At 48.9% G+C, this 72,089-nt stretch overlaps 1 long non-coding RNA gene across 1 annotated transcript; it reads right to left on the reverse strand.

Annotated features, from left to right (window-relative positions):
- Positions 1-25,780: 25,780 nt before the first annotated feature.
- On the reverse strand, positions 25,781-42,226 carry LOC136624867 (uncharacterized). The gene is made up of 3 exons (XR_010792463.1): positions 42,163-42,226; positions 29,193-29,267; positions 25,781-26,202 (listed from the first exon to the last, which is right to left on the reverse strand). It is a non-coding gene; the product is annotated as an uncharacterized lncRNA (long non-coding RNA).
- Positions 42,227-72,089: the final 29,863 nt, after the last annotated feature.

A 72,089-nucleotide genomic window follows, 5' to 3' on the forward strand; every position in this document is an offset into this window, starting at 1 on the left:
AAAGTAGTTTTTTAAATTTTGTTTGATATTTTTCATGTCCTTGTACGTGAATTGAACCATGACAGCTGGGATCACTATGATTATGCATTGCAGTACTTCTGTACTGCAATACCTCATTGCTTACAATAGCGATCATAGGCAATGGCAAGCTGGGAAACAAGTATCTTGCTTCCTCTTGGCCCAGTGATGCTCCCTCTGTGAACCCTTTATCTGCCACAATGTATATAGATCGTGGCACGTAGGGATTAGCAACAGGGATCACCGTTATTACCTGTTATTGCAGCGGGAGGCCAGCTATCAGTCATAGCTGGCTTCTGCTGCGGGATGGCGTGGGTTCAGCTTCTGAACCTGTGCCATCCACAGGACGCAATTTATGTCCTGCTCCATTAAGTATACCACCACTAGGACATAAACTTATGTCCAGTAGAGTTAAGGGGTTATAGGGCCATTGCAGTGATTTTTTAAGTTTATTATGTAGCTCTCCTTCCAGTATATATAAGTGAGCTAGTGTAAGGTGACCAGATTTTCCAAAGGTCAAAGCAGTACAAACGGGTGTGGTCAGGGGGAAGGGCTTATCACGATGTATGATTTTTACTCTGGGCTTAGTAGCAATACTGTGACCTCAAAAGTAATAGTGACTCCCACAGTGGCCCCAGGAGCAATAGTGACTCTCACAGTGGTCTCAGTAGTAATAGTGACTCCCACAGTGGCATCAATAGCAATATTGACCCCCTATATCAACCCTTGTAGTAATAGTGTCCCCTATATTGGCCTCAGTAGTAATAGTGACCACCACAGTGGCCCCAGTAATAATAGTGTCACCCACAATGGCCTCAGTAGTAATAGTGAACCCACACTAGTCTCTGTAGTAATAGTGACCCCCACAGTGGCCTCACTAGCAATAGTGTCCCCTATATCAGCCCCAGTCATAATATTGTCTCTGTATATTGCCCCTAATAGTAATAGTGACCCCCACATTAGCCCCAGTAGTACCAGTGATCCCCACAGTAGCCTGAAAAGCAATAGTGTCCCCCCACAGTAGCCTCAGTAGCAATAATGACACCCACAGTGGCCTCAGAAATAATAGTAGCCCCCATAGTGGCCCCAGTAGAAACTGCCGAGATGGGGATGCAACATTCCTATCACAGTTACTGATGATGATTAGAGGTGCCTGACACATAGTTATAACAAAGGAGATCACACCCATCCTCCTCACTGTATAATTCAGGACTGTAGCTTATTTAGCTGAATATAGAATAAGGCCTAGTGCCCAGGGCCGTGACGGGCTCCGCAAGCGGAATTACGCCCCCCTCCCCAGAGACCCCATACTCACCTTCGGATCCGCTGCCCAACGTCCCGCAACCCGTGCAGTGCAGCGCATGACACACCGGACGCATCATATGATGCGGGCGTCGGTGGGCGGAGAAGCGTTTTCATGCTATCTTCTGCTGTGCTACAGCGGAAGATACCGTGACAGACGGCTTCCATTGACTGCAATGGAAGCCATCCGCGCGTACGCCCGCGGCATGTACGTGTACTTTCAAGGGGCGCAATTCCACGGTGGAATTCCGCACCGCGAGCTCTGCACTATTAGGTTCAATAGAACCTAATAGTTGCGGGGTAACGCCGCGGATTTCCGCCGTGTCATACGCGGCAGAAATCCGCCCGTGAGAATTAGGCCTAAAGATGTAATGGTAGTGTTGGAGAGCTTGTATAGGCTGTATCTGATTATGTAATGCTATGTTGATGCATCATGGTATTGCTGTGAAAGGGAAAGCAACATTAACATGGAGCCTGCACTGCATGGAAGCAGAGGCGTAACTTGAAGTTCCTGGGCCCCAATGCAAAACCTGGAACGGGACCCCCAACTATAATGCTTTATTCATTGTACTGGGCTCCCTATATGGAGAAGAAAGGCCTCATGGGTCCCCCAAGGCTCCTGGGCCCGGGTGCAACCGCATCCCCTGCATCCTCTATAGTTACACCCCTGCATGGAAGTCATTACAATATACATAGAAAATGACCAGAGTGTGACAAGCAATCTGGTGATGGGAGCAGAGATGGAAAAATATGCTTTAGCCAGAATGGCCCTTTAATTGTAGTAGATAATTGTTATGTAGCAGAAGTGGATCCTTTGTGCCTTAGAACTTATTTGACTTACGGCTCGATTCAGAGGCCACAGCTGGGGATTCCTGGTTTTCATCCATTCACCCCACCAATCGGGATTTGGCCTTCGATGTGTGGAACCCCAGACCGTTACTTTAGAACAGGGGTGTCAAACTGATTTGCACCGAGGGCCACATCAGGCTTATGGTGACCTTCAGGACTCAGTCACACGGGGCATCCAGGCGCCGATGAGTTTGTCGTCCTGCATGAAGAAGACGGCCACACTGCAGGTGCGGACGACTCACCGCAGTGCTGGAAGAAAGAACACATGACCGGCAATGGAGTCGGCCATGTGTTCTTTCTCCGAACCTGTGGTGTGGCCATCTTATCCTGCAGGAAGACGGGCGCATCAGCGCCCTAATGCGCCCGTGTGACTGAGCCCTTAAAGGGCTGATTGTAAGTCAGTATAGTAATGGCCTGTTCACACAAGCGTATTTGCGCACATAATATGCAGTAAATAGAAGCCATTGATTTCAATGAGTTAATTCACATGAATGTATCTTTCACACAGCATGACCTATTTTGTTGCATACTAAGCACCCCAATGGGCTATTGAAGTGAATGGGACGCACAAATATGCAGTGATTGTGCGGGAAACCTATGTATTCACTGCATAGTTGCGCACTATTTCAGTGAGCCCATCTGCGTTCTTTTTTTGCGTGCTAAAATATGCAGGCATAAGCGACTTTCAATTACACAGCGTATTTGTGCGACCGAAATACGATTACGCCTGTGTGAACGAGCCCTAATAGTGACCTCTATAGTGGTTGCAGTACTAATAGTGACCCCTATAGTGGTCGCAGTAGTAATAGTGACTCTCAAAGTGGCCCCAGTAAAAAATAGTGATTCTCATAGTAGACCCAGTAAAAATAGTGACTCTCATAGTGGCTCCAGTAATAATAGTGACCCTCATAGTTGCCTCAGTAATAATATGGACACCCATAGTGGGCCAATTAGTAATAGCGACCCCCACAGTGGCCCAATTAGCAATAGCGACCCCCACAGTGGCCAAATTAGTAATAGTGACCCCCACAGTGGCCCCAGTAGTAATAACGACCCCCACAGTGGCCCCCGTAGTAATAGCGACCCCAAGAGTAATAATAATAACCCCCTCAGTAGTAATAACCCCATATTAATATTAACCCCCCTCAGTAATAGTATTATCCCCGTCAGTAATATTAACCCCATAGCAATATTAACCCCCCTCGGTAATATTAACCCCCCTCAGTAATAATATTACCTCTGTCAGTAATAATAACCCCATAGCAATAGTAACCCCCCTCGGTAATATTAACCTCCACAGTATTATTAACCCCCCTGAGTAATATTAACCCCACTCAGTAATATTAACCCCCTCTCAGTAATAATAGTTCCCCTCCAACCCATATACTTACCCCCTCCTTGCTGTCAGCGCTGCTCCCCCTCTGCTCGTGCTGAGCCCGGATGCACTCTGACGTCAGAGTGTGCACCCCGCACGCTTCTTCCCTGAGTCCTCTCCTGCGGCACTGAGGAGCAGGGACCTCAGGGGAGGAGGATCCTGGCTGCACACTGACATCAAAGTGTGTGTCGGGATCAGCGTTGCCAGCGTGATTACCAGTGAGGAGCTGCAGCAGCCCAGCTGGTAATCGCTACAGTGGTGGGCGTTGTCGGCACGCCACGGGCCACATAAAATGAGGCAGCAGGCCTGCGGGCCTTGTGTTTGACACCTGTGCTTTAGAAATAGTCTAAGTCAAGGGCATAACTAAAGGCTCAGGGGCCCGGGTGCAAAAGTACACCTCGCCCCCCCCCCCCTCCACTCCTGTACAGGTGCTCATACCTAAATTGTGCTGCATACAGCTGCAAAATGAATTTACATACATAATCTAACCTCTTGGCACAAGCTTTCCAAACATGGCTCATTTCCTGGACCACATGAAAATTTGCTTGTAGCCCCTTAGGCTACGTTCATGCTTTTTGTTGTATTTTTGAACCACGATTAAAAAACACATTAAAAACTGCATACGATATTCAAAAACCACATTTGTTTATAAGAAACTGCATAAACTACTGACAAAAAAAACCCACATGTTTTTGATACGTTTTTTAATTGTTTGCATTTATATACAAGAGATACCCAGGTTATACCAGCATACTCCATATCACTATGTACAGGGAGATGTATAACTTATATCAACTGTATTTATATAATTATATACAGGAGATACCCAGGTTATACCTTCCAGTAAGGTCTCTATAATTATATACAGGGAGATGTATAACTTTTACCAGCTGTATATTGTGAGGGCTTAGTGTTAGGATAGGTAGCAATCTGGGCGTTAACAGTCAGAGACAGTGACACTCTGGATAAAGTTCGTAGTCCAGGCTTCGCCTGGGTTTATTTCAGCACAGAACAAAGAAAAACAGGCCTTACCACCAGGCCAACATGAAGTAACTCCTGCTCGTCTGAGCACTTACTAGACATAGACCGACCCTGACTACTCACTTGCAAAAACAAACACTTGCTGCGCACAGCTAGCCTGGCTCTCAGAGCTGCAGAGGTCTCAACACACCTCTCAAAGGACCGGCAGGTCCAGGCTTTATAAGGCCTGGTACTAGCCTCACCTGGTACATGGGAGTGGCCATCCCACCCTTCACTTTGACCACTCCAGGAAAAGCCAGCCCGGATTATGCGGCTTGGAGCCACTTACCAACTACAACGTGTCAGTAACTTAATGCTACTGACACACAACTGCCGGCTTCCTCCACTGAGCCCAGGCTGCTCGGTGGCACGTATCTGCCCACGTGCTTGCTAAAACCTCATAGGAGAGCATCCTAGGCGAAATATATCTGCCCTCCAGTACTTTGCTCGTCACTGTCTCACATACCCTCCCCCTCTGTTCGAGCCTGTGGGGTCGGACACCTTTAGCAGCCATACAAGGCGTCCTAGACAAGGCATCTGCATTGCCCTGTAGCTTTCCTGCCCTGTGTTCGACAGAGAAACTGAAGTTTTGAAGCGTCAGGAACCACCTAGTGACTCTGGCGTTTCTCTCTTTTGCCTGTGACATCCAGGTTAAAAGAAAGCGGTCTGTGATCAGCCTGAAGTGCCGACCTAGAAGGTAGTATTTTAGGAATTCAAGGGCCCACTTGATGGCTAGGCACTCCTACTCAATAATACTGTAATTTTTTTCGGGTGGCGTGAGCTTCCTGCTCAGATAAATTACGGGATGTTCTTCTCCCTCTACTTCTTGGGACAGAACTGCTCCCAGTCCCACATCGGACACATCTGTTTGAACCATAAATTCCCTTTTAAAGTTGGGTGTGACCAACACAGGACGTCTACAGAGTGCCCGTTTTAACTCCTGAAACACCTTTTCTGCGTCAGGGTTCCACTTGACCATGACTGACTTATTGTTCTTGGTCAAGTCTGTTAGGGGCGCTGCTACGCTAGCAAAGTTTTGCACGAACCGCCGATAGTACCCTACAATGCCTAAAAAGGCTCTCACCTGCCTTTTAGTTGTGGGTTGTGGCCAGTCCTGAACTGCTTCAATTTTATTAACCTGGGGTTTTATAATACCCCTGCCTATTATATACCCCAGGTATCGTGCTTTTTCGAGGCCTATGGCGCACTTCTTTGGGTTTGCTGTGAGCCCCACTTTTGTAAGGGAGTTGAGTACTGCCTGTACCTTAGGTAGATGGCTGTCCCAGTCCTCGCTAAAGATCATGATATCATCTAAATACGCTGATGCATACTGACGATGGGGTTTGAGTATGACATCCATCAATCTTTGGAAGGTTGCTGGAGCTCTATGCAAACCAAAGGGTAAGCAGATGTACTGAAACAGCCCGTCGGGTGTGGCAAACGCTGTCTTTTCTTTCGCCCCTTTCTGTAAGGGGAACCTGCCAGTAACCTTTAGTAAGGTTGAGAGTGGAAAAGTATCTGGCATGACCCAGTCTCTCAATTAACTCGTCCACTCTTGGCATTGGGTATGCATCAAATTTTGATACGTCATTTAACTTCTGGAAGTCATTACAGAAGTGCAGAGAGCCATCAGTTTTTGGTATCAGCATGATCGGGCTGGACCATTCACTTTTCGACTCTTCAATTACCCCGAGGTCTAGCATTTTCTTGACCTCCTCAGAAATGGCTCGTCTGTGGGCTTCTGGAATCCTGTACGGTTTCAAATGCACCTTTACCTCTGGCTCAGTTACAATGTTGAGTTTTATGACGCCAGTACGCCCTGGTATATCGCAGAACACGTCCGAATTATGTTGGATCAATTCCCTAGGCTCTTGCTGTTGAGATTTAGACAGGGACCCTGATACACACACCTCTGGGACCCCGCCATGGGGGGCGCTCACTGCAGTCAGGGTTTCTCTGTCCTTCCATGGCTTAATTAGATTTGCATGGTACAACTGTTCTGGCTTCCACCTGCCCGGCTGGTACACCTTATAGTTTACCTCTCCGACTTTCTCGATTATTTCATAGGGCCCTTGCCATTTCACTAGGAATTTACTTTCTAGGGTGAGCACCAACACTAGTACCCGATCCCCAGGGTTGAAGCTTCTCACCTTGGCGGACCTGTTATATACCCCGCTTTGGGCTTCTTGAGCCTGCTGTAAATGTAACAATGGGCATGACCGCCACAATTCGATGTTGCATGAGTGAGATGTGTTCAATAACACTCCAGTATGGAGTGGATTCGTGCTCCAAGGTCTCCTTGGCTATATCAAGGAGCCCCCGTGGATGTCTACCATAAACTAACTCAAAGGGAGAGAACCCAGTGGAGGATTGTGGGACTTCCCGGATTGAAAACATTAAATATGGCAGCAGACAGTCCCAATCCTTCCCATCCCTATTGACTACCCTTTTTAGCATGCTTTTTAGGGTCTTATTGAATCTCTCAACAAGACCATCTGTCTGTGGGTGGTACACAGATGTCCGTAAGTGCTTAATATTCAGCAGCTTACACAGTTCCTTCATGACCTTTGACATAAAGGGGGTTCCTTGGTCCGTCAGGATCTCTTTTGGTATACCCGTGCGGGAGAACATATGAAGTAGTTCCTTTGCAATACCCTTTGATGAAGTATTGCGCAAAGGAACTGCTTCGGGGTAGCGGGTGGCATAATCTACAACCACTAACATATGTTGGTGACCCCGGGCAGACCTCACCAAGGGACCAACTAGGTCCATAGAGATCTGCTCAGACGGCACCTTTATAATGGGCAGGGGCACTAAGGGACTCTGGTAATGGGGCATAGGAGCTGTTATTTGACACTCCTGGCATGACTCGCAGTAACATTTTACATCCCCATCTACCCCGGGCCAGTAAAACCGCTGAAGGACGCGTTCCCTAGTTTTTTCGCTCCCGAGATGACCTCCTAGCACATGCTTGTGCGCCAGGTCTAAGACCATCCTACGATAAGACTGAGGTACCACCAGCTGTTCTACCATCTCCCCACGGACCTTGTCAACCTGATACAACAAGTCTTGATTGACTGCAACGTGTGGGAACTCTGCCTCAGCCCCTGGGAATTGAGGCTCCCCATTGATCACTTTAACACTTTCCCTGGCTTTTACTAAGGTGGGGTCTCGGAGCTGCTCCGTTCCGAAATTGGCACGTGAGACCTCTAAGTCAGGCATGGCAACCACTTCGTCCTGCACCTCCGTCTTACCTGCCAGTACCGTTAAGGGAAAGTTATCCCCATTCTCTTGGGTTACCGCGACTGCCGGAACCGTACCCTCAGGGTCAAATGGTTCGGGACATACATCATACATATTTGCATCATCATGAACCTTACTTGTAGACGACCCTTGGCTTTGCCACAAGTCCCAAAATAGGGGAAAGTCTCTCCCGAGGATCACGGTGTGCATTAAGGACCTTACGACGCCCACCTCATGAGTGGCAAGTCCACACGGAATCTCAAGTCTTACAGGGGCAATAGGATACTCCTTGGTGTCCCAATGCACACACACAATGCCCATGCGATGGCCGGTGACGGTTGTGGGATCGACCAAGCTGGAGTGCACCAGCGTAACCAAGCTCCCCGAGTCCAGTAGAGTTGTTCACCTTTAAGTGGCATAAGGGGCGATCAATCTCTGACACCGTTCCTGCAGAGCATACTGGCCGTGCGAACATCGACCTCCGCCGGGCAGAGTCACAGTCCATTGGCTCCACGGTGAGTGGACAGTTGGCGGCAATATGCCCGGGCTCATGACAGCGCCAACACAGTATGGGGGCTCGGTCACCTTGGGGTTCTATCCGGGACCAGACTGTCCATTTGGGACTCCTCTTTTGTCCCAAACGATCCCCCCTCTGAGCCGCCTCCCCTGCGACACTTTTGACACCCTTTACATAGGGAACAGTCTTACCAGGTGCTCCGGTCGACTTGCTGTTCCCAGGGTTGGAGCTTCCAGGAGGCACGGCTTGCAATAAGTCCTCTGTGGCTTTATACCTCTCGACGAGGCTCACAAGTTGTTCCACATCCTGGGGGCCCCCTTGTCCCACCCAGCGCTGAATGGCGGGGGCAACGAGCGGATAAATTTGTCCAGAACCACTTTTTGCATGATCTCTGCCGGGGTCGACTCCTCCGGTTGCAGCCACTTTCTCACCAGGTGGAACAGGTTGTACATCTGAGAGCGAACTGGCAGGTTGTCAGCGAAAGTCCAGGCGTGTACGCGTCGGGCCCGCTCATTGGTGTCCACGCCCAAGCGTGCCAGGATCTCACCCTTGAGCTTAGTATAGTCCTTGGCATCCTGCTCACCGAGGTCAAAATAGGCCTTTTGGGGTTCCCCCGTCAGGAAAGGCGCTACTACCTCAGCCCACTGATGCGCCGGTAACTTCTCCCTTTCTGCCACTCTTTCAAGGACAGGCCTCAATGTCATCGGTGGGCGTCATCTTTTGTAAGGACGCCTGTACCGCGGTACGGGTGGTGGAGAGTGAACCAGACGACCTCTGCACACTTTGTGCCACCGCCAGGACTTGCTCTTACAGCTGCTGGTTAACCCGCTGTTGCTCCTGCAAGGCTAAATGATTGGCTTCCGCCAGGAGAGCATTAGTTTCGGCCTGAGCTCTCATGGCCTCCTCATGGACCTTTTGCTGGGTCGCCGTCATCAGCGTCAACTGTTTCATTAGGTCCTCCATCTTGGCCGTATCTGCTTGCTGCACCATGCAGCTTTCACCCAGGACATGGGGGGTTACAGCACTCTCCAGTAAATCCCTTGGGCAGTTGCCCTTAGCAACGGTTCTCCAGCTGCTGCAGCATAACGTCCATTAATAGGCGTATGTCTCTTTAAGACCGTTTGTCCGCATCCAAACACCATATGTGAGGGCTTAGAATTAGGATAGGTATTAGGACACCCTGACAAGCCTGTTTTTGGGTGTCCGCTGACGTATAATGCCATGAGTTGTAAACTGCCGGATTGGTTTAGGTGTGATAAACGCACGCATCCCTAGGAGTCAGCATTGGTCGGCATGTATTATCTCTCGTGTTACAACTTACCACAGTTATCTGAGATACTGGATTGGAGCGTTCACAGGAAGCGTAACTGATTTAACCCTTTGCAATCCAATTTTGGATTCAGGGTTTCCTAGGGGGCTTTCTCTTTTTGCCATTATACAATGGCACCATCTGCTGGCTAAAGCCAGTACTGCGGTATGGGACATGCTGGAGAGGCCCCCGACAACAGAGTGGCCAGTAATATACAGTAAGAATACACTGCCGGATGTCTTTTGACATCGGAGCTGTACAGCCTTCAATCAGAATGTCTTCAGACATCAGACATTGGATTGGAAAGGGGTAATGAGACTTTCACAGGGTCACAGTATACCTGTGGTGGCTATTTTTGTGACACCTCCTGCTTCAAACCAATCTTTGGTCTTAGTATGCGCTGCTGCAGTGTGATGTGTAGAAGTACTGGCATCTGAGTCCCCTTTATGCCCACGTTTGCGGCTCCTGACAATTTTGTGATGGAGGTGGCACGGGATTGAAATTATGATTGTACGTTAATTTATTATCAGTTCTCATCAGCATTGTGGGCTATCGCCCACAATTTCAAAGAGGGTCGCTGCCAGGCACTGCCAACCCTCTGCAGTGTGTGTCTCTGGTTCCTCCTCATCCAAGACGCACTTATAAATAGACATGAGGGTAGTGTGGCTATCAAGCGAGCATGTGGCATGAGGCTGAGCCCTGGCTGTTGAAGGCAGGTGAGTATCATTTTTTTATTTTTTAAACTGTTCTTCATGGTTTTTCAGGGAAGGGCTTATATTTAAAACCCTTCACTGAAAAACCATCAACTGCCGGGGCTCAGCCACGTCTTAGCCGCGTTGACCCCGGCTCTGTAGCGCCGTTGATCTTTCAGCAGGTGGGGATTCAAAATCCCCGCCTGCTGATAGATCAGGACTACAGAGCTGGGGACAGGGTGGAGAAGATGTGGCTGAGCCCCAGCAGCTGAAGGGAGGTGAGTATCATTTAAAGCCCTTCCCTGAAATCCAATAACGGATGCAGGCAGCAGAATCCTCTACCGCAGCTGTCATGTGTGACAGCTGTGGTAGGGAATTGAAGAATTCATCTGCTGCATCTGTCACAGATGTGGCAGATATAGCAGCAGGGAATTGTTCTTACTAGCGGGGATGAAGGAAACATCTGATGCATGCGATAGATGTGTTCTTCATCCCAGCGGGGGAATCGGCGGCGGGTTAGTTTTTTAATTTTTTTTTCTCTTTTTACACTAAAACTATTGCTTTTCAGGGAAGGGCTTATATGAAAATCCCTTCCGTGAAAAACAATTTAGGGGTGCCAGCAGAGCATTGTTTTCAATGGAGCCACTGGCAGCAGCCGCGGCTCCATTGAAAACAATGCACGCTCCGCCCGGATCATCAGTCACCCTGAAAAGTGCTTGACTCTCTCATTGACTTCAATGGGGTTCGTTACTCGAAACGAGCTCTCGAGCATTACAAAAAGCTTGTCTCGAGTAACAAGCACCCGAGCATTTTGGTGCTCACTCATCTCTACGCAGGTGTAATAGCATCCAACACAGTAACTCAGTAGTAATAGTGACCCCCACAGTTTCCCCAGTAGTAATATTATCCCCCACAGTTGTCGCAGTACTAACAATGACCCCCTCATTAGACTCAATAGTAATAGTGTTCCTTCACAGTAGTATCAGTTGCAATAGTGACACCCACAGTGGCCCCAGTAGTAATAGTATCCCCTACAGTTGCATCAGTTGTAAGAATGACCCGCACATTGGCCTCAAAAGCAAAAGTGTCCCCCACAGTAGCCTCAGTAGCAATAATGACACCCACAGTGGCCCCAGTAGTAATAGTATCCCCCACAGTTGCATCCCTTGTAAGAATGACCCGCACAGTGGCCTCAAAAGCAAAAGTGTCCCCCACAGTAGCCTCAGTAGCAATAATGACACCCACAGTGGCCCCAGTAGTAATAGTATCCCCAACAGTTCCCTTAGTAGTAATAGTGACCCCCACAGTGGCCTCAAAAGCAATAGTAACTCCCACAGTGGCCCCAGTAGCAATAGTGACCCGAAAGTAGACACAGTAGCGAGTGTTGCCCACAGTGGCCCCAGTAGCAATCGTGTCCCCCACAGTAGCCTCAGTAGCAATAATGACACCCACAGTGGCCCCAGTAGTAATAGTATCCCCAACAGTTCCCTTAGTAGTAATAGTGACCCCCACAGTGGCCTCAAAAGCAATAGTAACTCCCACAGTGGCCTCAGTAGCAATAGTGACCCCAAAGTAGACACAGTAGCAAGTGTCCCCCACAGTGGCCCCAGTAGCAATTGTGACCCACACAGTAGACCCAGTAGTAATAGTATCCCCCAGAGTTGCCTCAATAGTAATAGTGACCCCCACAATAGCCTCAGTAGTAATAGTGACACCACATATCAGCCCCAGTAGTAATAGTATCCCCTATATCAACCCCAGAAGTAATAGTGCCCATACAGTGGCCTCATTAGCAATAGTGTCCCCCACAGTGGCCTCAGTAGTAATAGTGACCCCCACAGTAGCCTAAATAGTAGTAGTGACCTCCTATAATGGCTCTAGTAATAATAGTGTCCCTTATATCGACTGCAGTAGTAATAGTGACTCCCCACAGTTGCCTCAGCAATAGTGACTCCCACAGTGGCCTCAGTAATATTAGTGACTCCATATATCGACCCCAGTAGTAACAGTGACCCCCAAAGTGGCCATAGTAGCAATAGTGTCCCCCACAGTTGCATCAGTAGTAATCGTGACCCCCCCATAGTAGCCTCAGCAATAGTGACTCCCACAGTGGCCCTCAGTAGTAATAGTGACCTCCACAGTGGCCTCAGTAGTAATAGTTACCTCCACAGTACCCTCAGTAGTAATAATGACCCCCTATACCGATCCCAGTAGTAATAGTGAGCCTCACAGTGGCTACAGAAGCAATAGTGGCTCCCACAGTGGCCCCAGTAGTATTAGGGACCCCCACAGTGGCCTCAGTAGAAATAGTGACACCCACAGTAGCCTCAGTAGTAATAGTGACCCCCTATATTGACCATAGTAGTAATAGTGCCCTCTATATTGACCATAGTAGTAATAGTGACCTCCACAGTGGCCTTAGTAAAAATAGTGAGTCTCACGGTGGCCCTAATAGTGACTCCAACAGTGTCTCCAGTAGTAATAGTGTCCTGCAGTAGCCCCAGTAGCAATAGTGACCCCCGCAGTGGACCTAGTAATAATAGTGTCCCCTACAGTGGCCTCAGTAGTAATAGTGACCCCAACAGTTGCCTCAGTGGTAATAGTGACCCCCCACACTGGCCTCAGATGTAAAAGGGACTCACACAGTGGCCCCAGTAGCAATAGTGAGCCTCACAGTAGACCCAGTAGTCATAGTGCCCCCACAGTGGCCCCAGTAGTAATAGCAACCCACACAGTAGCGTTTCAGTAATAATATCTGCCACAGTGGTCTCATTAGCAATTGTGACCCTCACAGTTGCCACAGTAGTAATATTATCCCCCACAGTTGTTGCAGTAGTAATAATGACCCTCATGATAGCCTCAAAAGCAGTAGTGTCCCCACAGTGGCCCTAGTAGCAATAGTGACCCCTACAGTAGACCCAGTAGTAATAGTGTCCTCTACATTGGCCCCAGTAGTAATAGTGACCCCCGCAGTGGCCTCAAAAGCAAAAGCAACTCTCACAGTTGCCCCAGTAGTAATAGTGTCCCCCAGAGTGACTCTAGTAGCAATCGTGTACCCCGTAGCAGACGCAGGTGTAATAGGGTCCACCACAGTGGCCCCAGTAGTAATAGTATCCCCCACAGTTGCCTCAATAATAATACTTACCTCCACAGTAGCCTCAGTAGTAATAGTGACCCCCTATATCAGCCCCAGTAGTAATAGTGTCCCTAATATTGACCCCAGTAGTAATAATGTTCCCCACAATGGCCCTAGTAGCAATAGTGACCCCCCCCCCCCACAGTACACTCAGTAGCAAGTGTCCCCAACAGTGGCCCCAGTACTAATGGTGACCCCCACAGTAGACACAGTAGTAATAGTGACCCCCACAGTGGCCTCAAAAGCAATAGTGACTCTTACAGTGGACCCAGTAGTAATAGTGTCCCCCGAAGTGACCCTAGAAGCAATAGTGATGCCCACAGTAGACCAAGGTGTAGTAGAGTCCACTACAGTGGCCTCAGCAGCAATAGTGATCCCCACATTGGCCCCAGTAATAATAATATGCCCACAGTTGCCTCAGCCTTAATAGTGACCCCATATATTGGCCTCAGTAGTAATAGTGTCCACTATATCGATCCCAGAAGTAATCGTGACCCCCACAGTGGCGTCAGTAGCAATAGTGTCCCCCACAGTGGCCTCAGTAGTAATAGTGACCCCCACAGTAGCCACGGTAGTAATAGTGACCTCCTATATCAGCCCCAGTAGTAATAGTGTCCCCTATATCAACCTCAGTAATAATAGTGACCCCCACAGTGGCCTCAGCAATAGTGACTCCTACAGTGATCCCAGTAGTAATAGTGTCTCTTACAGTGGCTTAGTAGTAATAGTGATCCACACATTAGCCCTAGTAATAACCTCCTCAGTAGCAATATTAACCCGAAAGTAGCCACAGTTATAAAAATAACCCCCTAAGTAGTATTAACTCCACGTTAGCATCAGTAGTAATATGAACCCCTCGCAGTAGCCCCAGTCAGAGGCGTAACTTGAAGCTCCCGGGCCCCAATGCAAAACCTGTAACAGGGCCCCAACTATAATGGTTTAATAATAGTACTGGGCTCCCTATATAGAGAAGAGAGGCCCTTTGGGCCCCCTAAGGCTCCTGAGCCCGGGTGCAACCGCATCCCCTGCACCCCCTATAGTTACACCCCTGGCCCCAGTAATAGTAGTAACACCACAGTACATTGTTACGCCTGTCAGCTCATAGTTTATTTTGCCAGCACACCTCGTTCTGTCCAGACAAGCCAGGGTTAACATCTCCCATGCCTCCCAGTCAGGTTAATTATCCTGCTATGTGTCTGAGGAGTGTGCTGGTGATTGACAGGTCTATTTACCTATCGGCTCCTCCCGCCTTCCTATAAGATCCAGCTCATGCTGCCTGGAAGTTGCCAATTATTGTTCTGTTGTTCTAATTTTCTTGTCTGTTGGACCTTGCTATTGTCTGCTTTACTTTCTGTTATCTGCCAGGCCTGTCTGCTAGACCTTGCTTTTATTTTCAGTTTTCAGTGTCTGCTGTGTAGTTCAGCTACTCTGACCTGCTGGTAATCTGGCCCTGGTACTTTGTGTCCTTCCCTCAGTCTGCTTGCTAGTCTGTCTCGTTTTGGTATCCTGCTTCCGTCACCTTGTCCGCTAGACCTCACTGTTATCAGCCACTGTTTTCCAGTCCACCTCTGTTTGTATCTTGCTTCTGTCAGTTTGTCTGCTAAGCCTCGCTGTTATCAGCCACACCTTACCATCTGCCTTTCCTGTCGGTGCTAGTGGGTAGTAGTCTCTTGCATAGGTACTGCGGTCCCTGTCTGTCCCCCCTAGTAAGCGTAGGGTTAGAGTTGGCGGCCTGGACGAGTTCACCATAAGGACTATCTCCAGGAAGGGACAGTGGCGTGGGTGTAGGTCAGGGAGCCCCGCGCCTTGCGTACCTAAGCACCCCACTAGTACCGTAACATACATTGAGTAATAGTAACCCCCTCAGCAACCCAAGTAATAATATTACCCCTTCCAGTAGCCCCAGTAATTAACTCCCTCAGTAGTAATATTATTTCCCACTGTAGCCCCAGTATTAATAGTACTCACCTAACCCATATACTTACCTCCTCCTTACAGTCAGCGCCGCTTCTTCTCTTCGAGAAGTAACAGCCGGCTCCCACTGTGGGATAGTGTTGGCTCAGCTTCTGAACCACGCCATGCACAGGACTTAATTTATGTCCTGTTCCGTTAAGTATATGACAGCTAGGACATAAACTTACGTACTCTAGAGTTAAGAGGTTAAAGGGCCATTCCAGTGATTTTTTTCCCATTCATTATATAGCTAACCCCCCAGTATATAAAAGTGAGCTAGTGTAAGTTGATCAGATTTTTCCAAGGGTCAAACCAGGACAAAGGGGTGTGGTCAGGGGGTGGGGCTTATCCGATGTATGATTCTCATCACAATTGTTACAAAACGTACAGGGCCCCCACAGTAGCCCCAGTAGTAATAGCGACCCCCACAGTGGCCTCAAAATCAATAGTGACTCCCAAAGTGGCCCCAGTAGATAAAGTGTCCCCCACTGGCCCCAGTAGTAATAGTGACCCCCACAGCAGACCCAGTAGTAATAGTGACGCCAAAATCAATAGTAACTCCCACAGTGGCCCCAGTGGATAAAGTGTCCCCCACTGGCCCCAGTAATAATAGTGACCCCACAGTAGACCCAGTAGTAATAGCGACTCCCACAATGGCCCCAGTAGTAATGGGGTCCCCTATATCGGCCCCAGTAGTAATAGCGACCCACACAGTAGCCGTAGCAGTAATAGTGTCCCCCACAGTGGCCTCAGTAGTAATAGTGACCCCCACAGTTGCCCCAGTAGTAATATTATCCCCACAGTTGTCATAGTAGTAATCGTGACCCCCACAGTATCCTCAGTAGCAATAGTGACACCCATAGTGGCCCCAATAGTAATAGTATCCCCCACAGTGGCCTCAAATGCAATAGTGTCCCCACAGTAGCCTCAGTAGTAACAGTGACACCCATAGTGGTGCCAATAGTAATAGTATCCCCACAGTTGCCTAAGTAGTAATAATGTGCCCCACAGTGGCCTCCAAAGCAGTAGTGACTCCCACAGTGGCCATAGTAGTAGTAGTGTCCCCCACAGTGGCCCTAGTAGCAAGTGACCCCCACAGTGGCCCAAGTAGTAATAGTGACCCCCACAGTAGAACCAGTGGTAATAGTGACCCCCACACTTGCCTCAGTAGTAATAGTGACCCCCTATACCGATCCCAGTAGTAATAGTGAGCCTCACAGTGGCCTCAGTAGCAATAGTGGCTCCCACGGTGGCCCCAGTAGTATTAGGGACCCCCACAGTGGCCCCAGTGGTAATAGCATCCCCCACACTTGCCTCAGTAGTAATAGTTACCTCCACGGTAGCCTCAGTAGTAATAATGACCCCCTATACCGATCCCAGTAGTAATAATGACCCCCACAGTGGCCTCAGTAGCAATAGTGGCTCTCACGGTCGCCCCAGTAGTATTAGGGACCCCCACAGTGGCCCCAGTGGTAATAGTGTCCCCCACAGTTGCCTCAGTAGAAATAGTGACACCCACAGTAGCCTCAGTAGTAATAGTGACCCCCTATATTGACCATAGTAGTAATAGTGCCCCCTATATTGACCATAGTAGTAATAGTGACCTCCACAGTGGCCTTAGTAAAAATAGTGAGTCTCACAGTGGCCTTAGTAGAAATAGTGTCCACCTTAGTATCATCAGTAGTAATAGTGTCCCCTATATCGGCCCCGGTAGTAATGTCTCTGATATTGGCCCTAATAGTAATAATGTCTCCCACAGTGGCCCTTATAGCAATAGTGATCCCCACAGTATACCCAGTAGTAATAATGACCCCCCCACAGTGGCCTCAAAAGCAATAGTGACTCCCACAGTGGCCCCACTAGTAATAGTGTCCCCCACAGTGACCTGAGTAGCAATAGTGATTCCCAGAGTAGACCCATGTGTAATAGAGTCCACCACAGTGACCTCAGAAGCAATATTAACCCCCACAGTGGCCCAAGTAGTAATAGTATCGCGCACAGTTGCCTAAGTAGTAATAGTTACCTCTACAGTAGCCTCAGTAGTAATAGCGAACCCCTATATCGGTCCCAGTAGTTATAGTCCCCCCAACGCATATACTTACCTCCTCCTTGCAGTCAGCGCAGCTCCTCCTCTTCTTGGCGCTGATCCCGGGTACACACTGACAGCAGTGCAAGTGCCCGGAACATTTTTTCCCTTGTCCTCTCCTGCGGAATGAAGGAGAGGACTTAGGGGAGGAGGATCCCGGATGCACACGTTTACATCAGAACATGCGCCATGATCAGTGCTGCCAGCGGCACAACTATGAAGGGCTCTGCATGCCACCTCTAGCACGCGTGACCTACCCACTGACCTAGGTGTGTGTGAAGACTTATAAGACGATCGATACTCTTTTGGAAATATGCAAAAAGGGAACATGGAACAATACCTCTGCAGCACCACCTATTGGAAGACAACATTCATGCAAGTCATTGTTATAAAGACTTACATAAAGAGTCAGACAATGCCTTGCAGGAATGCTGGTCTCCTCACTGACCTTCTAGGTTATAACTTATAACCTTAAGGAGAAACGATACACTCTCTGAGGGTGCCTTCCCACTTGCAAACGCGATATTGCTGCATTTTTTTAATGCGAATGTCAATGGGACTTTGTAATGTTAAAAATGCATCGCACAAAAATCCCAAGTTTATGCTTTGTGATTTTTGTGCAATGCCTTAACATTAGAAAGTCCCGTTGACATGCACGTTAAGAAAGCGCAGCGATATCGCGATCGCAAGTGTGAAGGCACCCTGACCGCCATTCCTATATAAAACACTGAGTGGGGAGTGTTTAAATCCACCGAGAAGTGAGCGAGCCAATGACGATTATTGTGCTGGCTGAAACTGAACAATGAACGATAGGTTAGTCGTTGGCTCGCATTTAAACTGAGCGATTTGTTCACTTTCATTAGGCTTAACAATTGTTTGAAGGATAATCGTTGCGTCTTAACGCACCTTTAAGCGTACAAGGAGAGCGGTGTGCAATGCATATTCTAACATTTCCTCCATTATGAAACAAAACTGCTAATATTCCTTGTTAATAGATTTTATTACTCTTTTGTATAGTTATAAAACACCTAGAAAAAAATTAAAGAAAGAAACCCCAATACATTTAGGTCAGTTTCACGCGACCAAGAAACTCACATGAGATTTGTGCGTTGCACACAAATCCCGCATGAATATGATCCCTATTCTTTGGAGTCATACGCATAAGCAATGTAAAACGCGCTGCATGTTCTATCTTTTCACGTTCCTTGGAACGCATTGCCATTGTTTCCAGTTGGACAGTAAACCACAGTGCACTTGTCGATCCTCCGACACGGCTGAAAGCTGCGCCGGAGGATCGCTTCTTTACTGAAGTGATTTGAGGCATTTTTGCCGTGGATATCGCGTTCGCCCCTGTGTATAGGTAGCCTCACTGATTAGCTATAAAATTAATTAAAATGAAAAGTCCACTGGAGCTCTGTTTAATAAATCTATCTATTTCACCACAGAGGGCTCTGTTACTTCCTAGTACATCCTACGGACCTCACCAGTCCACACACCTACACATGTCCATCCCTAGGCAGTCACATTTGGCACTATACGGGTCACCCTGAGCGCAGGAGTCATCCTCTTTTTCTCTTTACTTAACCCCTTAGTGACCAAGCCTGTTTGCGTCTTAATGACCAGGCCAAATTTTGCAAATCTGACATGTGTCACTTTAACATGGAAAAACACCAGAAAGGTTTTGCATATCCAAGCGATTCTGACATTGCTTTTTCGCCACATGTTGTACTTCATTTAGGCGGAAAAAAAAGACCCCCTTAGTGACCAAGCCTGTTTGCGTCTTAATGACCAGGCCAAATTTTGCAAATCTGACATGTGTCACTTTAACATGGAAAAACACCAGAAAGGTTTTGCATATCCAAGCGATTCTGACATTGCTTTTTCGCCACATGTTGTACTTCATTTAGGCGGAAAAAAAAGACCGATAGAATTTGTGTTTATTTATTAAAAGCGCCAAAATTGGGAAAATTTTGAAAAAATCATCATTTTTTCAGATTTCCAACTGCAATATCTCAAATAATCTGCAAACATTATCCAGAAATTTTTGCTGAGATATATATTTCCACCCGTTTACTTTATTTTGAGCGCACATTGGAAAAACTTTTGTTTTTTTAACCATTTAGGAGACGTATAAATTTAACATTACTTTTCAGCATTTTGAGGAACACAAAGCCAAGATTGGAAAGGCTCATAGGAGTCAAAATGATAGATACCCCCACAAGTGACCCCATTTTAAAAACAACACCCCTTAACGTATTCACTGAGGGGTGTCATGAGTATTTTAACCCCACAGTTTTTTCTCACGAGTCAATGCAATTTAGAAGAGAAAAACTAAAATTTTTTATATTTTTGCAAATATGTTATTTTAAAGACAGGACTAAGGATGAGCGAGTATACTGGCTAAGGCACTACTCGTCCGAGTAATGTGCCTTAGACGAGTATCTCCCTGCTCGTCCATAAAGATTCGGGGACCACTGCGGCTGACAGGTGAGTCGCGGCGGGGAGCAGGGGAGAGCGGGCGGGAGAGAGAGATCTCCCCTTCGTTCCTCCCCGCTCTCCCCCGCAGCTCCCCCGAATCTTTAAGGACGAGCAGGGAGATACTCGTCTAAGGCACATTACTCGGACGAGTAGTGCCTTAGCGAGTATACTCGCTCATCCTTAGACAGGACGTTTTTCTATAGTACACATGAAAATGAGGATTTGCACCCCAGAATGGATACCCCTGTTTGTCCCGTGCTCAGAAACATACCCATTGTGGCCCTAGTATTACGTCTGTATGCACAATAAGGCCCAAAATGAAAGGAGCAACCGGTGGCTTTCGGAACAGAAATTTTGCTTGAAGGAGATTTAGTCCCCATTGCACACTTGTAGAGCCCTTGAGTGACCAAAACGTTGGAGAACCCGCACAAGTGACCCCATTTTGAAAAGTAGACCCCTTAACGAATTTATCTAGGGGTACGATGATTTTTTTGACTTCACAGTTTTTGAATGAATCTAAGCCAAGCAGAAGGAAAAAATTATGATTTTCATTTTTTTGGCAATTGTGTCAATTTAAAAACAGGTTTTTTTTGTACAGTGTACATAGGAATGAAGACGTTCACCCCAAAAATGGATACCCCTGTTTGTCCCGTGTTCAGAAATATACCCATTGTGGCCCTAATCTACTTAAAGGAAACATAGCTAGGCCTATAATGGAAGGAGCACCTGTTGGATTTCAGGGTACAACTGAATAAATTCCAGGCCCCATTGCCCACTTGTAGAGACATTGAGCGGCCAAAACATTAGAGAACCCCCACAAATGACCCCATTTTGAAAACTAGACCCCTTAACGAATTTATCTAGGGGTGTACTGCGTATTTTGACCCCACGGTATTTGAATGAATTTAAGCAAAGCAGAAGGAAAAAATTACAATTTTCATTTTTTTGGCAATTTTGTCAATTTAAAAATGGGGTTTTTTTGTACAGTGTACATAGGAATGAAGACGGTCACCCCAAAATGGATACCCCCATTTGTCCCGTGTTCAGAAACATACCCATTGTGGCCCTAATCTACTTACAGGACACATGGCTAGGCCCATAATGGAGGGAATGCCCGCTGGATTTCAGGGTACAACTGAATAAATTCAAGGCTCCATTGCCCACTTATACGGAAAAAAAATTGACTTCCTAAAAATAATCCCCCCCGCCATCGCCATTTTTTTGGCATTCCCTAAATATTAGATAAAAGTAATAATATAAACTGCGTTTTATGTCCAAAGACAGGGGTAATTACGGTGGCTGGTTGGGATGGGCACATGGGGCAAGAAAACCGGGTATCCCCCCTTCTCTCTCGGGGGTATTTCGTGACCTCAGCGGCAGGGATAGGGGTGTAAAAAGTGGCGCTCTGTGAAGCTTCGTAAGCTTGCTGCGGTGCGGCGGTCTCACACAGAAGGTGCTCAATAAGCTGCTCCTGGAACTGCAGGTAGGCGAGCGTTCCCGGGGCTTCTTGTAAATTACGGATTACAGGTAGCGATCTGAATAACGCCGGGCTCTCACGGCCATATGCAGAATCCGCTTGCGGAGGCCCGCAGCGGATCCCAGCTGTGCGCCCGGACGTGACCCTGCGTATGGCTGCGTAATGTACTGCGCATAACTGCCTACTCACACAGGCGGTCATGCGCAGTACACCGTTTTTTGTTTATATTTTCCGTGCTGTTGCTTAGAGATGACCCGGGTACCCGCAGCCCGTACACAATGTATTTGCACATGGGCTGCGATTATATCCGCGGTCGTAGAGCACAATGGGCTCTAGGTCACGGATATCCACGGTAAAATATAGCATGCAGTGTTCTGTTTCTGCGAGTGGATTACGTAATTCCGACCCGCTAATTGGGGGGAATTGTGTAGTCCAATGCATGTGATTCCTCTCCAGTCATGCGTGACCGGCCTGTTATATCGCTAATTTATCACGTGACCGGGGACCGCTCAACGAGGCCTCCGATCACTGCTGCAAGCACTCAGCGACCAACGCAAGGAGATTTAAAATTTCCTGGGCTCCCCGGCTCCTGTGAATGTGTCCGGCTTTTTGCCGGCGGGTGCATACCCAGTAGCCGGCAGGATCCATGGAGGATAATCGCATCTGGATTCAAATGCGGAAGCCTCCGAGAAGATGTTTCATCTCCTCTCACCGATCGCATTGGTGAGGGAAGATGAAACTTCCACTTTAAGAACTTTTACGTGATCGCCATTATGCATTGGATAACGGCGATCACGTGATCAGTAACCGCATACCGCAGCTCCCCGTGACATCTCCAGGCTCTTGGCTACGTTTGGTAGCCAGGAGCAGGGAGATTTTAAATTTCTGGGGCAATCTTTCACTTTTGCGCATGCATCCGCCATCATGCTGACGGGCGCATGCGCCGAAGCTGGGGTAAGGTCCGCGGATCAACATCCCACCAGGGAACAAATCCGGGGATCTTGGGTACGTAATTTCATCCCCCCTTACAGATATGATCCGTAAGCGGAGATGAAACTTTAACTTTATAAACTTTTAACTTTTTTTAAAAAACTTTTTAACGTTATATGATCACCGTTATACGATTGATAACGGTGATCATATGACTAGAAACCGCACACAGCGGTCCCCAGTCATATCTCCCTGCACTCGGCTATCTGTGACAGCCGGGTGCAGGGAGATTTTGAATTTGACGGGCTCACCGGCCTTCTGCGCATGCGCGCCACATCGGCGCGTGCGCAGAAGCCAGCGGAGGGTCCCGAGACTGACCGGAGGACATGGAGAAAGCAGGGTGAGTATTTTCACCTTCCCTCATGGATCCGATCCATGAGGGGAGGTGAAGCTTTTCTTTTTTTTACATCTTACTTCACTTTTCCGCGATCGCCGTTATCCATTGGATAATGGCGATCGCGGTACCGGGGACCGCTCACCGCGGTCCCCGCTGACATCTCCTGCCTCCCGACGACCTACAAGAGCCGGGAGCCAGGAGATTTTAAATTTCCCGGGCCGCCGGGGCATGCGGCTGACATAAAGCCGCCTGGCGCGCATGCGCAGAAGGCCGGCTTCAGGGCCCGGAGGACCAGGGAGCAGTGCGGCGGACTCAGGTGAGTAATTTCAGCTGCCCTAATAGATCCGATCCATCAGGGCAGCTGAATCTTTAACTTTTTTTAAACTTTTTTTTAACTTTAATGCCGATCGCATTGCCGGGGGGGAGGGGGGTCCCTGCAGCCCGGGATGACAGCTCCATGCTGTCGGCTACCTGCGGACACCGACAGCATGGAGCTGTCACGTCCAGAGCCCGAGGGGCTTTATTCTCTGCAGGACACATGTTTTTACGTCCTCAGAGAATAAAGCCCACTTGGGCAGGACGTAAAAACACTATGGGCTGGTCGTTAAGGGGTTAAAATTAAAACCTGTCACACGTGAAGTGTGACGTGAAAAACATTTTCTTGTTATAATCTCACCTGTCAAGGGGTGGGATATATTAGCCCCTTAAGGACATGACCTATTTGGGGTTTAGAGACGCAACGATTTTCTGGGGATTTTCGTTTCTGCTTTTCAAGAGACATAACTTTTTTTTATTTTTCCATCGACACGGCCAAATAAGGGCTTGTTTTTTGCATGGCGAACTGTAGTTTTTATTGGTATCTTTTTGGGTGCATATAATATATTGTAAAACTTTTATAATGTTTTTTGAGAGCAGGGAGAGAAAACATCAATTCTGCCATTCTTTTTTAATTCTCATCAAACAGCATAAATGACGCAATATATATTTTTTGCGAAACAGTACGATTACAACAATACCGAAAACATAATTTTTTAATGTTTTCCACTTTTGCATAATAAAACCCTTTTTTGGAATTGATGATTATTTTTGCATAATTGCATTCAAAGTCGCATAACTTTTTTATTTTTCCATGGACGGAGCTCTGTGAGGGCTTGTTTTTTGCGTCACAATCTGTAGTGTTTTATATACCATTTTGGGTACATATCGCTTTTTTGGAGGTAAAGGCCGCCTGCAGACAGGCGGAAATTCTGCGGCGGGATTTCTGCCGCTGGAAGCCTGCATAGGATTGCGTTAACAAACGCAATCCTATGCAGACGGCCGCAGTTAGGCTTTGTGAAATCTCGCGAGGCAAACAAACAGCGGCATGTTCTATTTCTGTGAGCCCCGCACAGAAACGTCACTCACCCGCTGCTGGCTCCGGTCTGCGCATGCGCCAGCTGCCGGTACATGAAAGATCCGGAGCTGCGGGGCATGGGTGAGTATGCGCTGCTCTCTGCAGGCGCTCGGGTCGGGTCCCGCGGCGAGAATTCTCGCTGCCGGATCTGATCCAGCCAAAATAAATAAAATAAGCATTTTGCCTCCATTTTTTTTACCATTTTTTGCTGTGCAGGATAATTAGTGTGCTCAAATTGGTGCTCAAACAGGTCATTAAAGACACGAGGATACCACATTTGCGTTTTTTTTTCTATAGAAATAGGGAAAAATGAGCAAGAAAGGGTTTTCTTTCTTTCTGTATTTTTTTACACCATGTCTTTTGTTTTTTACACTGTTTATGTCCCTGAAGGGGACCTCATTCATAACAGCTATGATAGGGCATTGCAGGACTGCTATGGCTTTTCGCTGGTTTTAGCGAACATAGGCAATGGCAAAGCAGGATGCCTGTATCTGGCGTCCTGTTGCCACGACAACCCGACGGTCCTCGCAATTACATTGCGTGGGTCCAGTAATGTCCAGAGGCAGCGCACTCCCTCTGTGAACCCTTTAAACGCAGCGATCTACATAGATTGCAGCATGTAAAGGGTTAACAGCGGGGATCACTGTCCCAATGCACCCCCGCTGTTGCAGGCTATCAGTATAAGCCAGCTCCTGCTGCCAGATGGCGCAGGATTGTTTTAGATCCCGCGAGATCCACATGACGTAAGGTTATGTAATGTTGCCTTAAGTACCACCCTGCCATGACATAACTCTATGTCCTATGGCGGGAAGGGGTTAAAGGTGTTGTACCAGGATATAAAGTTATTCCCCTATCCACAATATATGATTGGTTAGGGTCCTAGTGGTTGGACCCTGACCAATCGCAAAAATGGGGGTCCCAATGGTCTCCACGTGAATGGAGCAAAGGACACACGAGCATGCCACAGCTACGTTTATTTCAATGACAGTGCCTGAAATTGTCGAGTATGAGCGCCAGAGATTGCTGAGCGCTGTCACTGAAGTTAATGGAGCTGCAGCACGCATCACACTCATCCTCACATCCAGCCATGAGGGGTCCATCGGAACACCCATTATTGTAATCGGTGGTCGGATCATAATGTTATTCCCTATCCTGTAGGCAGGGGAATAACTTTATATCTTGGTACAACCCTTTAAGCATCAAGTGAAGAGTCAGCTCTTGGTGTGTTGGAAGCAGGTAAAATGGGCAAGTGTAGGAAACTGAGTAACTTTGGCGAAATAGTAATGACTAGACGACTGGAACAGAGCCCTCCAGAATACCAGGGAGGGCGGTTCCCAAGATGCAATGGTTAGTACCTACCAAAAGCGGTTCGAAGAAGGACAACTGGTGACAGGGTCATGGGCACCATAGGCTCATGTATGCATGTTGAGAGAGACTTTTGTTAAATGTAAATGAGCAAATTAAAGAAGTATAGGGATCATCGCACTGTAAGAGGTCATTAGATACCTCTACACCCTGGACAGTGGATTTCTAAATTACACTTTAGTTTTTTCTTGCTGGCACAACATTACATCTTTCCTCACAATTAAAACACTAATAAAAATGTAACTACAAAACTCATCTTTATTTTAGAAAATAAAAACATTTAGCAAAAATGTAACATTATACACAAGTTTTCACTGTATACAAATCTGAAAACAATCGTCCCTGTTCATTCCCAGTGAAGGTACAATGGTAAACGGCTTTATGGGTCGGGATAGTCACAAATGGTAGAAGACTTCAACGTGTAGCGATTTGTAGACTCATTCTATGGAGCGGCAACGACTGCAGTATAAGATGCTGGTTTTAGAAGAACAACTGAAGACATGGTAGAGGATGTTGAGCCCTGGTAGTACCTTCTCATGCTTGCACATAACAGTTTAATCGTTTAGTATGGTCCGGCTCAGGGGTGGAAGTGGGCTAGGGGTCATCTGCTTCCAACTCTTCCACTAATCCGGCCAACTTCTCCATCCGGGATACTTGTTGATCTGAAAAGATTAGACCTAAACAAATGTTACTGCAATTAGAACAGGATTCTCTCCAGTCTCTCCAGGTTGCTCCATGATGTCGGGTAATCACTGAGAAGGATCATAAGAAATCACTGCTTTTGACAGGAACATAGTCTTATCACAGTGTACATTGACACTTACAAGGTGCTCTCAAGCTGGTGACAGACTGTCTGAGCAGTTAGAAGACTTAGAAGGTTCTTTAGGGATGCTTCTTTACCCAATTAGTGTAGGCACAGGTTAGACTGTTCATATCTGTGCAAGCGTCTTCGGCACACAGCTGACATAGATTCCCGAGCAGCCTGGCGGAAGCCCGGAGGACACCATGCTAGTCAACTGGGTCCTATGGACATCATTCATGTCAGTTAAGCATGGGGTCCAGCACTTCCAATGTTTAGCTCCTATGATGGAGCCAAACAATGGAAATAATAGTGCAAATGTGAATCCAGCCTAGTTTTTGGCTGTGGATGGAGGGTTTATTATACTATCAGGATCAAATATGGCTGGATATTCAGAGGAAGTGGATAGTTTGATTGAGAAAAGAGGTCCATCCAAGTGTAAAATACCCCATTTTTAATTTTGCATAAAATGCCTTTATCAAAAATACAAATAGTGGGTGCCTTACTTGACTTATGGTCAGTAAATTACGGTGTAGCATAAGCAGAGGCAGTGAACGATAGCACAGTACAACTCAAATGGTGCATTTCCTTGAAAGCCAACAAAATCTTGGAGATTTTCTACAGTATAATTGGCTGTGAAAATCAAGACTTCTAGACCAGCTTTTCTCAACTCCAGTCCTCAGAGACCCCCGACAGGTCATATAGGGGGGTCCCTGAGGACTAGAGTTGAGAAACACTGTTCTAGACCAGTCAACGCTTTGATGGGCTGCGCCAGCTGTCTTGGCAATGCTGATTGGAGGACCGTCTCTGACTGATGCATATCCCAAGATATGGTGCATATTTCAAAATGTTGGTGCAGAAAATGAACATGGCATGGGGTGGAGGGGGAAGGGGAAGGAAATATCATACTGCAAATGTGCTGATAATGTAAGCCTTTAAAAAGCTAAGTTGATATTTCTGTTGCCAAATTTTGTGCCTTCTGAAGTGTCTCTCGTTTTGATTGGAAAAATAGCTCTGCATACAACGCTGTTTTTCTAGTCAGAATTAGTGATGAAGGCTCCAAATGTAGCCCAACCTTTGCAGAAGTCCTTACCACCTCATGACATTAGCACAGTCTAGTCTTATAGTTTTCTTAAATCATAAGTCATAGGAGTACAAAAGTAACCAGTCATTTGTAGTAACTCATACCTCTTGTTATAGTTGTATATCTCAAGATCTGTAAGTTATAGCATTAACCTCTTCAGTGGCACGCCCGGAAATTTTCCAGGACTAGCTGCGCTGCCCATAGTGACATAGCCCAGAAGATTTCCTGGCTATGTTTCACTATAGGACCATGCAGAACACAATGCCATAAGCTGTGGCATTGTGCTCTGCCTGCATAGTCCCACAAAGAACCAGTGCAGGACTTTAAAAAAAGAAGCGGGACGATATAACCGATCTACCGGCAACTTTCCGATTCTTCCCTGCACTGTTTACATCTGGCCACGGAAACCATCGGCTTTTCAGACGCCGGCTGATGGTCCGCGTGCAGGGAGAGCTGGTGACCAACTGTCAGATGATAGCCGGGCACCAGCTCTTACAGCAGAGAACAAAGAAAACCTCCAATCTCCGCTGTTTAACCCTTTACATACCGCAATCTCTGTGACCGCAGCATGTAAAGTGCTGACAGCTGAGAACGGAGAAAACCTCTGATCTCCGCTGTTTAACCCTTTAACATGTTGTGGTCTGTGCGACTGCAGCATGTAAAGGGCTGACAGAAGCAGAGGGCTCCCTCTGTCACCATTGGACAGCTCTCCCTGCCACGTGGACCATCGGCTCGTCAGAAGCCGGCCAATGGTCTCCATGGCAGGGAGAGCTGGTGATCGGCTGTCAAATGAAAGCCGTGTCACCATCAGAACCCTCGCAATGTGATCAGGCGGTTCTGAAGGGTCTCAGTTGCATCCGGAGGCTTGAATATAGCCTCCGGGTTTGCCAGCTAAATTAGGCTATGGCGCTAAGACTCTGAGCTTCATAGCCTGTCTAATACCCTACTATGCCTCAGCATTCCAGAGTATTAGAAGAATAAAAAAAAGGATTATGCAAGTTCCCTAAAAAAGACAAAAATGTAAAAAAAATGAAAAAGTTAAAAAATTATAAAAAAAAACAACAATAAAAATGCCAAAACCCCACCATTCTCCCTTTAGGGCTTATTTAGACGGGCATATATCGGTCAGGTTTTCACGCCCGGCTGATATACGCTGCCCCTTTCTGCAAGGGGAGGAGCTAGTGCATTGAACTCCCGCCCCCTCTCTGCCTCTTGCTACTGTTTGCAATGGAGGGTTGGGTCAGGGGCGGAGCTATGTTCCATCCTGTTATGCCCCCTCCATTGCAAGCAATGGCGAGGGTCAGAGAGGGGACGGGATCTCAGTTCACCAGCTCCCCGTCCCATCTCACCTGTTTCTGGGCTGGTGCACTGAGCTGATTTCTGCAGGAAGCAGACAGCTCCATAATCACTGCAGTGGCAGGGCTCGGTATTGCATCAAATTTTCCATTCATTTCAATGACTGCAATGCCAGGGCTGGCCACCGCACTGAGAAGGAAGCTGTCTGCTTCCTGCAGATTTAAACTTAGTGCATTGGCCCTACAAACAGCTGATCGGTGGGGTTCCTGGTAACGGACTTCCACCAAGCTACTATTGATGATCTATCTTCAGGATAGGTCACCAATAGTTTACAAACTCTTTAATTCACTTCCCTCAGCCATAAAACAGGCATGCATTACTTAATACAGTTTGATAGAAGAGAAATCTGTAGGATGAGTTTCTGTTTGCTGGTGTAGACTGGATTATGGTCATGATTTGCACTCGTTACTTACCATGTTTCACCTGCTTCAGCGCTGATGCGACTTGATAACTGAACACGGATTCACAAAGGAATCCCTCTGAGCCATCTGCAAACAGAAGGATAGAAAAACGCATGAGCAACGTTCTTGACCAGACTGCACTATTGTATGTCCTGCCTACAAGTTGTAGAACATCTACTGACACTGGCCAGGATTCCAATCATTTCCACCTACTTTTACTGACATGTGCATGTTATGGCCCCCCGTGCACGCTTATGGACTACTAGCGCCAAACACATGTCTAGGTTAAATGGCCGTTGATGAAACTGTCCCGCATCTGCAGGCGCGTGTAGTGTGTGTTTGCGATAGAAACATTACATTGTGAGCGTTACCGGCGACCATGACAGATATTAGGGACGACAATCTCTGTACATTGCTGCAGAATATGTTGGAGCTATAGAGGTAACAAGAAAATGAAGACCAGCACAAGTAACCATTTCTCCGCATTCACATGGGCGCTTGCGTATTTCGGTCTGTAAATACGCTGTTGCCTTGCGCTTTGCGGCGTATTGGTATTCTTTTACTTCACATAAATATGCAGCGTATTTCCGCATGTAATAGAAACGTGCGAAATCTTCTTGATTTTGTGGGTAAATACGTAGCGATTACGCAGGTTTCCTGTGTATTTTGTGTGCATTTGCGCATGCACATTGATTTCAATAGGCTTCTACAGTGCGTAATAGACGCTAAGATACCGTGCTTCCTTAAAAAGAAGACCCTGTCTTATATTAACCCCTTAAGGACACGGCCTATTTTGGGCTTAAGGATGCAGCTATTTTTGGCAGGGTTTTATATCCATTTTTCAAAAGCCACTTTTTGTCGCCACGGCCATATAAGGGCTTATTTTTTGCATGGCGAACTATAGTTTTTATCGGTGCCATTTTTTTTTACTCTAAATCATCACTGTTATCTATTGGATAACAGTGATCACGTCCCCGGTGACATCTCTCTGCACATGTTACCCAGGAGCAGAGGGATTTAAAATTTCCCGGGGCACGAGCCCCTCTGCGCAGAAGGATACTTCAGGTCCCAGAAGATTGGGACATCGCGGAGGACCCGAGTGAGTATTTTCACCTCTCCTTATGGATCCGATCCATGAGAGGAGATGGAACAAACTTCTTTCCAACCTTTTAAAACTTTTTCGTGATCGCCGCTTTCCATTGAATAGTGGCAATCACGTGCACAGGGGACCGGTCACCTCGGTCTCCAGTGACATCTCCTGGTTCCCGGCTACCTTCAGGAGTCGGCATCCAGGAGACTTTAAATTTGCCGGGGCTCCTGGCCTTCTGCGCATGCGCATGACGTCATACATCTGGCACACATATGCAGAAGAGCGGTGACGGGTCCCAGAGAACCAATTCCCCGTGGGAGACCACGGACAAGGCGGGTGAGTAATCTCAGCTGCCCTGATGGATCGGATCCATCAGGGCAGCTGAATCTTAATCTTTTTTTAACTATTTATTCATTTAATTGCGATCGGCGCTATACACCGGATCACATTGCCGGGGGGGGGGGGGGGGGGGCAATAGGGCTTTAATTCTAAGAGGATGCATGTTTTTATGTCCTCCAGGATTAAAGCCCGCTTAGCTAGGACGTAAAAAGGCAATGGGGCCGTCACTAAGAGGTTAAAGTTGAAAGTGTAAATTGTTACAGATGCCCATAATCCCACTGACAGATGATGTCACAGGAAATCAGGTGACCGCTGCAGCCAATGAGAAGCTGCAGTGTCACCATCCATTCTCCTGGCATCGGCGCTCAGACCCTGATAGCCGCGATGCCAGGAGTTCAAGAACATGATGCTGCATTTATCATTGGCTACAGAGGTGTGACTTCCTATGCCCCTCCCCCTGAGTCTGCAGCAGGCTGCAGTGCTGAGTCCTGGGGTACGCGTGTATCTCTGTATATTATTTTCACACAGGGCGTCCTACTGAAAAGGGGTTGTCCGGTAACCGGAGAGTCCTTAAACATAGACATATACCTTATATTTACCATCTACAATGCAGTAACAATAAAGCAATATGACCGTTGTTCTCAAACAGCTGAGCGATCTCTCCGAATATAAGTGCGAGATTTACTAAACTGAATAAGGCAAAATTCTGGCTCAATCTTAGGCTGAAGCGGTGCGCCCCCTGTGTACGTATGATGTAACTATACGCTATGCCTCACACTCACTCATCATCACCATAGCATCTGCAGGGTGGTCCACGGAAAAGAAGGACGGCAGCCCACACTGTCTATAAGAAAGTCTATCAATGTTGTCCATAGCAACCAATCACAGCGCAGCTTTCATTTCTTATACTGCTGAGGTAAATGAAAGCTGCGCTGTGATTGGTTGCTATGGCAACAAAGATTTTCTTTTAGACAGCTTTGATGAGAGTGTGGTGACGGGCTAATATTCCGTGGCCCATCCTGTACAAGAAGCTTCATTAGAATATTGCTTACTGGGAAATATTGTAATTAGATGCGCCAAGAATATAACAAAAGTCTGGAAGCTGCTGAACAGTTCCGCCCGTGGCTACAGAAATATGGCGGAGGGGGCATGCAGAGGGACCTCCATGTTGGTTCACCCCGAGTACTTTGTGGATTAGGAACAGAGGACGCCTTTACATTATAACTATTATTCCTAAGGGCTCGTGTCCTCGGGTGGTCTTTCACCGCCTATTACACATGCGTTGCACGGCCACGTAAAGCGTGCTGAATGGAGCTAATGAGAGTAAATGGACCTTCATTAGTCCTTGCACATGAGCGTATAGACACTGCATGTAGATACCAGCGAGAACTAGATCGCAGCATGCTCTATTCTCCGGCGTACCACGCAGAGTGAGCCGTATACGTTTGTATAAGCAGCGTATGCAAACCTGTCCATACACAATACATTATGTACGGGCGGCGATTCATACGCAACGCAGATACGACACAGCGGGGGATTAAAAAAAAGACAGCTACACTGCGCATGACCGCGGCCGTGAGATACGCAGATATGCGCAGTACACTCGCTGCCCGTACGCGGTATCACAAACACTGGTAAAACGCTGCGAGGGCACCTGGGGACATGAGCCCTAAGGCCGCTGAGTAATTCTCCTGAGCATGGAGATATGTATATAGATTGCAGTCGCCGTCGGGACGGGCTTCCCAATAATACACCATATCCCTGCAGCACATCATATATTCTGTCACACAAGTACCACGTCCGCTGCCGGATATCCATACTAATAGTATACATGCTAAAGTAAGGCCCAATGTCCACAGGCGGATTCGATTTGTGGAACCAGCGCTGGAGAACCGCAAATCAAGCCGTCCATAGGGATGCATGGATGTCCGCAAAGCAATGACAAGCATGCAGATGTGATTTTTCCCACACACCGCATACAGGGCTCAGGCAGGCAGATCAGCCGGAAGGTCAGTTTCTTACTTTGATATCTGATGTTCAAAGCAGCTTTCAAAGATGGCGCCGTTGTGCTGACTTCCCACAATGCCCTGCGCTCTCCCCCCTCTGTGTGCGAGCTCCCAATGACTGGCCTCCCTCAGCTCCCGTCCTGGCCACGCCCATCTCTAGTGAACTCATCTAAGTCTCTTCCTGCCCAGGCCCCGCCCCCTCTAAGTCCCTCCACAGGACAGCATGTTCTGCTGTACAGTGTACTTAGAGGGGGCGGGGTCAGGAGAGACTGTCTATACTCACAGGATAAAATCCTGAACGACGAGAGTTCAGTGTAAACAGCAGCCGTTCAGTACTGAACGTCCGCTGTGCAAAGTGAATGGAGAGGGGCGGGGAGAGAAATCTCCTGCAGCCGCCCCACTGTGAAACAAGGATACCCGCTTGACAGGCACCTCCCCCCCGACCATGACAAGTTATGGTGACAGCCCCCTCCCACCGTGCAACAAGTTATAGCAATAGCCCCTTCCCCCCTGCGACAAGTTATGGTGAGAACACCCCTCCGCCTCTCCCAGTGCGACAAGTTATAGCGACAGCTCCCCTCCTCCCGACAAGTTATGGTGACAGCCCCCCTCCCGTGCGACAAGTTACGGAGACAGTCCTCCCGCGCGACAAGTACACTGACAGCCCCCTTTCCCCCCACATGACAAGTAACACTGACAGCCCCCCCTCTTCCCCGCGGCGACAAGATGTCAGCACCCCAACTCCCGCGGCGACAAGATGTCAGCACCCAAACCCCGCGGCGACAAGTTGTCAGCACCCCAACCCCTGCGGCAACTAGTTGTCAGCACCCCAACCCTCGAGGCAACTAGTTGTCAGCATCCCAACCCCCGCGGCGACAAGTTATCAGCACCCCAACCCCCGCGGCGACTGGTTGTCAGCCCTCCAACTCCCGCGGCGACTAGTTGTCAGCACCCCAACCCCCGCGGCAACAAGATGTCAGCACCCAAACCCCCATGGCGATAAGTTTTCAGCACCCCAAACCCCACAGCGACTAGTTGTCAGCATCCCAACCCCCGCGGCAACTAGTTGTCAGCACCCCAACCCCCGCGTCGACAAGTTGTCAGCCTCCCAACTCCCGCGGCGACTAGTTGTCAGCACCCCAACCCCCGCGGCAACAAGATGTCAGCACCCAAACCCCCACGGCGACTAGTTGTCAGCACCCCAACCCCCGAGGCAACTAGTTGTCAGCATCCCAACCCCCGCGGCGACAAGTTATCAGCACCCCAACCCCCGCGGCGACTGGTTGTCAGCCCTCCAACTCCCGCGGCGACTAGTTGTCAGCACCCCAACCCCCGCGGCAACAAGATGTCAGCACCCAAACCCCCATGGCGATAAGTTGTCAGCACCCCAAACCGACTAGTTGTCAGCATCCCAACCCCCGCGGCAACTAGTTGTCAGCACCCCAACCCCTGTGTCGACAAGTTGTCAGCCCCCCAACTCCCGCGGCGACTAGTTGTCAGCACCCCAACCCCCGCGGCAACAAGATGTCAGCACCCAAACCCCCACGGCGACTAGTTGTCAGCACCCCAACCCCCGAGGCAACTAGTTGTCAGCATCCCAACCCCCGCGGCAACTAGTTGTCAGCACCCCAACCCCCGCGTCGACAAGTTGTCAGCCCCCCAACTCCGGCGGCGACAAGATGTCAGCACCCAAACCCCATGGCGACAAGTTGTCAGCACCCCAACCCCTGCGGCGACTAGTTGTCAGCACCCAAACCCCTGAGGCAACTAGTTGTCAGCACCCCAACCCCCGCGGCGACTAGTTGTCAGCACCCTAACTCCTGCGGCGACTAGTTGTCAGCTTTTAACCCGCGCGGGGACTAGTTGTCACCCCCCAACTCCTGCGTCCACTATTTGTCACCACCCCAACTCCTGTGTCGAAAAGTTGTCAGCACCTGAACCCCCGCGGCGACAAGTTGTCAGCACCCCAACTCTTGCGGCAACTAGTTGTCAGCACCCCAACCCCCGCGTCGACAAGTTGTCAGCACCCTAACCCACACAGCAACTAGTTGTCCGCACCTCAACCATTCAAAATAGTCATGGCTCTCCTCCCTGCACAAACAGGATTACACTGAGATGAGACACATCTGTATAGATAACACAGGACCACTATTCACAATACTCACAGCTCACCTCCTCTCCTCCCTGCACATACAGGATTACAGTGAGAGGTGACACCTATTTGTAGAGAACACAGGACCCACCATTAACAATAGTCACAGCTCACCTCTCCGCTCCTCCCTGCACAGACAGGATTACACTGAGAGGTGGCACCTATATATAGATAACACAGGACCACCATTCACAATAGTCACAGCTCACCTCCTCTCCTCCCTGCACAGACAGGATTATACTGAGAGGTGACACCTATATATAGATAACACAGGACCACCATTCACAATAGTCACAGCTCACCTCTCCTCTCCCTGCACAGACAGGATTACACTGAGAGGTGGCTAGGCGCTGCTGCGCCTGCGCAAAAAAACAGGCGCGCACCCCTGGCCCGAGGACGTGTGTTTACGGCCCGACAAGAGGAGAAGACTGAAGATAGGGAGCACTCCTGTAGGTAAGTATATATCTTCTGTATGGCTGATTTACAAAGCACAAAGTATATTACAAAGTGCTTTGTAATGGCCATACAGAAGTGCATACATACATTTGTCAGGGCCAGACAACGCCATAAAGTGCGGTGGAGCGGAGTGCACATCATAAGCTAGGCCTCCACAAACGGGCAGACACCTGAGGGCAGACGTCGTTGCCGCACGTATGTGATTATTAGGCTAGCAGGGGTACCAGCGTTGCCCCGGATTAAGGGTGGGTTCACACAGGGCGGATTCCCGTCGGAAATCTCGCGGTTTGGCCACAGCAAAAACCGCGAGATTTCCGCCGGGAGAACCGCCGCGGTTTAAGCTGCGGCGGCTTTGAAGCAGCTCGGCGGCATGCTTTTCCGTTGCGGCTGGTGCTCCCATAGAGGAGAGCGTGGCCGCGGTTTCAACCGGATTTACTGCAGCGGATTAGCCGTCCCGTGTGGACGAGGTTTCTGAGAAATCTCATCCACATGGCTGGCTAATCCCGAGATTAGCGGCCGCGGGCGGATCTGCTGCGGCAAATCCGCCCTGTGTGAACCCAGCCTAAAACTTGAATGAATGCCACATTAACATGGATTGAGATTTTAAAGAAAATCTGGGTTTCCCATAGCAACCAATCACAGCGCAGCTTTTATTTTACCTCAGTAGTATAAGAAATACCAACCAATCACAGCGCAGCTTTTATTTTACCTCAGTAGTATAATATATACCAACCAATCACAGCACAGCTTTTACTTTACGTCAGTAGTATAATACATACCAACCAATCACAGCACAGCTTTTACTTTACGTCAGTAGTATAATACATACCAACCAATCACAGCACAGCTTTTACTTTACGTCAGTAGTATAATACATACCAACCAATCACAGCACAGCTTTTACTTTACGTCAGTAGTATAATACATACCAACCAATCACAGCACAGCTTTTATTTTACCCTAGCTGTGTAAGAAATGATTTTGACAATTGTATTTCCCATCCATTTTTTGCTCTTCCTGTAATTCGCCTCACAAGGACAAGTCAATCACAGAACATGGCCGTTACTTACTGAGTGAGGAGTGCATATAGACAAGTCAGCTCTAGCGCATCTGATGACCAGAGCATTTGTAATGACCATCAATAAGGCTCAAGGGCAAACACTGAGGCCCAATGTCCCCAACCGAAAGATACACAAAGGGAAACATGGCCGTCCGCAATGAAATAAAGCATGTGGATTTGATTTGCGGACCTTTCGGTCTAGAAACAAGTTGCAGCATGCTCCATTTCAGTGCGGATCCCTCATGGACGACTTCCATTGCAGTCAATGGAAGCAGTCTGACCCGCGGCCCACGCGTATCTAACTGTGCCGCCGGGCAGCGGATCCCGCGGGAAAGCAGGAGATTTGAAAAAAATCCTCCACTGCGCATGTACAGCGGCACGCCAGCCGGCACTGCCGCACACATACGTAGTGAAGAAAATAGAAGACCCGGACGGGTAAGCAGTGTCCTCGGCCACGGACAGAGTGGGAATCCACTGCGGGCTACTGCCACGGAATCCGACCCGCCCGTGGACGTGAGACCTTATGGTAGGTGGTGTACATTTTCTCATGGGCACCTATGCGCCGCGCTCACATGTATACAGGCCACAAAACCTTTATATCCTAGCAAAAGATGACAAGACCAAAAACGTACAGAACTGCGCTGACAGCAGATCGCGGCTACATTCCTTTCACTATTTCATAAAAAACACAAATTCCACGCAGATGGAAATATGCTATAGCCCCCCCTTGGCTCATGTGCTGGGATAGCGCTGCCGCCGCACACGGCTGGGGTCAGGGGTTGGCCACGGCAGTCATGTGTGTATATGAAAATGTCACCCCAGCAGCATGTCAACAAAAGCCAGCGAAGAAGCCTGGAGCAGTGGAGAAGACTAACCACTTTACCCCTCATCCGCTCCATCCATGGCAGGGCGGCTGTCTCTGACAGCTGACACCCGCCTGTAACAGCCGCCATCAGCGTTCACATTGATCGCAGCTGTTAATCCTTTAAATCGATCTGACAGCGGCATTTAAATGCCCCAATCGGCATTTAGTGGTCCAAAACAGCCCCCTCGCGATGAGATTGCAAGGTGCGGTTTGGTTGTCATGACACCCTGGGCCTCCTGAAGATTCCCAAGGCTACCATGAAGAGACTGACTGTCAGCATACAGCATAATGCAATACTATGGTACTGCATTACACAGTATGGCCTCATGCCCATGGCCGGGTCCATTTCCACCTGTGAAATATCGCAGCAGAATCAGACCTGGCGTCCCCCAGACACCCTATAGCAGTGATGACGAACCTTTTAGAGACCGTGTGACCAAACTGAAACCCAAAACCCACTTATTTATCGCCCCAGCGGTAATAGTGACTGCGCACAGCGACCTCAGTGTTCATAGTGACATCCCACAGCGGATTTATTTAGCTTCACAATACATTATATGGTGCATTAAAGAGAACCATAAAAAACTACAATTCGCCCCACAAGAAGCAACAAGCCCTCAGACAGCTGCGTTATCGGAAAAATAAAACGGTTCGGATTTTCTGAATGTGGGGAAGAGAAACGAATCTTATATAAAACCGCCTGCAGGCTTTTCTTGCACCGCACTTTGACCCCTTTGTGTGACCTTGGGTGGATGATTTTGGTGTCATTAGATTTGTGACATCGTCACCACCGCCGTAAAATCATGAAATTAGAGTTTGATGCATTGAGTGACTCTCAGGCCGGGTCAAAGATCTTATGTTAAGTCTAGCGGCGCTGTTGTGCTTCACCCATTGATTATGAGCGCTATAACCAGCGATAAGGTATTGCTGTACAGAAGTCATGCAATGCCTTACCATAGCAATCACTGCTGCTATGGAGCAGGTCCGCTTCAGGGCTTATTCACGCCTGTCCGATATACGGTGTCCCTTTCTGCAGGTGGAGGAGGTGGGCTGGTCCAGGAGCAGTGCACTGAGCTCCCGCCCCATCTCTGCCCCTCGCCACTATATGCAAGCGGAGGGGGCAGGATGAGGCGGAACTTATCTCTGCCATCCCCACCCTCCTGCCCCTCCCATTGTAAACAGTGGTGAAGGGCGTAGAGGGGGCAGGAGCTCAGTGCACTGCTCCCGGCCCGCCTCCTCCCCCTGCAGAAAGGGACACCGTATATTGGGCGGGTGTAAAAACCAGGACAATATACGGACGTCTGAATAAGCCCTCAGGGAAATAAACAGTGTAAATAAACTAAAGAAATAATGTAAAGAAATAAAATAAAATACCTTGGTTTTTTACTTGTTTACCGCTATTTGCAAGAAAAAAAATTACTAATTTCAGAAAAACCTCACATATGTGGTATCATTGTGTCCGTAATGAGCACACGAATTATCCTGCGCAGCAAATATCTCCTAAAAAGAGCAATAAAGGCAATCTAAAGAGCCATATGTACCCCGAAATGGTACAAATAAAAACTACAGTTCGTGACGCAAAAAACAAGCCCTGACAAAGCTCTGTCCATGAAAAAATCAAAAACGTTATGTGACTTTGAATGTGATGAAGTGGAAAAACCTAAAAAAAATTATGTTTTTGGCATTGTTGTAAACGTATCGAACCGCAGAAAAAATGAATTGCGTCATTTATACTGTTAGGCCTCATGTCCACGCGCTTAGAATCCGCAGCGTTTCTCCCGCACGCGGATCCGCGCCTCATAGGGATGCATTGCACACCCGCAGGTAGTTAAATACCTTTGGATGTCATTTCCCGCGTCAGGCGCGGATCCGCGTGCGGGAAACAAAATGGACATGCTCCATTTTCGTGCGGGTCTCCCGCGGGGACGGCTCCCGCAGGCTTCTATTGAGGCCTATCGAAGCTGTCCGGATCCGCAGGAGACCCGTACCAGAATTAAACTCACCTGCTCCGGACGATGCGGTTCTTCCCTTCTTCGCGGCCGGATCTTCTTTCTTTGGCCCGGCAGATGTGCCCGGCACGCCGCCGGCGTGTCGAGCACATCCGCCGGGTCGGAGAATGAAGATCCGTCCGCGAAGGAAGGAAGATCCGCATCCTCCGGAGCAGGTGAGTTTATTCTGATTTTTAGGCATCATGTCCGCGAGGCAGGAGGGACCCGCTGCGGGATTCTACATGAAGAATCCGCGGCGGGCCTGATTTTCCCCGTGGACATGAGGCCTTAGATTGTCGCTGTAAAAAAAAAAAAAATTAAAAACAATGGCAGAGTTAATTAATAAAAACTATAGTTGACCACGCAAAACATAAGACCTTATACGACTGTCGACTGGAAAATTAAAAGTTGTGGCTCTTGAAAACTGTAAATGAAAATCCCTCAGAAATCGTTGCGTTCTTAAGCCCAAAATAGGCCATGTCCATAAGGAGTTAACCGCTTAACATCACAGGACCACAGATCGCGGTATGATGTAATGCTATACATTAGATCATACTGTAGGAGCGATCAACGCATCACAAGTTGTTGTCCCCTCTGGGGACTAACAAAAAAGGTAAAATTGCATTTTTACTGATTATTAAATTAAAAAAGCTAATAAAAGTAAAACAAAACCCTTTTGCCATATTTATAATAAAGGGATCTAAATAGTAATACAAAAAAACATATTTAGTATCGCAGCGTCCGTAAAAGTCTGATCTATCAAAGTAATGCATTATTTACCCTGCATGGCGAACATCATCAGAACTAGAGATGAGCGAGCCTACTCGGCCAAGCCCCTTTTTTGCCTGAGTACCGCGATTTTCGAGTACTTCCGTACTCGGGCGAAAAGATACGGGGGGCGCCGTGGGTGAGTGGGGGGTTGCAGCGGGGAGTGGGGGGGAGAGGGAGAGAGAGAGGGCTCCCCCCTGTTCCCCGCTGCTACCCCCGCTCCGCCACGCCGCCCCCCCCGAATCTTTTCACCCGAGTACAGAAGTACTCGAAAATCGCGGTGCTCGATTGAGTAATTACTCGAAACGAGTAGGTTCGCTCATCTCAGAACATAAAAATAAAGAACACCAGAATTGTGCTTTTTTGGTCACCCCTATATCCAAGAAAAAATGTAATAAAAAATGATCAAAAAGCCGTATGTACGCCAGAATGGTAGCAATGGAAACAATGGGGCGTCCCGCCCAAAATGAGATGTCGTACAACTATGTCGAAAAAATGAAAAAGTTATAGTCGTCAGACGATGGAAGCAGGAAATAATTTTTAAAAATTACATATCTTCGAAAAACAAAAAAAAGGAGTACAGCCCAAAAAAAACCTATATAACTTTGGTATTATAAGTATTCGTACTGACCCATAGAATAAAGTGATCAGGTCATTCTTGTTGCAGTCTGTACGCCGTAAAAACAAGACACACCCAAGATGGTGGAATTTAGTTTTTTTCCCATTTCACTCCACTGAGAAGTTTTTCCTTACATTATATAGTACATTATATAGTACCACTGAAAAACACAACTCGGCCCGCAAAATACAAGCCCTCATAGAGCGACGTCGATGAATAAATGAAGGAGTTATGATTTTTTTAAAAGGGGAGAGGAAAAAGCGAAAATGGAAAAACAAGGGCCGTGTCATTAAGGGGTTAAAACACATATATACCGAGCAAAAAATATATAACCATCACTTGCATCATATATACACTTCTGTACATCCCATATGCCCCCTGTATATACAGATAACGACAGTTATCACACATTTTATATATAATGTGAGCCCTCACTGACCGACTCTGAGGCTGACTTCACACTGCGCTCGTCAACGTGCGATTTCACCGCGGATGCGAGGCGTCTTTTGTATTAAAAACATCTGGCATCACTTCGGAGAAGTAGCGATCCTCCGCCGCGGCTGATCACGGAGTTTCTCCCATTGTTCTCATTGGTGAGACGCCTCATTGCATCGCGTGCATCTAGCACATGGAGCGATGCTGCCGCCGGCCCCACTGACAACAATGGCCGCTGCGATGTGAAGGCGCGCCCAAAGACGGTACGTGTCGCGATTCTTTTCCTGTATCGCTTTGTGGTGCAATGTGGGTAAACAATCGCTCATGCGTATGACCCCGTTCAAAAGAATGGGGATCATATTCACATCCCGCAAGGCACAAGACTCGTGGGAGAATCTTGCCCGTGTGAAGCCGGCCTGACTCATCACTAATTCCCTAAGGCCGCTCTCACGCACGCATTAGCACATCATGGCGTTTTACTGCGATTTCGCGCGGCCTTTTCTAAGGCATTCCACTATTTGTCAGCGTTTTTTGAAGCGCCCCACTATGGGTGATGAGGTGCGTTAAAAAGTGCTAAAATGCACGAAAATAGAGCAGACAGCGCTTGAAAATCACAGCGTTAGACATGCTGCGTCCGAGCGCTAGTCGGCAGAACATCACTGAAATCAATGGAGGCGCTGTGCCGCGATTAAGCATCGCAGTAAATAGCGGGCTGTGTGAGAGCGGCCTTACTCCCCATGGAGGACAAACATGACATTTGGCGCAAATGTTCCTTAGATCCTAAGTAGGAAAAGTAACGGGGTCACAACTGGATTATACAATTCTAGCCAAGGAAGCACGCGGTCACCTCCACGCGGTGTTTCCTGGGTAACGTGAAGAACCAGGCAAAGTGGGGAACATACTATAATCCTCGGTTCCTGTTCTCTGTACCAAACTAACTGGGGCGAAGCCGAGTATATCAGTCAGTATATATATATATACACACACACACAACACCCGTATGCGCATAGCGCTCACACCATACATACAGCACCATCATCCACCGGCCATACACGCCTTCTACACAGGAATATGGGGTCGGACACATATACTCTATCATATATATATATATATACAGAACAGAGATCAGAAGGCAGCGCCCCAGAGTGGGGGGGGGGGGGGATTTATATTTACCAATTTAATAAATATAATATTTTTATCTCACCCTGCGGTAACCGGGTTTCCCTGGGGAGCGCCGGTGGGTCAAAGATCCAGGCCGGCAGGAAGAACCAGATAAATCGGGTGGTTGAGGTGATAGATTTGCTGGTCGCCGGTCCTTACGACATCACATCATGGAGAGCATCGGAGGGAAATTAGAATATATAAGTATAAACCGGAGAGAGATAGACAATAGCAGAAACTAAATAAAAATCCCCAGCGAGCGGTCCGGACCATGCGGAAGGGGCGGGCCCAGGGGATTATACAACGCTTCTTTAGATGAGGGGTGCACTCGGTGTGAGGCACCCTGTGAAGTAGGTCCGGCACATTTATATGTCTGTTGGAGTCCGTTCACTGCAGCGCTGGGAATATTTATATAGAACACACATATACAAACGTTATACAACATCCAGAGCATCATATACAGACAGTATGCACACAAGGTATAATGTGCATTCACAGCATGCACACGGTGTATTATTTAGGCCGCCTGCAGACGGCTGGGTCGGAGAATTCTCGCAGCAGGATCCGACCCGTGCCCCGGCAGTGAGCAGTGCGGCTCACCTTCTTCCGCGTCTTCTCCTCTCTGTGATGTGCAGGCTGCCACCCAGCGGGCACATGCGCAGAGCGGAGGCGGCGTGCCAGGGGTGACATCTCTGTGTGGGCCTCTGTGAGACCCGCACAGAAATAGAACATGTCATGATTTGTTTACCGCGTGTGATTTCACACGGACAAATCACGGCCGTCTGCATAGGATTGCGTTTTGCAAAGCAATCCTATGCAGGCGGGCACGGGCGGAAATTCTGCGAGAAATCCCGCCGTGGAATTTCCGCCCGTGTGCAGGGGACCATAGTCATATACAATGTATACCAACTATACAGTGTAGTATACAGGCATATCTATATACAGTGTACTACATATAGAATATACACACTATGCCCACAGTGTATTATACTACCATATACACACACTGCACACTGTAGTATACAGCCATATATACACACTATACATACCGGTAGTATACAGCCATATAGACACACTATACATAGCATACAGCCATATACACACACATACATAGTATACAGCATATATACACACACTACACATAGCATACAGCCATATATACATACATACATAGTATACAGCCATATATACACGCACTATACATAGTATACAGGCATATCTATATAAAGTGTACTACATATAGAATATACACACTATGCCCACAGTGTATTATACTACCATATATACACACACTGCACACTGTAGTATACAGCCATATATACACACTATACATACCGGTAGTATATAGCCATATACACACACACATACATAGTATACAGCCATATACACACATACAGACTATACAGCCATATATACACACTATACATACCAGTAGTATACAGCCATATACACACACACACATACATAGTATACAGCATATATACACACACTATACATACTATACATAGTATACAGCATATATACACACACTATACATACTATACATAGTATACAGCCATATATACACACTATACATACCAGTAGTATACAGCCATATACACATACATAGTATACAGCATATATACACACACTATACATACTATACATAGTAGACAGCATATATACACACTATACATACCAGTAGTATACAGCCATATACACACACATACATAGTATACAGCAAATATACACACACACTATACATACTATACATAGTATACAGCATATTAACACATACATAGTATACAGCAAATATACACACATATGAGCAGACTACATACACCAGACATGCAGCAGAGTGAAGCTTCTCTCCTTCGGCAGTAGGAGCTCCGAGGCTCCGCAGATCCGCTCACCATGATGTAATCCTGCGGAGGGCATATTAACTTTTTCTTCCCCAGTTCTGCCTAAACTCAGCAATTCAAGCAACCTTAGGGTTAGGGTTTAGGCTTGGGCTTAGTTGCCGACCCTCCTACGGCCGTGCTGCTGCTTGTTTAACTACCCGGCCACACGTGCACATCTCCAAAGGGGGTGTGTCTCCAACAACCAATCAGGTCGCTGGAATCGCTCACTGCTACTGAACTGCGGCTGAAATCCCAAATATGCCTCCCGGCTACTCTGTGTTGCAGTTCTGCAGGAAGAAGAGACAGGAGTCACGTGAGCTGTCAAACCCCGCTCGAGCTCCGCGGGTCACGTGTCCTCCCGTGCGCACCTGATGTCACAACAGACTGCACACGGCTCAACTGACAGTTGAGAGTCGCGCTCAACCCGTATGGACGACGCGATGGACGCAGCCAAGAAGAGGATCCAGCGCCTGCTGCACGAGGCCTCAGCCTACAGGGACTTGTCATCCGCCCTGGACCTTCGGGACAGCCCTGCTCTGTCAGGTAACTCCCCTGCTGATTACCCTCTGCAGGCCCCTCATCTGCTCGGTGTCGCCCCCACACTCCCGGTGGTCAGCGCTGTGCACACACTGCCGCTTCCCCCGGAGATGTTAGATTATTTTAACCCTATGAAGAACACTCATTGCATGATGGGAGTGTTCCCTGAGATCAGCCAGGCTTGGCTGGCCATTAGCAGTGACCTCTTCCTGTGGGACTTCCGCACCGGCCGGAATGTCACTCGCTTTGGTGGCCTCAGGGACACAATAGTGTGTGCTGGACTGGTCAGACCTCAAGAAGGTGTCGTCCAGCCACAGACATCCCATCTGCTGGTTACTGCAGCTTCGGTCACACTTGTATGCTTTCTAGGTATGTAAATGACCTTAAAGGGGTTGTCCCGCGCCGAAACGTTTTTTTTTTTTCAATAGGCCCCCCGTTCGGCGCGAGACAAACCCGATTCAGGGGTAAAAAAAACAAACCGTTTAGTACTTAGCCGAATCCCCGCGCTGCGGCGACTTCTTACATACCTTGCTAAGATGGCCGCCGGGATCTTCACCCACGGTGGACCGCAGGTCTTCTCCCATGGTGCACCGTGGGCTCTGTGCGTTCCATTGCCGATTCCAGCCTCCTGATTGGCTGGAATCGGCACACGTGACGGGGCAGAGCTACGAGGAGCAGCTCTCCGGCACGAGCGGCCCCATTCAGAAGGGAGAAGACCGGACTGCGCAAGCGCATCTAATTGGGCGATTAGACGCTGAAATTAGACGGCACCATGGAGACGAGGACGCTAGCAACGGAACAGGTAAGTGAATAACTTCTGTGTGGCTCATAATTAATGCACGATGTATATTACAAAGTGCATTAATATGGCCATACAGAAGTGTATAACCCCACTTGCTTTCACGGGACAACCCCTTTAATACCGTCCTGAGCCTTGAAGGACAGCAATTTAACACAACCTGTGTTGTGGACTCACCCTGACTGTCACTCCTATTTGCCCAAGGTTATCATCAGCTGGATGATGAATATCCAATGCACCGGTCTAATTTCGACATCCCATCGGGAGAGCGTCATGTGGTGATTTCAGGCATGTATATACACCGGGGAAAAAATATGGATGTAGCTTGTAACCATTCTCTCTCTTTCACTCTTCAGGCCAAAGGCGTTACAAGGCTGGATTCATGCAGGCCATTTATGAAACGGTAATCTAGATGTACTTTTACCCTGTCTGCTTTCAGTGTCATCCGGGATCACATTCACTAGTCCTCCGATGCTCCGGCCACCTGTCACCGTGATGGCAAACATACATGATGTTCCTCTTCCTCTGGTCTTCCTCTCCTGATTGTACTGATAAACATGTGTTTACTAACTATACCATGCTAACTACTTTTCAGCTTCGTCACCAGCTTTAGAGAAATTGGTGTTGCCATACCGTATCTCCTCTCCATCCGGGAAATGTATTCCACCTTCCTTTCCTGGATTTTTTTGAACAAGTGCTGCCTCCCTGCCTGCTCTCCTTCTGGTCACCGACAGATCTCCTGAGTGTCTAGACTGTTTTTGTGTCTCCTTAACCGCTCTCGCCACTGGACATTCTAATATCCATAGGCTGCATCACAAACTATTTGGACATAGGTGAGTACTACATCTTCCTCTGCTACCCAAAACACGTGCCATCTTACTGCCATGCCAAGCGCTATATCTATCTATGGTCTTACCATCTGCATGGAGATGGGTTGCCATTCACTGTGGCCATCTCCGCTTGGCTAACTCTGGTCTTCATACTCAAAATCTTCCTCTACTGCCCGACTACTCCGCAGGCATATTAACATTTTCTTCCCCACTTCTGCCCTAATCAGCAATTCCAGCAACCTGATTGGTGAATCAGCAAACCTAAACAACCAATAAGGTTGCTGGAATTGCTGATTAGGGCAAAAGTGGGGAAGAAAATGTTAATGTGCACTCCACGGCTGTGCGGCAAATGCAGGAGCCAGAAGTCACGCGACGCTGTCATCCCTCAGGCAGCTCCGCGGGTCACGTGTCCTCCCGCACGCACCTGACGTCACTCAGCAGACTGCACAGTGCTCAACTGACAGTTGAGAGTCGCACTCAACCGGTATGGACGACGACACGATGGACGGAGCCGAGAAGAGGATTCAGCGCCTGCTGCAGGAGGCCCCAGCCTACAGGGACTTGTCATCCGCCCTGCACCTTTGGGGCAGCCCTGCTCTGTCAAGTAATTCCCCTGCTGATTACCCTCTGCAGGCCCATCATCTGCTCGGTGTCGCCCCCACACTCCCGGTGGTCAGCGCTGTGCACACACTGCGCTTCCCCCGGAGATCTTAAATTATTTTGACCCCATGAAGAACACTCATTGCATGACGGGAGTGTTCCCTGAGATCAGCCAGGCTTGGCTGGCCATTAGCAGTGACCTCTTCCTCTGGGACTTCCGCAACGGCCAGAATGTCACTCGCTTTGGTGGCCTCAGGGACACAATAGTGTGTGCTGGACTGGTCAGACCTCAAGAAGGTGTCGTCCAGCCACAGACATCTCATCTGCTGGTCACTGCAGCTCCGGTCACACTTGTATGCTTTCTAGGTATGTAAATGACCTTAATACCGTCCTGAGCCTTGAAGGACAGCAATTTAACACAACCTGTGTTGTGGACTCACCCTGACTGTCACTCCTATTTGCCCAAGGTTATCATTAGCTGGATGATGAATATCCAATGCACCGGTCTAATTTCGACATCCCATCGGGAGAGCGTCATGTGGTGATTTCAGGCATGTATATACACCGGGGGAAAAAATATGGATGTAGCTTGTAACCATTCTCTCTCTTTCACTCTTCAGGCCAAAGGCGTTACAAGGCTGGATTCATGCAGGCCATTTATGAAACGGTAATCTAGATGTACTTTTACCCTGTCTGCTTTCAGTGTCATCCGGGATCACATTCACTAGTCCTCCGATGCTCCGGCCACCTGTCTCCGTGATGGCAAACATACATGATGTTCCTCTTCCTCTGGTCTTCCTCTCCTGATTGTACTGATAAACATGTGTTTACTAACTATACCATGCTAACTACTTTTCAGCTTCGTCACCAGCTTTAGAGAAATTGGTGTTGCCATACTGTATCTCCTCTCCATCCGGGAAATGTATTCCACCTTCCTTTCCTGGATTTTTTTGAACAAGTGCTGCCTTCCTGCCTGCTCTCCTTCTGGTCACCGACAGATCTCCTGAGTGTCTAGACTGTTTTTGTGTCTCCTTAACCGCTCTCGCCACTGGACATTCTAATATCCATAGGCTGCATCACAAACTATTTGGACATAGGTGAGTACTACATCTTCCTCTGCTACCCAAAACACGTGCCATCTTACTGCCATGCCAAGCGCTATATCTATCTATGGTCTTACCATCTGCATGGAGATGGGTTGCCATTCACTGTGGCCATCTCCGCTTGGCTAACTCTGGTCTTCATACTCAAAATCTTCCTCTACTGCCCGACTACTCCGCAGGCATATTAACATTTTCTTCCCCACTTCTGCCCTAATCAGCAATTCCAGCAACCTGATTGGTGAATCAGCAAACCTAAACAACCAATAAGGTTGCTGGAATTGCTGATTAGGGCAAAAGTGGGGAAGAAAATGTTAATGTGCACTCCACGGCTGTGCGGCAAATGCAGGAGCCAGAAGTCACACGACGCTGTCATCCCTCAGGCAGCTCCGCGGGTCACGTGTCCTCCCGCGCGCACCTGACGTCACTCAGCAGACTGCACAGTGCTCAACTGACAGTTGAGAGTCGCACTCAACCGGTATGGACGACGACACGATGGACGGAGCCGAGAAGAGGATTCAGCGCCTGCTGCAGGAGGCCCCAGCCTACAGGGACTTGTCATCCGCCCTGCACCTTTGGGGCAGCCCTGCTCTGTCAAGTAATTCCCCTGCTGATCACCCTCTGCAGGCCCCTCATCTGCTCGGTGTCGCCCCCCACACTCCCGGTGGTCAGTGCTGTGCACACACTGCCGCTTCCCCCGGAGATCTTAAATTATTTTGACCCCATGAAGAACACTCATTGCATGATGGGAGTGTTCCCTGAGATCAGCCAGGCTTGGCTGGCCATTAGCAGTGACCTCTTCCTCTGGGACTTCCGCAACGGCCAGAATGTCACTCGCTTTGGTGGCCTCAGGGACACAATCGTGTGTGCTGGACTGGTCAGACCTCAAGAAGGTGTCGTCCAGCCACAGACATCTCATCTGCTGGTCACTGCAGCTCCGGTCACACTTGTATGCTTTCTAGGTATGTAAATGACCTTAATACCGTCCTGAGCCTTGAAGGACAGCAATTTAACACAACCTGTGTTGTGGACTCGCCCTGACTGTCACTCCTATTTACCCAATATTATCATCAGCTGGATGATGAATATCCAATGCACCGGTCTAATTTCGACATCCCATCGGGAGAGCGTCATGTGGTGATTTCAGGCATGTATATACACCGGGGGAAAAAATATGGATGTAGCTTGTAACCATTCTCTCTCTTTCACTCTTCAGGCCAAAGGCGTTACAAGGCTGGATTCATGCAGGCCATTTATGAAACGGTAATCTAGATGTACTTTTACCCTGTCTGCTTTCAGTGTCATCCGGGATCACATTCACTAGTCCTCCGATGCTCCGGCCACCTGTCACCGTGATGGCAAACATACATGATGTTCCTCTTCCTCTGGTCTTCTTCTCCTGATTGTACTGATAAACATGTGTTTACTAACTATACCATGCTAACTACTTTTCAGCTTCGTCACCAGCTTTAGAGAAATTGGTGTTGCCATACCGTATCTCCTCTCCATCCGGGAAATGTATTCCACCTTCCTTTCCTGGATTTTTTTGAACAAGTGCTGCCTTCCTGCCTGCTCTCCTTCTGGTCACCGACAGATCTCCTGAGTGTCTAGACTGTTTTTGTGTCTCCTTAACCGCTCTCGCCACTGGACATTCTAATATCCATAGGCTGCATCACAAACTATTTGGACATAGGTGAGTACTACATCTTCCTCTGCTACCCAAAACACGTGCCATCTTACTGCCATGCCAAGCGCTATATCTATCTATGGTCTTACCATCTGCATGGAGATGGGTTGCCATTCACTGTGGCCATCTCCGCTTGGCTAACTCTGGTCTTCATACTCAAAATCTTCCTCTACTGCCCGACTACTCCGCAGGCATATTAACATTTTCTTCCCCACTTCTGCCCTAATCAGCAATTCCAGCAACCTGATTGGTGAATCAGCAAACCTAAACAACCAATAAGGTTGCTGGAATTGCTGATTAGGGCAAAAGTGGGGAAGAAAATGTTAATGTGCACTCCACGGCTGTGCGGCAAATGCAGGAGCCAGAAGTCACGCGACGCTGTCATCCCTCAGGCAGCTCCGCGGGTCACGTGTCCTCCCGCGCGCACCTGACGTCACTCAGCAGACTGCACAGTGCTCAACTGACAGTTGAGAGTCGCACTCAACCGGTATGGACGACGACACGATGGACGGAGCCGAGAAGAGGATTCAGCGCCTGCTGCAGGGGCCCAACAGGGACTTGTCATCCGCCCTGCACCTTTGGGGCAGCCCTGCTCTGTCAAGTAATTCCCCTGCTGATCACCCTCTGCAGGCCCCTCATCTGCTCGGTGTCGCCCCCCACACTCCCGGTGGTCAGTGCTGTGCACACACTGCCGCTTCCCCCGGAGATCTTAAATTATTTTGACCCCATGAAGAACACTCATTGCATGATGGGAGTGTTCCCTGAGATCAGCCAGGCTTGGCTGGCCATTAGCAGTGACCTCTTCCTCTGGGACTTCCGCAACGGCCAGAATGTCACTCGCTTTGGTGGCCTCAGGGACACAATAGTGTGTGCTGGACTGGTCAGACCTCAAGAAGGTGTCGTCCAGCCACAGACATCTCATCTGCTGGTCACTGCAGCTCCGGTCACACTTGTATGCTTTCTAGGTATGTAAATGACCTTAATACCGTCCTGAGCCTTGAAGGACAGCAATTTAACACAACCTGTGTTGTGGACTCGCCCTGACTGTCACTCCTATTTACCCAAGGTTATCATCAGCTGGATGATGAATATCCAATGCACCGGTCTAATTTCGACATCCCATCGGGAGAGCGTCATGTGGTGATTTCAGGCATGTATATACACCGGGGGAAAAAATATGGATGTAGCTTGTAACCATTGTCTCTCTTTCACTCTTCAGGCCAAAGGCGTTACAAGGCTGGATTCATGCAGGCCATTTATGAAACGGTAATCTAGATGTACTTTTACCCTGTCTGCTTTCAGTGTCATCCGGGATCACATTCACTAGTCCTCCGATGCTCCGGCCACCTGTCACCGTGATGGCAAACATACATGATGTTCCTCTTCCTCTGGTCTTCCTCTCCTGATTGTACTGATAAACATGTGTTTACTAACTATACCATGCTAACTACTTTTCAGCTTCGTCACCAGCTTTAGAGAAATTGGTGTTGCCATACCGTATCTCCTCTCCATCCGGGAAATGTATTCCACCTTCCTTTCCTGGATTTTTTTGAACAAGTGCTGCCTCCCTGCCTGCTCTCCTTCTGGTCACCGACCGATCTCCTGAGTGTCTAGACTGTTTTTGTGTCTCCTTAACCGCTCTCGCCACTGGACATTCTAATATCCATAAGCTGCATCACAAACTATTTGGACATGGGTGAGTACTACATCCTCCTCTGCTACCCAAAACACGTGCCATCTTACTGCCATGCCAAGCGCTATATCTATCTATGGTCTTACCATCTGCATGGAGCTGGGTTGCCATTCACTGTGGCCATCTCCGCTTGGCTAACTCTGGTCTTCATACTCAAAATCTTCCTCTACTGCCCGACTACTCCGCAGGCATATTAACATTTTCTTCCCCACTTCTGCCCTAATCAGCAATTCCAGCAACCTGATTGGTGAATCAGCAAACCTAAACAACCAATAAAGTTGCTGGAGTTGCTGATTAGGGCAAAAGTGGGGAAGAAAATGTTAATGTGCACTCCACGGCTGTGCGGCAAATGCAGGAGCCAGAAGTCACGCGACGCTGTCATCCCTCAGGCAGCTCCGCGGGTCACGTGTCCTCCCGCGCGCACCTGACGTCACTCAGCAGACTGCACAGTGCTCAACTGACAGTTGAGAGTCGCACTCAACCGGTATGGACGACGACAGGATGGACGGAGCCAAGAAGAGGATTCAGCGCCTGCTGCAGGAGGCCCCAGCCTACAGGGACTTGTCATCCGCCCTGCACCTTTGGGGCAGCCCTGCTCTGTCAAGTAATTCCCCTGCTGATCACCCTCTGCAGGCCCCTCATCTGCTCGGTGTCGCCCCCCCACACTCCCGGTGGTCAGCGCTGTGCACACACTGCCGCTTCCCCCGGAGATCTTAAATTATTTTGACCCCATGAAGAACACTCATTGCATGATGGGAGTGTTCCCTGAGATCAGCCAGGCTTGGCTGGCCATTAGCAGTGACCTCTTCCTCTGGGCCTTCCGCAACGGCCAGAATGTCACTTGCTTTGGTGGCCTCAGGGACACAATAGTGTGTGCTGGACTGGTCAGACCTCAAGAAGGTGTCGTCCAGCCACAGACATCTCATCTGCTGGTCACTGCAGCTCCGGTCACACTTGTATGCTTTCTAGGTATGTAAATGACCTTAATACCGTCCTGAGCCTTGAAGGACAGCAATTTAACACAACCTGTGTTGTGGACTCGCCCTGACTGTCACTCCTATTTGCCCAAGGTTATCATCAGCTGGATGATGAATATCCAATGCACCGGTCTAATTTCGACATCCCATCGGGAGAGCGTCATGTGGTGATTTCAGGCATGTATATACACCAGGGGAAAAAATATGGATGTAGCTTGTAACCATTCTCTCTCTTTCACTCTTCAGGCCAAAGGCGTTACAAGGCTGGATTCATGCAGGCCATTTATGAAACGGTAATCTAGATGTACTTTTACCCTGTCTGCTTTCAGTGTCATCCGGGATCACATTCACTAGTCCTCCGATGCTCCGGCCACCTGTCACCGTGATGGCAAACATACATGATGTTCCTCTTCCTCTGGTCTTCCTCTCCTGATTGTACTGATAAACATGTGTTTACTAACTATACCATGCTAACTACTTTTCAGCTTCGTCACCAGCTTTAGAGAAATTGGTGTTGCCATACTGTATCTCCTCTCCATCCGGGAAATGTATTCCACCTTCCTTTCCTGTATTTTTTTGAACAAGTGCTGCCTCCCTGCCTGCTCTCCTTCTGGTCACCGACAGATCTCCTGAGTGTCTAGACTGTTTTTGTGTCTCCTTAACCGCTCTCGCCACTGGACATTCTAATATCCATAGGCTGCATCACAAACTATTTGGACATAGGTGAGTACTACATCTTCCTCTGCTACCCAAAACACGTGCCATCTTACTGCCATGCCAAGCGCTATATCTATCTATGGTCTTACCATCTGCATGGAGATGGGTTGCCATTCACTGTGGCCATCTCCGCTTGGCTAACTCTGGTCTTCATACTCAAAATCTTCCTCTACTGCCTGACTACTCCGCAGGCATATTAACATTTTCTTCCCCACTTCTGCCCTAATCAGCAATTCCAGCAACCTGATTGGTGAATCAGCAAACCTAAACAACCAATAAGGTTGCTGGAATTGCTGATTAGGGCAAAAGTGGGGAAGAAAATGTTAATGTGCACTCCACGGCTGTGCGGCAAATGCAGGAGCCAGAAGTCACACGACGCTGTCATCCCTCAGGCAGCTCCGCGGGTCACGTGTCCTCCCGCGCGCACCTGACGTCACTCAGCAGACTGCACAGTGCTCAACTGACAGTTGAGAGTCGCACTCAACCGGTATGGACGACGACACGATGGACGGAGCCGAGAAGAGGATTCAGCGCCTGCTGCAGGAGGCCCCAGCCTACAGGGACTTGTCATCCGCCCTGCACCTTTGGGGCAGCCCTGCTCTGTCAAGTAATTCCCCTGCTGATTACCCTCTGCAGGCCCCTCATCTGCTCGGTGTCGCCCCCACACTCCCGGTGGTCAGCGCTGTGCACACACTGCCGCTTCCCCCGGAGATCTTAAATTATTTTGACCCCATGAAGAACACTCATTGCATGATGGGAGTGTTCCCTGAGATCAGCCAGGCTTGGCTGGCCATTAGCAGTGACCTCTTCCTCTGGGCCTTCCGCAACGGCCAGAATGTCACTCGCTTTGGTGGCCTCAGGGACACAATAGTGTGTGCTGGACTGGTCAGACCTCAAGAAGGTGTCGTCCAGCCACAGACATCTCATCTGCTGGTCACTGCAGCTCCGGTCACACTTGTATGCTTTCTAGGTATGTAAATGACCTTAATACCGTCCTGAGCCTTGAAGGACAGCAATTTAACACAACCTGTGTTGTGGACTCGCCCTGACTGTCACTCCTATTTGCCCAAGGTTATCATCAGCTGGATGATGAATATCCAATGCACCGGTCTAATTTCGACATCCCATCGGGAGAGCGTCATGTGGTGATTTCAGGCATGTATATACACCAGGGGAAAAAATATGGATGTAGCTTGTAACCATTCTCTCTCTTTCACTCTTCAGGCCAAAGGCGTTACAAGGCTGGATTCATGCAGGCCATTTATGAAACGGTAATCTAGATGTACTTTTACCCTGTCTGCTTTCAGTGTCATCCGGGATCACATTCACTAGTCCTCCGATGCTCCGGCCGCCTGTCACCGTGATGGCAAACATACATGATGTTCCTCTTCCTCTGGTCTTCTTCTCCTGATTGTACTGATAAACATGTGTTTACTAACTATACCATGCTAACTACTTTTCAGCTTCGTCACCAGCTTTAGAGAAATTGGTGTTGCCATACCGTATCTCCTCTCCATCCGGGAAATGTATTCCACCTTCCTTTCCTGGATTTTTTTGAACAAGTGCTGCCTTCCTGCCTGCTCTCCTTCTGGTCACCGACAGATCTCCTGAGTGTCTAGACTGTTTTTGTGTCTCCTTAACCGCTCTCGCCACTGGACATTCTAATATCCATAGGCTGCATCACAAACTATTTGGACATAGGTGAGTACTACATCTTCCTCTGCTACCCAAAACACGTGCCATCTTACTGCCATGCCAAGCGCTATATCTATCTATGGTCTTACCATCTGCATGGAGATGGGTTGCCATTCACTGTGGCCATCTCCGCTTGGCTAACTCTGGTCTTCATACTCAAAATCTTCCTCTACTGCCTGACTACTCCGCAGGCATATTAACATTTTCTTCCCCACTTCTGCCCTAATCAGCAATTCCAGCAACCTGATTGGTGAATCAGCAAACTTAAACAACCAATAAGGTTGCTGGAATTGCTGATTAGGGCAAAAGTGGGGAAGAAAATGTTAATGTGCACTCCACGGCTGTGCGGCAAATGCAGGAGCCAGAAGTCACACGACGCTGTCATCCCTCAGGCAGCTCCGCGGGTCACGTGTCCTCCCGCGCGCACCTGACGTCACTCAGCAGACTGCACAGTGCTCAACTGACAGTTGAGAGTCGCACTCAACCGGTATGGACGACGACACGATGGACGGAGCCGAGAAGAGGATTCAGCGCCTGCTGCAGGAGGCCCCAGCCTACAGGGACTTGTCATCCGCCCTGCACCTTTGGGGCAGCCCTGCTCTGTCAAGTAATTCCCCTGCTGATTACCCTCTGCAGGCCCCTCATCTGCTCGGTGTCGCCCCCACACTCCCGGTGGTCAGCGCTGTGCACACACTGCCGCTTACCCCGGAGATCTTAAATTATTTTGACCCCATGAAGAACACTCATTGCATGATGGGAGTGTTCCCTGAGATCAGCCAGGCTTGACTGGCCATTAGCAGTGACCTCTTCCTGTGGGACTTCCGCACCGGCCAGAATGTCACTCGCTTTGGTGGCCTCAGGGACACAATAGTGTGTGCTGGACTGGTCAAACCTCAAGAAGGTGTCGTCCAGCCACAGACATCTCATCTGCTGGTTACTGCAGCTCCGGTCACACTTGTATGCTTTCTAGGTATGTAAATGACCTTAATACCGTCCTGAGCCTTGAAGGACAGCAATTTAACACAACCTGTGTTGTGGACTCGCCCTGACTGTCACTCCTATTTGCCTAAGGTTATCATCAGCTGGATGATGAATATCCAATGCACCGGTCTAATTTCGACATCCCATCGGGAGAGCGTCATGTGGTGATTTCAGGCATGTATATACACCGGGGGAAAAAATATGGATGTAGCTTGTAACCATTCTCTCTCTTTCACTCTTCAGGCCAAAGGCGTTACAAGGCTGGATTCATGCAGGCCATTTATGAAACGGTAATCTAGATGTACTTTTACCCTGTCTGCTTTCAGTGTCATCCGGGATCACATTCACTAGTCCTCCGATGCTCCGGCCACCTGTCACCGTGATGGCAAACATACATGATGTTCCTCTTCCTCTGGTCTTCCTCTCCTGATTGTACTGATAAACATGTGTTTACTAACTATACCATGCTAACTACTTTTCAGCTTCGTCACCAGCTTTAGAGAAATTGGTGTTGCCATACCGTATCTCCTCTCCATCCGGGAAATGTATTCCACCTTCCTTTCCTGTATTTTTTTGAACAAGTGCTGCCTCCCTGCCTGCTCTCCTTCTGGTCACCGACAGATCTCCTGAGTGTCTAGACTGTTTTTGTGTCTCCTTAACCGCTCTCGCCACTGGACATTCTAATATCCATAGGCTGCATCACAAACTATTTGGACATAGGTGAGTACTACATCTTCCTCTGCTACCCAAAACACGTGCCATCTTACTGCCATGCCAAGCGCTATATCTATCTATGGTCTTACCATCTGCATGGAGATGGGTTGCCATTCACTGTGGCCATCTCCGCTTGGCTAACTCTGGTCTTCATACTCAAAATCTTCCTCTACTGCCCGACTACTCCGCAGGCATATTAACATTTTCTTCCCCACTTCTGCCCTAATCAGCAATTCCAGCAACCTGATTGGTGAATCAGCAAACCTAAACAACCAATAAGGTTGCTGGAATTGCTGATTAGGGCAAAAGTGGGGAAGAAAATGTTAATGTGCACTCCACGGCTGTGCGGCAAATGCAGGAGCCAGAAGTCACACGACGCTGTCATCCCTCAGGCAGCTCCGCGGGTCACGTGTCCTCCCGCGCGCACCTGACGTCACTCAGCAGACTGCACAGTGCTCAACTGACAGTTGAGAGTCGCACTCAACCGGTATGGACGACGACACGATGGACGGAGCCGAGAAGAGGATTCAGTGCCTGCTGCAGGAGGCCCCAGCCTACAGGGACTTGTCATCCGCCCTGCACCTTTGGGGCAGCCCTGCTCTGTCAAGTAATTTCCCTGCTGATCACCCTCTGCAGGCCCCTCATCTGCTCGGTGTCGCCCCCCACACTCCCGGTGGTCAGCGCTGTGCACACACTGCCGCTTCCCCCGGAGATCTTAAATTATTTTGACCCCATGAAGAACACTCATTGCATGATGGGAGTGTTCCCTGAGATCAGCCAGGCTTGGCTGGCCATTAGCAGTGACCTCTTCCTCTGGGACTTCCGCAATGGCCAGAATGTCACTCGCTTTGGTGGCCTCAGGGACACAATAGTGTGTGCTGGACTGGTCAGACCTCAAGAAGGTGTCGTCCAGCCACAGACATCTCATCTGCTGGTCACTGCAGCTCCGGTCACACTTGTATGCTTTCTAGGTATGTAAATGACCTTAATACCGTCCTGAGCCTTGAAGGACAGCAATTTATCACAACCTGTGTTGTGGACTCACCCTGACTGTCACTCCTATTTGCCCAAGGTTATCATCAGCTGGATGATGAATATCCAATGCACCGGTCTAATTTCGACATCCCATCGGGAGAGCGTCATGTGGTGATTTCAGGCATGTATATACACCGGGGGAAAAAATATGGATGTAGCTTGTAACCATTGTCTCTCTTTCACTCTTCAGGCCAAAGGCGTTACAAGGCTGGATTCATGCAGGCCGTTTATGAAACGGTAATCTAGATGTACTTTTACCCTGTCTGCTTTCAGTGTCATCCGGGATCACATTCACTAGTCCTCCGATGCTCCGGCCACCTGTCACCGTGATGGCAAACATACATGATGTTCCTCTTCCTCTGGTCTTCCTCTCCTGATTGTACTGATAAACATGTGTTTACTAACTATACCATGCTAACTACTTTTCAGCTTCGTCACCAGCTTTAGAGAAATTGGTGTTGCCATACCGTATCTCCTCTCCATCCGGGAAATGTATTCCACCTTCCTTTCCTGGATTTTTTTGAACAAGTGCTGCCTCCCTGCCTGCTCTCCTTCTGGTCACCGACCGATCTCCTGAGTGTCTAGACTGTTTTTGTGTCTCCTTAACCGCTCTCGCCACTGGACATTCTAATATCCATAAGCTGCATCACAAACTATTTGGACATGGGTGAGTACTACATCCTCCTCTGCTACCCAAAACACGTGCCATCTTACTGCCATGCCAAGCGCTATATCTATCTATGGTCTTACCATCTGCATGGAGCTGGGTTGCCATTCACTGTGGCCATCTCCGCTTGGCTAACTCTGGTCTTCATACTCAAAATCTTCCTCTACTGCCCGACTACTCCGCAGGCATATTAACATTTTCTTCCCCACTTCTGCCCTAATCAGCAATTCCAGCAACCTGATTGGTGAATCAGCAAACCTAAACAACCAATAAGGTTGCTGGAATTGCTGATTAGGGCAAAAGTGGGGAAGAAAATGTTAATGTGCACTCCACGGCTGTGAGGCAAATGCAGGAGCCAGAAGTCACAGGACGCTGTCATCCCTCAGGCAGCTCCGCGGGTCACGTGTCCTCCCGCGCGCACCTGACGTCACTCAGCAGACTGCACAGTGCTCAACTGACAGTTGAGAGTCGCACTCAACCGGTATGGACGACGACAGGATGGACGGAGCCAAGAAGAGGATTCAGCGCCTGCTGCAGGAGGCCCCAGCCTACAGGGACTTGTCATCCGCCCTGCACCTTTGGGGCAGCCCTGCTCTGTCAAGTAATTCCCCTGCTGATCACCCTCTGCAGGCCCCTCATCTGCTCGGTGTCGCCCCCCCACACTCCCGGTGGTCAGCGCTGTGCACACACTGCCGCTTCCCCCGGAGATCTTAAATTATTTTGACCCCATGAAGAACACTCATTGCATGATGGGAGTGTATCCTGAGATCAGCCAGGCTTGGCTGGCCATTAGCAGTGACCTCTTCCTCTGGGCCTTCCGCAACGGCCAGAATGTCACTTGCTTTGGTGGCCTCAGGGACACAATAGTGTGTGCTGGACTGGTCAGACCTCAAGAAGGTGTCGTCCAGCCACAGACATCTCATCTGCTGGTCACTGCAGCTCCGGTCACACTTGTATGCTTTCTAGGTATGTAAATGACCTTAATACCGTCCTGAGCCTTGAAGGACAGCAATTTAACACAACCTGTGTTGTGGACTCGCCCTGACTGTCACTCCTATTTGCCCAAGGTTATCATCAGCTGGATGATGAATATCCAATGCACCGGTCTAATTTCGACATCCCATCGGGAGAGCGTCATGTGGTGATTTCAGGCATGTATATACACCGGGGGAAAAAATATGGATGTAGCTTGTAACCATTCTCTCTCTTTCACTCTTCAGGCCAAAGGCGTTACAAGGCTGGATTCATGCAGGCCATTTATGAAACGGTAATCTAGATGTACTTTTACCCTGTCTGCTTTCAATGTCATCCGAGAGCACATTCACTAGTCCTCCGATGCTCCGGCCACCTGTCACCGTGATGGCAAACATACATGATGTTCCTCTTCCTCTGGTCTTCCTCTCCTGATTGTACTGATAAACATGTGTTTACTAACTATACCATGCTAACTACTTTTCAGCTTCGTCACCAGCTTTAGAGAAATTGGTGTTGCCATACCGTATCTCCTCTCCATCCGGGAAATGTATTCCACCTTCCTTTCCTGTATTTTTTTGAACAAGTGCTGCCTCCCTGCCTGCTCTCCTTCTGGTCACCGACAGATCTCCTGAGTGTCTAGACTGTTTTTGTGTCTCCTTAACCGCTCTCGCCACTGGACATTCTAATATCCATAGGCTGCATCACAAACTATTTGGACATAGGTGAGTACTACATCTTCCTCTGCTACCCAAAACACGTGCCATCTTACTGCCATGCCAAGCGCTATATCTATCTATGGTCTTACCATCTGCATGGAGATGGGTTGCCATTCACTGTGGCCATCTCCGCTTGGCTAACTCTGGTCTTCATACTCAAAATCTTCCTCTACTGCCCGACTACTCCGCAGGCATATTAACATTTTCTTCCCCACTTCTGCCCTAATCAGCAATTCCAGCAACCTGATTGGTGAATCAGCAAACCTAAACAACCAATAAGGTTGCTGGAATTGCTGATTAGGGCAAAAGTGGGGAAGAAAATGTTAATGTGCACTCCACGGCTGTGCGGCAAATGCAGGAGCCAGAAGTCACGCGACGCTGTCATCCCTCAGGCAGCTCCGCGGGTCACGTGCCCTCCCGCGCGCACCTGACGTCACTCAGCAGACTGCACAGTGCTCAACTGACAGTTGAGAGTCGCACTCAACCGGTATGGACGACGACACGATGGACGGAGCCGAGAAGAGGATTCAGCGCCTGCTGCAGGAGGCCCCAGCCTACAGGGACTTGTCATCCGCCCTGCACCTTTGGGGCAGCCCTGCTCTGTCAAGTAATTCCCCTGCTGATCACCCTCTGCAGGCCCCTCATCTGCTCGGTGTCGCCCCCCACACTCCCGGTGGTCAGTGCTGTGCACACACTGCCGCTTCCCCCGGAGATCTTAAATTATTTTGACCCCATGAAGAACACTCATTGCATGATGGGAGTGTTCCCTGAGATCAGCCAGGCTTGGCTGGCCATTAGCAGTGACCTCTTCCTCTGGGACTTCCGCAACGGCCAGAATGTCACTCGCTTTGGTGGCCTCAGGGACACAATAGTGTGTGCTGGACTGGTCAGACCTCAAGAAGGTGTCGTCCAGCCACAGACATCTCATCTGCTGGTCACTGCAGCTCCGGTCACACTTGTATGCTTTCTAGGTATGTAAATGACCTTAATACCGTCCTGAGCCTTGAAGGACAGCAATTTATCACAACCTGTGTTGTGGACTCACCCTGACTGTCACTCCTATTTGCCCAAGGTTATCATCAGCTGGATGATGAATATCCAATGCACCGGTCTAATTTCGACATCCCATCGGGAGAGCGTCATGTGGTGATTTCAGGCATGTATATACACCGGGGGAAAAAATATGGATGTAGCTTGTAACCATTGTCTCTCTTTCACTCTTCAGGCCAAAGGCGTTACAAGGCTGGATTCATGCAGGCCATTTATGAAACGGTAATCTAGATGTACTTTTACCCTGTCTGCTTTCAATGTCATCCGAGAGCACATTCACTAGTCCTCCGATGCTCCGGCCACCTGTCACCGTGATGGCAAACATACATGATGTTCCTCTTCCTCTGGTCTTCCTCTCCTGATTGTACTGATAAACATGTGTTTACTAACTATACCATGCTAACTACTTTTCAGCTTCGTCACCAGCTTTAGAGAAATTGGTGTTGCCATACCGTATCTCCTCTCCATCCGGGAAATGTATTCCACCTTCCTTTCCTGGATTTTTTTGAACAAGTGCTGCCTCCCTGCCTGCTCTCCTTCTGGTCACCGACCGATCTCCTGAGTGTCTAGACTGTTTTTGTGTCTCCTTAACCGCTCTCGCCACTGGACATTCTAATATCCATAAGCTGCATCACAAACTATTTGGACATGGGTGAGTACTACATCCTCCTCTGCTACCCAAAACACGTGCCATCTTACTGCCATGCCAAGCGCTATATCTATCTATGGTCTTACCATCTGCATGGAGCTGGGTTGCCATTCACTGTGGCCATCTCCGCTTGGCTAACTCTGGTCTTCATACTCAAAATCTTCCTCTACTGCCCGACTACTCCGCAGGCATATTAACATTTTCTTCCCCACTTCTGCCCTAATCAGCAATTCCAGCAACCTGATTGGTGAATCAGCAAACCTAAACAACCAATAAAGTTGCTGGAGTTGCTGATTAGGGCAAAAGTGGGGAAGAAAATGTTAATGTGCACTCCACGGCTGTGCGGCAAATGCAGGAGCCAGAAGTCACGCGACGCTGTCATCCCTCAGGCAGCTCCGCGGGTCACGTGTCCTCCCGCGCGCACCTGACGTCACTCAGCAGACTGCACAGTGCTCAACTGACAGTTGAGAGTCGCACTCAACCGGTATGGACGACGACAGGATGGACGGAGCCAAGAAGAGGATTCAGCGCCTGCTGCAGGAGGCCCCAGCCTACAGGGACTTGTCATCCGCCCTGCACCTTTGGGGCAGCCCTGCTCTGTCAAGTAATTCCCCTGCTGATCACCCTCTGCAGGCCCCTCATCTGCTCGGTGTCGCCCCCCCACACTCCCGGTGGTCAGCGCTGTGCACACACTGCCGCTTCCCCCGGAGATCTTAAATTATTTTGACCCCATGAAGAACACTCATTGCATGATGGGAGTGTTCCCTGAGATCAGCCAGGCTTGGCTGGCCATTAGCAGTGACCTCTTCCTCTGGGCCTTCCGCAACGGCCAGAATGTCACTTGCTTTGGTGGCCTCAGGGACACAATAGTGTGTGCTGGACTGGTCAGACCTCAAGAAGGTGTCGTCCAGCCACAGACATCTCATCTGCTGGTCACTGCAGCTCCGGTCACACTTGTATGCTTTCTAGGTATGTAAATGACCTTAATACCGTCCTGAGCCTTGAAGGACAGCAATTTAACACAACCTGTGTTGTGGACTCACCCTGACTGTCACTCCTATTTGCCCAAGGTTATCATCAGCTGGATGATGAATATCCAATGCACCGGTCTAATTTCGACATCCCATCGGGAGAGCGTCATGTGGTGATTTCAGGCATGTATATACACCAGGGGAAAAAATATGGATGTAGCTTGTAACCATTCTCTCTCTTTCACTCTTCAGGCCAAAGGCGTTACAAGGCTGGATTCATGCAGGCCATTTATGAAACGGTAATCTAGATGTACTTTTACCCTGTCTGCTTTCAGTGTCATCCGGGATCACATTCACTAGTCCTCCGATGCTCCGGCCACCTGTCACCGTGATGGCAAACATACATGATGTTCCTCTTCCTCTGGTCTTCCTCTCCTGATTGTACTGATAAACATGTGTTTACTAACTATACCATGCTAACTACTTTTCAGCTTCGTCACCAGCTTTAGAGAAATTGGTGTTGCCATACCGTATCTCCTCTCCATCCGGGAAATGTATTCCACCTTCCTTTCCTGGATTTTTTTGAACAAGTGCTGCCTTCCTGCCTGCTCTCCTTCTGGTCACCGACAGATCTCCTGAGTGTCTAGACTGTTTTTGTGTCTCCTTAACCGCTCTCGCCACTGGACATTCTAATATCCATAGGCTGCATCACAAACTATTTGGACATAGGTGAGTACTACATCTTCCTCTGCTACCCAAAACACGTGCCATCTTACTGCCATGCCAAGCGCTATATCTATCTATGGTCTTACCATCTGCATGGAGATGGGTTGCCATTCACTGTGGCCATCTCCGCTTGGCTAACTCTGGTCTTCATACTCAAAATCTTCCTCTACTGCCCGACTACTCCGCAGGCATATTAACATTTTCTTCCCCACTTCTGCCCTAATCAGCAATTCCAGCAACCTGATTGGTGAATCAGCAAACCTAAACAACCAATAAGGTTGCTGGAATTGCTGATTAGGGCAAAAGTGGGGAAGAAAATGTTAATGTGCACTCCACGGCTGTGCGGCAAATGCAGGAGCCAGAAGTCACGCGACGCTGTCATCCCTCAGGCAGCTCCGCGGGTCACGTGCCCTCCCGCGCGCACCTGACGTCACTCAGCAGACTGCACAGTGCTCAACTGACAGTTGAGAGTCGCACTCAACCGGTATGGACGACGACAGGATGGACGGAGCCAAGAAGAGGATTCAGCGCCTGCTGCAGGAGGCCCCAGCCTACAGGGACTTGTCATCCGCCCTGCACCTTTGGGGCAGCCCTGCTCTGTCAAGTAATTCCCCTGCTGATCACCCTCTGCAGGCCCCTCATCTGCTCGGTGTCGCCCCCCACACTCCCGGTGGTCAGTGCTGTGCACACACTGCCGCTTCCCCCGGAGATCTTAAATTATTTTGACCCCATGAAGAACACTCATTGCATGATGGGAGTGTTCCCTGAGATCAGCCAGGCTTGGCTGGCCATTAGCAGTGACCTCTTCCTCTGGGCCTTCCGCAACGGCCAGAATGTCACTCGCTTTGGTGGCCTCAGGGACACAATAGTGTGTGCTGGACTGGTCAGACCTCAAGAAGGTGTCGTCCAGCCACAGACATCTCATCTGCTGGTCACTGCAGCTCCGGTCACACTTGTATGCTTTCTAGGTATGTAAATGACCTTAATACCGTCCTGAGCCTTGAAGGACAGCAATTTAACACAACCTGTGTTGTGGACTCGCCCCTGACTGTCACTCCTATTTGCCCAAGGTTATCATCAGCTGGATGATGAATATCCAATGCACCGGTCTAATTTCGACATCCCATCGGGAGAGCGTCATGTGGTGATTTCAGGCATGTATATACACCAGGGGAAAAAATATGGATGTAGCTTGTAACCATTCTCTCTCTTTCACTCTTCAGGCCAAAGGCGTTACAAGGCTGGATTCATGCAGGCCATTTATGAAACGGTAATCTAGATGTACTTTTACCCTGTCTGCTTTCAGTGTCATCCGGGATCACATTCACTAGTCCTCCGATGCTCCGGCCACCTGTCACCGTGATGGCAAACATACATGATGTTCCTCTTCCTCTGGTCTTCCTCTCCTGATTGTACTGATAAACATGTGTTTACTAACTATACCATGCTAACTACTTTTCAGCTTCGTCACCAGCTTTAGAGAAATTGGTGTTGCCATACCGTATCTCCTCTCCATCCGGGAAATGTATTCCACCTTCCTTTCCTGGATTTTTTTGAACAAGTGCTGCCTCCCTGCCTGCTCTCCTTCTGGTCACCGACAGATCTCCTGAGTGTCTAGACTGTTTTTGTGTCTCCTTAACCGCTCTCGCCACTGGACATTCTAATATCCATAGGCTGCATCACAAACTATTTGGACATAGGTGAGTACTACATCTTCCTCTGCTACCCAAAACACGTGCCATCTTACTGCCATGCCAAGCGCTATATCTATCTATGGTCTTACCATCTGCATGGAGATGGGTTGCCATTCACTGTGGCCATCTCCGCTTGGCTAACTCTGGTCTTCATACTCAAAATCTTCCTCTACTGCCCGACTACTCCGCAGGCATATTAACATTTTCTTCCCCACTTCTGCCCTAATCAGCAATTCCAGCAACCTGATTGGTGAATCAGCAAACCTAAACAACCAATAAGGTTGCTGGAATTGCTGATTAGGGCAAAAGTGGGGAAGAAAATGTTAATGTGCACTCCACGGCTGTGCGGCAAATGCAGGAGCCAGAAGTCACGCGACGCTGTCATCCCTCAGGCAGCTGCGCGGGTCACGTGCCCTCCCGCGCGCACCTGACGTCACTCAGCAGACTGCACAGTGCTCAACTGACAGTTGAGAGTCGCACTCAACCGGTATGGACGACGACACGATGGACGGAGCCGAGAAGAGGATTCAGCGCCTGCTGCAGGAGGCCCCAGCCTACAGGGACTTGTCATCCGCCCTGCACCTTTGGGGCAGCCCTGCTCTGTCAAGTAATTCCCCTGCTGATCACCCTCTGCAGGCCCCTCATCTGCTCGGTGTCGCCCCCCACACTCCCGGTGGTCAGTGCTGTGCACACACTGCCGCTTCCCCCGGAGATCTTAAATTATTTTCACCCCATGAAGAACACTCATTGCATGATGGGAGTGTTCCCTGAGATCAGCCAGGCTTGGCTGGCCATTAGCAGTGACCTCTTCCTCTGGGACTTCCGCAACGGCCAGAATGTCACTCGCTTTGGTGGCCTAAGGGACACAATAGTGTGTGCTGGACTGGTCAGACCTCAAGAAGGTGTCGTCCAGCCACAGACATCTCATCTGCTGGTCACTGCAGCTCCGGTCACACTTGTATGCTTTCTAGGTATGTAAATGACCTTAATACCGTCCTGAGCCTTGAAGGACAGCAATTTAACACAACCTGTGTTGTGGACTCGCCCTGACTGTCACTCCTATTTACCCAATATTATCATCAGCTGGATGATGAATATCCAATGCACCGGTCTAATTTCGACATCCCATCGGGAGAGCGTCATGTGGTGATTTCAGGCATGTATATACACCGGGGGAAAAAATATGGATGTAGCTTGTAACCATTCTCTCTCTTTCACTCTTCAGGCCAAAGGCGTTACAAGGCTGGATTCATGCAGGCCATTTATGAAACGGTAATCTAGATGTACTTTTACCCTGTCTGCTTTCAATGTCATCCGAGAGCACATTCACTAGTCCTCCGATGCTCCGGCCACCTGTCACCGTGATGGCAAACATACATGATGTTCCTCTTCCTCTGGTCTTCCTCTCCTGATTGTACTGATAAACATGTGTTTACTAACTATACCATGCTAACTACTTTTCAGCTTCGTCACCAGCTTTAGAGAAATTGGTGTTGCCATACCGTATCTCCTCTCCATCCGGGAAATGTATTCCACCTTCCTTTCCTGGATTTTTTTGAACAAGTGCTGCCTCCCTGCCTGCTCTCCTTCTGGTCACCGACAGATCTCCTGAGTGTCTAGACTGTTTTTGTGTCTCCTTAACCGCTCTCGCCACTGGACATTCTAATATCCATAGGCTGCATCACAAACTATTTGGACATAGGTGAGTACTACATCTTCCTCTGCTACCCAAAACACGTGCCATCTTACTGCCATGCCAAGCGCTATATCTATCTATGGTCTTACCATCTGCATGGAGATGGGTTGCCATTCACTGTGGCCATCTCCGCTTGGCTAACTCTGGTCTTCATACTCAAAATCTTCCTCTACTGCCCGACTACTCCGCAGGCATATTAACATTTTCTTCCCCACTTCTGCCCTAATCAGCAATTCCAGCAACCTGATTGGTGAATCAGCAAACCTAAACAACCAATAAGGTTGCTGGAATTGCTGATTAGGGCAAAAGTGGGGAAGAAAATGTTAATGTGCACTCCACGGCTGTGCGGCAAATGCAGGAGCCAGAAGTCACGCGACGCTGTCATCCCTCAGGCAGCTCCGCGGGTCACGTGCCCTCCCGCGCGCACCTGACGTCACTCAGCAGACTGCACAGTGCTCAACTGACAGTTGAGAGTCGCACTCAACCGGTATGGACGACGACACGATGGACGGAGCCGAGAAGAGGATTCAGCGCCTGCTGCAGGAGGCCCCAGCCTACAGGGACTTGTCATCCGCCCTGCACCTTTGGGGCAGCCCTGCTCTGTCAAGTAATTCCCCTGCTGATCACCCTCTGCAGGCCCCTCATCTGCTCGGTGTCGCCCCCCACACTCCCGGTGGTCAGCGCTGTGCACACACTGCCGCTTCCCCCGGAGATCTTAAATTATTTTGACCCCATGAAGAACACTCATTGCATGATGGGAGTGTTCCCTGAGATCAGCCAGGCTTGGCTGGCCATTAGCAGTGACCTCTTCCTCTGGGACTTCCGCAACGGCCAGAATGTCACTCGCTTTGGTGGCCTCAGGGACACAATAGTGTGTGCTGGACTGGTCAGACCTCAAGAAGGTGTCGTCCAGCCACAGACATCTCATCTGCTGGTCACTGCAGCTCCGGTCACACTTGTATGCTTTCTAGGTATGTAAATGACCTTAATACCGTCCTGAGCCTTGAAGGACAGCAATTTAACACAACCTGTGTTGTGGACTCGCCCTGACTGTCACTCCTATTTACCCAAGGTTATCATCAGCTGGATGATGAATATTCAATGCACCGGTCTAATTTCGACATCCCATCGGGAGAGCGTCATGTGGTGATTTCAGGCATGTATATACACCGGGGGAAAAAATATGGATGTAGCTTGTAACCATTCTCTCTCTTTCACTCTTCAGGCCAAAGGCGTTACAAGGCTGGATTCATGCAGGCCATTTATGAAACGGTAATCTAGATGTACTTTTACCCTGTCTGCTTTCAGTGTCATCCGGGATCACATTCACTAGTCCTCCGATGCTCCGGCCACCTGTCACCGTGATGGCAAACATACATGATGTTCCTCTTCCTCTGGTCTTCCTCTCCTGATTGTACTGATAAACATGTGTTTACTAACTATACCATGCTAACTACTTTTCAGCTTCGTCACCAGCTTTAGAGAAATTGGTGTTGCCATACCGTATCTCCTCTCCATCCGGGAAATGTATGCCACCTTCCTTTCCTGGATTTTTTTGAACAAGTGCTGCCTTCCTGCCTGCTCTCCTTCTGGTCACCGACAGATCTCCTGAGTGTCTAGACTGTTTTTGTGTCTCCTTAACCGCTCTCGCCACTGGACATTCTAATATCCATAGGCTGCATCACAAACTATTTGGACATAGGTGAGTACTACATCTTCCTCTGCTACCCAAAACACGTGCCATCTTACTGCCATGCCAAGCGCTATATCTATCTATGGTCTTACCATCTGCATGGAGATGGGTTGCCATTCACTGTGGCCATCTCCGCTTGGCTAACTCTGGTCTTCATACTCAAAATCTTCCTCTACTGCCCGACTACTCCGCAGGCATATTAACATTTTCTTCCCCACTTCTGCCCTAATCAGCAATTCCAGCAACCTGATTGGTGAATCAGCAAACCTAAACAACCAATAAGGTTGCTGGAATTGCTGATTAGGGCAAAAGTGGGGAAGAAAATGTTAATGTGCACTCCACGGCTGTGCGGCAAATGCAGGAGCCAGAAGTCACGCGACGCTGTCATCCCTCAGGCAGCTCCGCGGGTCACGTGTCCTCCCGCGCGCACCTGACGTCACTCAGCAGACTGCACAGTGCTCAACTGACAGTTGAGAGTCGCACTCAACCGGTATGGACGACGACAGGATGGACGGAGCCAAGAAGAGTATTCAGTGCCTGCTGCACGAGGCCCCAGCCTACAGGGACTTGTCATCCGCCCTGCACCTTTGGGGCAGCCCTGCTCTGTCAAGTAATTCCCCTGCTGATCACCCTCTGCAGGCCCCTCATCTGCTCGGTGTCGCCCCCCACACTCCCGGTGGTCAGCGCTGTGCACACACTGCCGCTTCCCCCGGAGATCTTAAATTATTTTGACCCCATGAAGAACACTCATTGCATGATGGGAGTGTTCCCTGAGATCAGCCAGGCTTGGCTGGCCATTAGCAGTGACCTCTTCCTCTGGGACTTCCGCAACGGCCAGAATGTCACTCGCTTTGGTGGCCTCAGGGACACAATAGTGTGTGCTGGACTGGTCAGACCTCAAGAAGGTGTCGTCCAGCCACAGACATCTCATCTGCTGGTCACTGCAGCTCCGGTCACACTTGTATGCTTTCTAGGTATGTAAATGACCTTAATACCGTCCTGAGCCTTGAAGGACAGCAATTTAACACAACCTGTGTTGTGGACTCACCCTGACTGTCACTCCTATTTGCCCAAGGTTATCATCAGCTGGATGATGAATATCCAATGCACCGGTCTAATGTCGACATCCCATCGGGAGAGCGTCATGTGGTGATTCCAGGCATGTATATACACCGGGGAAAAAAATATGGATGTAGGTTGTAACCATTCTCTCTCTTTCACTCTTCAGGCCAAAGGCGTTACAAGGCTGGATTCATGCAGGCCATTTATGAAACGGTAATCTAGATGTACTTTTACCCTGTCTGCTTTCAGTGTCATCCGGGATCACATTCACTAGTCCTCCGATGCTCCGGCCACCTGTCACCGTGATGGCAAACATACATGATGTTCCTCTTCCTCTGGTCTTCCTCTCCTGATTGTACTGATAAACATGTGTTTACTAACTATACCATGCTAACTACTTTTCAGCTTCGTCACCAGCTTTAGAGAAATTGGTGTTGCCATACCGTATCTCCTCTCCATCCGGGAAATGTATTCCACCTTCCTTTCCTGGATTTTTTTGAACAAGTGCTGCCTTCCTGCCTGCTCTCCTTCTGGTCACCGACAGATCTCCTGAGTGTCTAGACTGTTTTTGTGTCTCCTTAACCGCTCTCGCCACTGGACATTCTAATATCCATAGGCTGCATCACAAACTATTTGGACATAGGTGAGTACTACATCTTCCTCTGCTACCCAAAACACGTGCCATCTTACTGCCATGCCAAGCGCTATATCTATCTATGGTCTTACCATCTGCATGGAGATGGGTTGCCATTCACTGTGGCCATCTCCGCTTGGCTAACTCTGGTCTTCATACTCAAAATCTTCCTCTACTGCCCGACTACTCCGCAGGCATATTAACATTTTCTTCCCCACTTCTGCCCTAATCAGCAATTCCAGCAACCTGATTGGTGAATCAGCAAACCTAAACAACCAATAAGGTTGCTGGAATTGCTGATTAGGGCAAAAGTGGGGAAGAAAATGTTAATGTGCACTCCACGGCTGTGCGGCAAATGCAGGAGCCAGAAGTCACGCGACGCTGTCATCCCTCAGGCAGCTCCGCGGGTCACGTGTCCTCCCGCGCGCACCTGACGTCACTCAGCAGACTGCACAGTGCTCAACTGACAGTTGAGAGTCGCACTCAACCGGTATGGACGACGACAGGATGGACGGAGCCAAGAAGAGTATTCAGCGCCTGCTGCACGAGGCCCCAGCCTACAGGGACTTGTCATCCGCCCTGCACCTTTGGGGCAGCCCTGCTCTGTCAAGTAATTCCCCTGCTGATCACCCTCTGCAGGCCCCTCATCTGCTCGGTGTCGCCCCCCACACTCCCGGTGGTCAGCGCTGTGCACACACTGCCGCTTCCCCCGGAGATCTTAAATTATTTTGACCCCATGAAGAACACTCATTGCATGATGGGAGTGTTCCCTGAGATCAGCCAGGCTTGGCTGGCCATTAGCAGTGACCTCTTCCTCTGGGACTTCCGCAACGGCCAGAATGTCACTCGCTTTGGTGGCCTCAGGGACACAATAGTGTGTGCTGGACTGGTCAGACCTCAAGAAGGTGTCGTCCAGCCACAGACATCTCATCTGCTGGTCACTGCAGCTCCGGTCACACTTGTATGCTTTCTAGGTATGTAAATGACCTTAATACCGTCCTGAGCCTTGAAGGACAGCAATTTAACACAACCTGTGTTGTGGACTCACCCTGACTGTCACTCCTATTTGCCCAAGGTTATCATCAGCTGGATGATGAATATCCAATGCACCGGTCTAATGTCGACATCCCATCGGGAGAGCGTCATGTGGTGATTCCAGGCATGTATATACACCGGGGAAAAAAATATGGATGTAGGTTGTAACCATTCTCTCTCTTTCACTCTTCAGGCCAAAGGCGTTACAAGGCTGGATTCATGCAGGCCATTTATGAAACGGTAATCTAGATGTACTTTTACCCTGTCTGCTTTCAGTGTCATCCGGGATCACATTCACTAGTCCTCCGATGCTCCGGCCACCTGTCACCGTGATGGCAAACATACATGATGTTCCTCTTCCTCTGGTCTTCTTCTCCTGATTGTACTGATAAACATGTGTTTACTAACTATACCATGCTAACTACTTTTCAGCTTCGTCACCAGCTTTAGAGAAATTGGTGTTGCCATACCGTATCTCCTCTCCATCCGGGAAATGTATTCCACCTTCCTTTCCTGTATTTTTTTGAACAAGTGCTGCCTCCCTGCCTGCTCTCCTTCTGGTCACCGACAGATCTCCTGAGTGTCTAGACTGTTTTTGTGTCTCCTTAACCGCTCTCGCCACTGGACATTCTAATATCCATAGGCTGCATCACAAACTATTTGGACATAGGTGAGTACTACATCTTCCTCTGCTACCCAAAACACGTGCCATCTTACTGCCATGCCAAGCGCTATATCTATCTATGGTCTTACCATCTGCATGGAGATGGGTTGCCATTCACTGTGGCCATCTCCGCTTGGCTAACTCTGGTCTTCATACTCAAAATCTTCCTCTACTGCCCGACTACTCCGCAGGCATATTAACATTTTCTTCCCCACTTCTGCCCTAATCAGCAATTCCAGCAACCTGATTGGTGAATCAGCAAACCTAAACAACCAATAAGGTTGCTGGAATTGCTGATTAGGGCAAAAGTGGGGAAGAAAATGTTAATGTGCACTCCACGGCTGTGCGGCAAATGCAGGAGCCAGAAGTCACACGACGCTGTCATCCCTCAGGCAGCTCCGCGGGTCACGTGTCCTCCCGCGCGCACCTGACGACACTCAGCAGACTGCACAGTGCTCAACTGACAGTTGAGAGTCGCACTCAACCGGTATGG

Source organism: Eleutherodactylus coqui, chromosome 4 (assembly GCF_035609145.1).
Source record: "Eleutherodactylus coqui strain aEleCoq1 chromosome 4, aEleCoq1.hap1, whole genome shotgun sequence".
In the NCBI taxonomy this organism is placed as follows: domain Eukaryota; kingdom Metazoa; phylum Chordata; class Amphibia; order Anura; family Eleutherodactylidae; genus Eleutherodactylus; species Eleutherodactylus coqui.